The sequence below is a fragment of the Gastrolobium bilobum genome, unplaced genomic scaffold, assembly GCF_033153095.1.
Source record: "Gastrolobium bilobum isolate Gb01-03AN ecotype WA unplaced genomic scaffold, APGP_CSIRO_Gbil_v1 utg18327, whole genome shotgun sequence".
Taxonomy (NCBI): Eukaryota; Viridiplantae; Streptophyta; class Magnoliopsida; order Fabales; family Fabaceae; genus Gastrolobium; species Gastrolobium bilobum.
In genome coordinates, this window is record NW_026896684.1 from 51,806 (window position 1) to 122,477 (window position 70,672).

The 70,672-nt window shown below is 33.2% G+C and overlaps 9 protein-coding genes across 11 annotated transcripts; 6 read left to right on the forward strand and 3 right to left on the reverse strand.

Moving 5' to 3' along the window:
• The first annotated feature begins 2,163 nt into the window (after positions 1-2,163).
• On the forward strand, positions 2,164-4,268 carry LOC133301428 (WRKY transcription factor 23-like). The gene is made up of 3 exons (XM_061501055.1): positions 2,164-2,787; positions 3,171-3,314; positions 3,485-4,268. The coding sequence occupies exons 1-3, from the start codon at positions 2,216-2,218 to the stop codon at positions 3,996-3,998; spliced, it is 1,230 nt and encodes a 409-aa protein (XP_061357039.1). The 5' UTR covers positions 2,164-2,215; the 3' UTR covers positions 3,999-4,268.
• Positions 4,269-9,029: 4,761 nt separating this feature from the next.
• Positions 9,030-10,364, forward strand: LOC133301411 (peroxidase 40). The gene is made up of 4 exons (XM_061501034.1): positions 9,030-9,302; positions 9,395-9,586; positions 9,682-9,847; positions 9,955-10,364. The coding sequence occupies exons 1-4, from the start codon at positions 9,063-9,065 to the stop codon at positions 10,362-10,364; spliced, it is 1,008 nt and encodes a 335-aa protein (XP_061357018.1). The 5' UTR covers positions 9,030-9,062.
• Positions 10,365-10,772: 408 nt separating this feature from the next.
• On the reverse strand, positions 10,773-22,383 carry LOC133301417 (flowering time control protein FCA). 2 transcript variants are annotated; one of them, XM_061501040.1, is made up of 19 exons: positions 21,839-22,383; positions 20,730-20,800; positions 20,510-20,588; positions 18,392-18,474; positions 18,252-18,303; positions 17,555-17,622; positions 17,263-17,329; positions 16,907-16,986; positions 16,760-16,824; positions 15,795-15,851; positions 15,525-15,690; positions 14,509-14,586; positions 13,851-14,369; positions 12,174-12,377; positions 11,899-12,090; positions 11,781-11,819; positions 11,557-11,622; positions 11,432-11,477; positions 10,773-11,183 (listed from the first exon to the last, which is right to left on the reverse strand). In XM_061501040.1, exons 1-19 carry the CDS (start codon positions 22,191-22,193, stop codon positions 11,176-11,178), a joined length of 2,295 nt encoding a protein of 764 aa, XP_061357024.1. In that variant the 5' UTR covers positions 22,194-22,383; the 3' UTR covers positions 10,773-11,175. The 2 variants fall into 2 exon arrangements, with proteins under 2 accessions (XP_061357024.1, XP_061357023.1); XM_061501039.1 differs by having other exon boundaries at positions 13,851-14,414.
• Positions 22,384-23,211: 828 nt separating this feature from the next.
• Positions 23,212-23,631, forward strand: LOC133301412 (uncharacterized). The gene has a single exon (XM_061501035.1). It carries the CDS (start codon positions 23,212-23,214, stop codon positions 23,629-23,631), a length of 420 nt encoding a protein of 139 aa, XP_061357019.1.
• Positions 23,632-24,499: 868 nt separating this feature from the next.
• LOC133301426 (GPN-loop GTPase QQT2) lies at positions 24,500-27,846 on the forward strand. 2 transcript variants are annotated; one of them, XM_061501051.1, is made up of 6 exons: positions 24,500-24,682; positions 24,973-25,102; positions 25,255-25,481; positions 25,822-26,112; positions 27,060-27,265; positions 27,403-27,846. In XM_061501051.1, exons 1-6 carry the CDS (start codon positions 24,599-24,601, stop codon positions 27,674-27,676), a joined length of 1,212 nt encoding a protein of 403 aa, XP_061357035.1. In that variant the 5' UTR covers positions 24,500-24,598; the 3' UTR covers positions 27,677-27,846. The 2 variants fall into 2 exon arrangements, with proteins under 2 accessions (XP_061357035.1, XP_061357036.1); XM_061501052.1 differs by having other exon boundaries at positions 24,500-24,676.
• A 1,313-nt stretch (positions 27,847-29,159) lies between these two features.
• On the forward strand, positions 29,160-35,614 carry LOC133301423 (galactokinase-like). The gene is made up of 13 exons (XM_061501048.1): positions 29,160-29,370; positions 29,629-29,807; positions 29,968-30,014; positions 30,406-30,500; positions 30,670-30,752; positions 31,381-31,449; positions 32,133-32,318; positions 33,129-33,263; positions 33,434-33,568; positions 34,139-34,209; positions 34,902-34,979; positions 35,187-35,328; positions 35,421-35,614. The coding sequence occupies exons 1-13, from the start codon at positions 29,208-29,210 to the stop codon at positions 35,529-35,531; spliced, it is 1,494 nt and encodes a 497-aa protein (XP_061357032.1). The 5' UTR covers positions 29,160-29,207; the 3' UTR covers positions 35,532-35,614.
• Positions 35,615-38,227: 2,613 nt separating this feature from the next.
• On the forward strand, positions 38,228-44,298 carry LOC133301414 (uncharacterized). The gene is made up of 2 exons (XM_061501036.1): positions 38,228-39,006; positions 44,153-44,298. The coding sequence occupies exons 1-2, from the start codon at positions 38,469-38,471 to the stop codon at positions 44,296-44,298; spliced, it is 684 nt and encodes a 227-aa protein (XP_061357020.1). The 5' UTR covers positions 38,228-38,468.
• A 2,541-nt stretch (positions 44,299-46,839) lies between these two features.
• LOC133301432 (cell wall / vacuolar inhibitor of fructosidase 1-like) lies at positions 46,840-47,669 on the reverse strand. Its single transcript, XM_061501058.1, has one exon. It carries the CDS (start codon positions 47,542-47,544, stop codon positions 46,984-46,986), a length of 561 nt encoding a protein of 186 aa, XP_061357042.1. The 5' UTR covers positions 47,545-47,669; the 3' UTR covers positions 46,840-46,983.
• A 4,886-nt stretch (positions 47,670-52,555) lies between these two features.
• On the reverse strand, positions 52,556-53,438 carry LOC133301429 (cell wall / vacuolar inhibitor of fructosidase 1-like). The gene has a single exon (XM_061501056.1). It carries the CDS (start codon positions 53,273-53,275, stop codon positions 52,733-52,735), a length of 543 nt encoding a protein of 180 aa, XP_061357040.1. The 5' UTR covers positions 53,276-53,438; the 3' UTR covers positions 52,556-52,732.
• Between the last annotated feature and the right edge of the window lie 17,234 nt (positions 53,439-70,672).

The following is a 70,672-nucleotide window of genomic DNA, read 5'->3' on the forward strand; positions in this document are numbered from 1 at the left end:
ATGTCATATTTAAAGGGTATACAGAGTCTTATATGTGTGTTGTGTTGTGTGATCCATGACGTTGTTAGTAAATGAAGATCCAATTGCATGCAAAATGAAATTAATGAATGCGCAAACCTTCCATCGCAATGTACTATAGGTATATATATTGGGACAATGACCATTTTGCCACGCTTTGACAAAAAAATTATCAGAATGCCACGCGAACAGTAAAATTTTTCAAACTGTCACGCGGCATAATTCGCTACACAGTGTAGCGAATTATGCATGCAAGTAATTCGCTACACAGTGTAGCGAAATATGCCACGTCAGAACCAAAAAGTGCCATGTGTCAAAATTGTTGAATATTCGCTACCCTATGTAGCGAATTTCAACAATTCTGACACATGACACTTTTTGGTTCTGTGCATTCTGATGTGGCATATTTCGCTACACTGTGTAGCGAATTACTTGCATACATAATTCGCCACACTGTGTAGCGAATAATGCCGCGTGACAGTTTGAAAAATTTTACTGTTCGCGTGACATTCTGATAATTTTTTGTCAAAGCGTGACATTTTGGTCACTGTCCCGTATATATTGTTGTGACTCCGTAGATGTGAAGGTAATTTATTGTTTTTTCACGATTTTCATTACTCAACTCCTTCGTGGAATTCCTCAAACACCATTTTGCTGTGTCAATTGCCGACTGTCACACGACTAATTAATATATACACCTATATTTTTACTATGATATTTTGGCTAGAAATAATTTCATTTTATAACAGTGTAAATGATTAACTAGTATTAATTTTTTCTACAAGTTATGAATTCATCATTGCAAGCTAGCGTGGTAGAAATAGTGAATGAATGATTTCAAAGGGGGATATACACTAACACAATCATATATTTTTCCCTCTCATATCTAATTATCAATGAGTGATTATGATCAAATAACATGTTCAAATAACCACTTTTTCACATGAAAAATAGATTTGGATCCTCTTATGTAAAAAAGTGATCATGCCGTCATGTTATTTGATCACAACCACTCATTCAAAAATCATACAATTTTCTCTCTCTTATCTCATTATCAATGAGTGGTTGAAATCAAATAACATGACCACTAAAGTAATCATGTTATTTCATCATAATCATTTATTCCAAAATTATATAATTTTCTCTCTCTTATCTCATTATTAATAAATAATTGAGATCAAATAATATTATCAGAATCCAAATCCATATAAAATAGAGTGTGTCAGCCAAAACTTGTGACAAAACTACACTCACGTTTTTAGTATCAATGGGTAATAGCAAATCTATTTTAAATTTTTTTGAGTAGATTATTACACAATAGTTATACATATTTTTGTAGAGTGAAAAGAAATGTGACAGAAGGGTACGTTACATTTACATAACAATCAATTCAAGAAACTGAAGGGTGAATTTGGCATGATAAGAAGTTAAAAAGCGTTGCCGCGAAAAGGAAAATGTGAAACAATGCAGAAAGGGGAGGGGGGCCAGGCAGGACCGTCACATGCAAAAGATCAGATCGTAAGCGTTTCACTTACAGACCACGTGTACAATCCCCTCCGTTCACACTCAAACCGGTTGCCAGTCAAATATCCGCGTCGAGTGGGACCCAGCAACGGTCCACTTTCGCAGTAAAAACTCGGCGTGATCGGAAACCGGCAGATGTCGGTCATTACTAAGGTGGGAAACCTCCCTAAGCCAACCTGTTTTCCAAATTCCCAACCCCAACCAATCCATAAAAGTCCTTTCACACACACAAACAAAAAAATTAAAAAAAATTTGATGTTTTAAATGTCACAAATTATATTATTTTAGGAAAGATAGATACAAGGAATGAAAGTTATGAGAGAGAAAGTGAGTGATTTTTTTTTTTAATTTAAATTTTAAATAAAAAATATTTTCTTGTATCTATCTCTCTTAAAATGACATAATTTTATGTCATTTAAAATGACAACCACTTCTCTCTAAAAACAAATATATAAATTAATAAAATCCCCAAACTATCCCTTTCTCTCTCTATCTCCTCTTTTATGACATACTAATAGAAACAAAGTAAAATATAATTAAGAGGCTCACATTTATTAAGAGGGGGTCACTTTTTGGAGTTTTGAGCAGAAAAGAAGATTTCAAAAAAGGAAAAATGAGGAATATGTGCAAAGCTTTTTATTGATACATAGCACCTACAAATCCATCAAAACCAATGGAGGACAAGAGAGAGAACACATCCACCATGGCAAATTCTCTCGCATTTTCCGATGAGATTCTGAACATGTCCATGAACTCATCCACCACCTTCAATTTTCCTTTCTCATCATCATCATCATCATCACCAACTTTATCCAGCATCTTTGACGACTTGATGCTACCACCACCACCATCCTCATGTGATCAAAAAGCTTCCTCCTTTGGTGGCTTCGTGGGCTTGCTCGGTGACAATGATTTTGACCCTTCAATATTTGATTGGCTCCCCATCATCAACACCATCGATGACTCTGATGCTACTACCACCTTATTCCCCGCCGCAAAGTCACCACCCTCCGCCACCCAAATCAGCCACCCTCTCCCGTCGCCGGCCAGCTCCAATGTCCCCGACTGCTCCGAGGTGGTGAACACTCCGGCGACCCCTAACTCGTCGTCGATTTCGTCTTCGTCGAACGAAGCCGCCGTCGCCAGCAAAGCAGTGAATGGACATGAAGCAGAGGATGAGGACGGAGATGACGACGGAGATGCAGGCAAAGGAGACGACCAAGATCAAGACAAGACTAAGAAACAGTGAGTAATAATAACCCCTATTTTTTATTTTTTTTGTTTTTTTGGTTTCCTTAAAAAAAGCGTGTTTGTGTCAAATAAAAATAAAGTCAGTTACAGTTGCAAACAGACAGAGAGTGGTGAGTGGTAAGTTGTGGCATGTGAGAGGAATTAAGGAAGCAGTTTCAGTTTCTGTGTCTGTTCATTGAACTGAAATTGGGTTGCGTTCTCATCGTTGTTAGTGTCATTTCACTACTTTTTCAACTTTTTTATTTTTATTTTTTTTATTCTTATGATTTGAAAAAAGAAGAGAAAAAAAAAAAAAGAAAAAAAAAAGGAAAGCTAAAAGAAGCATTGATTAATTAATGGTTTTGCACAAAATCTATGTGGGTATGTATTACAATTAGGCTGAAACCAAAAAAGAAGAACCAAAAGAAGCAAAAAGAAGCAAGGTTTGCGTTCATGACAAAAAGCGATGTGGATCATCTTGACGATGGCTATAGGTGGCGTAAGTACGGCCAAAAAGCTGTGAAAAACAGTCCTCATCCCAGGTACCTACTTCATTTCTCTAATTCTTCAATTTTGATTCTTTCTCTTTCTTTTCCTTTCCTTTTTGTGTTACTCTCTTTAATTCAAATTTCCTTTCTTGGGTACTAAATTTTCCTTGCGGATCACGCAAATGTTTTTTTGTGAAACCAAAAAAAAAAAAAAAAAAAAACAGGAGCTACTATCGTTGCACCACCGCTGGTTGCGGCGTCAAGAAGCGGGTTGAGCGATCCTCCGACGACACTTCCGTCGTTGTCACCACCTACGAAGGCCAACACAGCCACCCGTGTCCGGCCACGACACGTGCGGCTAGCCTCGGGTTAATGCATGATGCGGCTAGGTTCGGACCCACCAACGCGAATAGTGGTGCTGTTGGACTTGAATCTCCACACTTTGTGATGCCACAACAACACCAACAGTTTCAGCACCAGAATGTGCAGCAGCAAGCAGCATCTTTGTTATATAACTCGAACTCATCCACCCCAACTAATTTGAATGTTGCTACCTCTTCTGGTAATTATGTGAATTCGTCTTCGTTTAATGGCTTCCTTCAGAATCAAGAGAATCATCATGAGGGTTTTGTACCTTCTAGCGGGTTGAAGGATCATCAGGCTTTTTTAAGGGACAATGGGCTTCTTCAGGACATTGTGCATATGTCGATGTTGAACGAGAAGATGGGAGATAATTAAGTAGCTAAGCTGATAATAGTATATTCATATTGGGTCAATGATGCTTATGCTTTTATTAATTAATTAGTTTTATTTTAGTGTATATTAATTACCTGGTATGTAAGGTTGGTTCTCTAACTGAAGGTGATGAAAACCTCTTTGGGGGTGTTTTGTTTTGTAGAGGTTACCATAGAGAAACCCCATTTAGCTGGCTTATGTTCATATGAAACATTTTGGAGGTTCACTTTTTAAATGACTATGTCCTTAATGTAGCTTAATGTTAATTAGATGAAGGGGACAACTTTAGATTATGGTTTTGCAACTTATAACTTTTTCTCTTCTTTTAATTCCTTCTATGTGCTATATATTCTATGTAAGTACTAGAGATATGTTAGACGATGAGCCGTTTTTACTTTTTTGTTTTTTTATTAATATTTTATTTTGTCCTTTTTCTCATGTCATCTATATTATGTACCCAAAAAATGTCATCCGTATTATTTATTCTCCTTCAGTCCTTCCCCCATGACCGTCTTTTTTTTGTTCCATGGGATTATTGGTGGTGGAAAGCCCAATGTTTTTAGGGTTAGGGTTTTCACTTAATTTGTTCCATTACTTGCATGTGGTGAAATCTTGTAGCTAGGTGCATCTTTTCCCACTCAGATACTTATGGCAGAGACTTTATGGGGAAAGGGAAGTCAAGAACGTAAGTTAATTAGCAAAGGGGGAGCTGGGAACTCAATGATGAGAGAAGTTTAAGAAAGAAAGCTGAAAACTTTGTATCACTTGAGAGAGTGTGTTATGATTGGCCCATGACTTGACACAATGCATTGAGGTATGGAAAAAGTTGCAACATTATTACTTGAGCAGTACCTTTTAGCTTTTTGTATGATGGCTTTTCTCATCATCTTCCCCTATAAGCTACATACAAACATGGGCTTCAGCCATTCAATGATGATGTGTGTTTCCTGGTAAGGAAATAGCTAAAGCATGGTTCGTTTCTTGTTGATGGAAAAAGATGGATGATGTGAGATATTGTTGTGGAGAAAAGCATTGCCAAAAACATACATATATGGTTCTCATGCCCTAGCATACAAGTTTAATAGTATCACAAGTCATTGGCCATACCACTATATATATATCCCTTTCCCAGCATGGAAATTTTCAGCGCACATGAATGCCATAGCTGCTTGCATACTCACTCGGTTTAACCAGTCCTATGAATAATGTACATGCTAAATAGTCACACAGGTAGCATTAGATGATGTCAATTGAATTCCATCGCTAGTTTAATTGCTTTCTATCGCTTCTCAAGATCACACAAGGTATATATGGACAGCTTAAGTCCAACGTACACAAGAGAAAAAGGCAATTTTTTTTTAAAGGGACATGGGGGGTTTTAATTAATTATTTTGATGTTCGATCCCTTGTAGCTAGAAAAGAAAATCGGAGAGTTTCTCCTAAATAAAGGTTAACAAAAATTTCATATATTTTTGATATAAAATTTAGTTAGCTAGGTATAGTTCAAATATGTCTTTATCTAATATATATGTTGGTTCATCTAATTTTCCGTAGTGTTTTCAAAATACATATTCGTCAATAGATTATTGAGAGAGTCAAATCCCAATGATAGTCAATATCTTTGAAATAGAGGAGCTCACAGTATTAGGAAAAATTGAATTGAAGTTCTTTTCAAGAAAAAATGAAACAAAAGAATATTTCTATGATGGCTGAGGATGATAATTATGCTAATTGTTTGTACCCTTCTAGGCACGACGAATTTGAAAAGAAGTCATGACTTAGTCAAATTCATATTAGTTGATTGGTTGAGTTTGTTAAAAAGTTGGGAAATTTTGAACTTTTCTCCCTACGGTTGTAATTGGCTGTTCTAGAGGTTTTTAGTTTCCAATTCGTGGTACCATGGAGAGGATTAATTTGTGATACTCTTTGTTATTATTTTCAAGAGGTCTGAAGTGAATTTAAAATATAAGACCAAGTTCTAAGCTTGGTAGGAGTGTGAGACAATGTATGTGTGTGTGTGTTAAGATAAACTAGAAGTGAACGAGGAGGAAGAAGAGATAGGTTTGAAACTTGTGAGTTAAGGATTCTCTCGATGTGTCTCTCTTATTCATACTAGAAATTAGAAACTTGCCTTAACAAGAGACAGATGGTATATAGGAATATCTTAAAAGCATGATACCCACAAACCATAATGTATGTTAAAAGGCAAAAGTGTGAATAATCAGTTCTTCGAAATTGGCATGCAAGCAGTAGTATGAACACTGGCAGATAAGGATAAAGAAAATAGAAAGAAAGAAATCACTTCATAAAAATGAACAGAAATTCCATGTGATGAAACTTTATGCATTTTTTTCCACCATGCTGCTGGTGAATGAATATTCTCTGCTTGAAGCAATGAAGAAAAAAATTTCTTATATAAATTAAAGCAATTTGGAGTGTGACTTTTCTTGTATTCCCAAACTTTCCAGCGATCAAACTTTATGTTATCGAATTGCTAAAGGCACACAACAGAAAAGTCGTATCTACTTGCAATCTAACTGTTGGAGTGCCAATTAATTTGATGCTTTAAAGAAATCGAATCAAGGAAGTGAAAGGTGGTCTTGTCATTTGCATACAACCCATATGATTCGTTGGAACTTGGAAGCATCTGAATCCAAACTCCAGTTGAAAGAGTTACTCGTTCACTAGCCACTTAAATGCCACCATAAAATTAACACACCTGATTTACGTGCAAAAAATATATGTTTACTTTATATTTTAAATTTATATATGTAGGCAACCTTATGTTTGATTGGATGACACACCCATTAAGATAAGTTTCAAAATTGGTGGAAAATTCGGGTGAGTGTGTGTCCTTTAACAATTTCTTTATTCCTTACTTGATTTGCAAGTTTAGGAATTTGTCCGACAAAAGCCTTGTGTGTTATTTGGCACCCAAGATGTTAACTTCTTGATCGAAAACTCTTCAACTTTTCATGCTTCATAGTCACTTTATATAATTACGATTCTGAAATGAAAAAAGCCCCAAACAAGGGGACACAAAAATGGATATCTATCAGTTCCAAGCTAGCTAGAAATTAGACAACCATGGATGATTCTGAATCATTAGAAAATGTTTGTGCCGACCACCCTTTGGCTGTTAGAAATTATTAGAAAGGGCAAAATTTCATGATAAATCCAAAATTGTTTAGCGCATATTAAGAGCTATAGAAGATGTTTATGAAGTAGATGGAATTAATATCTTCAGTGTAAGGACTCAAACAAGTGTAGGTGATCATAGGTCAAATTAAGGGGTATGAACTTTTTTTTTTTTTTTGAAAGATAAGGGGTATGAACTTTGAAAGAAGTTACAATACCAAACATAATAACTAGGGCAAAAAAAAAAAAAAAAAGGTCAAAAGGATATTCGCACATCTTAGTATTTTTGTGTAGACACCGTATTACTTTTTTGGTTTCTCAAGGTATACTCCAGCCGAAGACTAATCTTTTTGAGGCGGGAGATCACATTAAGTGGGTAAACCTCTCCCAACAAAGCCTTTTCCATACGCACGGCCAGGAATCGAACCGTATTACTCTTTATTAACTGCATTTATGTACTTTGTAAAAGTGTTTCACCATATTTTCAAATAATCTGTATGAGCACTTACAAACATTCAAGCTTCAATTCTTCAAATCTTCATTAAGTGCCTCACTCTTGAGAACTCTAAATCAATGTTTTTGCTTATTTATTAAATGTGTTAGTTTTGTGTGAGCTTAATGATTTCACTGTAATTGGGCTGGTACCGTTGAACTTATTTTCAATCATTTTGGGCCATAAATACTCTAAAATGATTTTCATCTTCCTGAGACGTGTTGAGTTTGGCTTGTGAATGTGGAATAAAATTGGAGCCAAATCAGTTTCTAATTCAATACAATATTTATTTTGGTAATAAAATTTAATAAATATTAATTTGCTTGAATCTTCAAAAGGTGTCCATGTGAATCCTTACACAAGATTGATGGATCAACGTCATGTATTATGGTGGCTGATGTAATTGATGTAGCTTTCCAGTAAAACTTTATTTCTCTTTAGAATTTCTGGCCATAAAATAACACCAAGAGATCTTTTCCGTCTGCTTTTTTTACCCATCTTAATATTAACCAAGTTGATTTAGTGCCAATGGCAGAACCGTTTCGGTGCCCGTGCATCATAAGAGGATTGTGGCATTTCCATTTCTGCCAGACATGACAAAAAAATAATAAAAAAAATGCAGTGGAAGCTACCCTGAATGACTGACCTATTTACATATGCAATGTACATGTCCATAAGAAGAAAGCAGCAATTTATTACCACTTCAAGAGAGTGGAATTTTTATTTTTTTTTAAAAAGTTCAAAGATGGTCTGAGTTTCATTTTTGGTTATCACTGACTTAAATGACTTGAATACGAGAGTTACCTACTACCTCTTTTTTTGTACACAAATCGGGGCACCTGCCACTATATTTTATACTCTTTTTCATTTTCCAACTACTAGTTTAATTTTTGCAAAACTAATTACTATCATTAAATACTTCAAGGTAGGCTGTTTTTTTGTGTGGCGTTGGAACTTCATTTTGACATGAAAATTGGAAGTGAGAAATAGAAACGGGTTTGAAGAAGATAATCTCACCAAAATTATTCTCAACGTAGTGACCATGAATATGTACTGAACCTTTAATTGGTCCTACTTTAACGAGGACTAAGTCATACAATAGTAACTGAACTTTACTACCACTTTAGGTACACCTGAAGCACAGGAAAGAATCTAAAAGGAATCGAAAGGCACATGGCGTTAGGTGATCGATCACACAGTACTCACCACTTCTCATGCTTGACTGTGTCTTTTAACAATTTGATCACCTTTTTTCGTACAAAGCTTACTCCCCACGATCGGCTTGCATGACCCAATTAGCCTCTTTTTTATCACTAAGCAGTTCGTTCACCAGTAAGTTCCTATATATAGAAGTGAAGCGTTCGACATGTCAATTCAATAATCCTTCCTTAACATTCAGAATATAGTATAACTAGGAATAGTTATCATCCCTAAATATGGGCATGCAATTAGCATTATTGTGTCTGGTGATACTCAAGATAACTTCAGCATTTGCAACCACACTGAACGAAGCCTATGGTGGTGATACTGGCTGTCCATTAGGGACTGACATATACCAATACACTTGCCCCGAAGCAGAGGCCATAATCTTCTCTTGGGTGGAACAGGCAGTCTCTGAAGACTCAAGAATGGCAGCATCACTGCTCAGGCTACATTTTCACGATTGCTTTGTCAATGCAAGACATTATTTGCCTGCACATTTTAATTATGTTTTCAAGTTCTTTTGCAAATCCCATTAACTGTAATAATATGTTGTTGCCCTTTTCAGGGTTGTGATGCTTCGGTCTTGCTGGATGACACACAGGACTTTGTTGGTGAGAAGACTGCAGCTCCTAACTTGAATTCACTCAGAGGATTTGAAGTAATCGACCAAATCAAATCTGAACTAGAACTAGTATGTCCACAAACTGTCTCTTGTGCCGACATACTGGCTACTGTTGCTCGAGATTCAGTTGTTCTGGTTTGTAATTCCCGCCTTCCTCTCTCTTCCCTTAACCTTTTTTGTTCCCCAATTATTCTGACTATCATGAAGCATATTGAACTGCTGAGTTACAGTCAGGAGGCCCAATTTGGGAGGTACAGATGGGAAGGAAAGACGGTATGACTGCAAGCAAGCAAGCAGCAAATAATAACATCCCAGCCCCAAACTCAACTGTCGATGTGCTCGTAACTAAGTTCGAGAATGTAGGCCTTACACTAAAAGACATGGTTGCCCTCTCAGGTTAATCATCTTTAGTATTTGTTATTCACATGCTAATACAAATCTTTCATGTCAATGAGAAACAAGATTACCATTGCTTTGGTTTTAATTTTTTTTTTTTTCTTCAGGTGCGCACACAATAGGAAAAGCCCGCTGCACAACATTCAGCTCTCGTTTACAGAGTAGCAGCATCTCGAATAGTCCATATGATAATATTGATTTCATTGCATCATTGCAACAGTTGTGCTCAGGGTCGAATAATAACAACAGAGTTGCAAATCTTGATCTGGACACACCAGCCACGTTTGACAACCAATACTACGTAAATCTTCTTTCTGGGGAGGGATTGCTTCCATCCGACCAGACGCTAGTGAGTGGGAATGATCAGACACGACAGATTGTCCAAACCTACGTGGAAGACCCATTCACTTTCTTCGAGAACTTCAAGTATTCAATGTTAAAAATGGGAAACTTAGGATCACTTACTCCAGCTAACGGCGAGATTCGTAGAGACTGCCGAACTATTAACAAATTTTAGCATTGCTTTTATGTAAAATTAATTGTAGCTCTCACGTTGTTATTTCCCTATGTAAAAGCGACATGGTGATCGCGAGCTAATTGATTATTAGGAAGAACTATGTCAGACTACGAGTAGAAAAATATTAATGATTACTTGAATCGAGCTTTACTTAAATTCTTATAAGCACCGGTGAGAACCATTAGTTCCTTAAGCTCACCACTGCCACGACAAGGAAAGAATGGCTACTGTCGTGCTACATCGCGAAAAGCATTATTATTGTCACAGAATTTCAGCATTTAGCCAAAAATTCTAAAATTAGAACAAAACTTTTTAAGTTGGTTAAATACTTACGGTGCTTTTTTTTAGTAAAAAAAATAACACCCATTATTTTATAACCACTCCATCCTCCTCTTCAAAGTCCTCACAGAAGTATAAAAAATAATAGACGTTATGATTTTATTAGGAAACAACACCACAAGCACCCAAGAAACTTCAAAAGTGCTATCCCTTAAGTTAATGGTTAAGCTGAAATTTATGATTAAACCGAAGATTATGTTACATGTCGATCTGGATAGGGCATTTCCTTGTCATATGCATTGACCCCGACAGCCCTTAGTGCTGAGCCAGTAAGTGATAGTGAAACCTCAACAATAAGGACCAAATAACTCATGAATGCAGCAAATATACGATTACATATCCACTTTTGGGTCAAAATGAAGGTGGTGGTACCCTACCTTCAAGCATCAGATTAGAGATTCTGTTCCACAAGCCCTTTAAAAGCTGCAAATCTATATGCCGCGCCTAAAGCTCAAGCTCAATCCATCTAAGTTCAAACTCCTGGACGTGACCAAAACAAAAAAAAATTGTCAGTATTGAAACTATAAAAACAATAAACGGAAGAGAAACATAGCCAGACCATCCATTTAAATATTTCATAGCAAAGGCAATTCACTAGTCGACCTCCTTCCAACATCCCAAACAAACTAATACTAAGTGGGTGTCTTAGACTGAAACTCATGTAGTTTGTGTGTATATGTGTGTGTCTTTCAGGAAGTGGGTAAATAAGTTGGTGCAAGGACTGGAACCTGCAGGTTTATTTTTCCACATCATCTCGTGTGTAGTATGAATACCCTGAAATGGATTCAGGAATTATGATTAGACCAAAAGGGCATAATAAATAAATGAAAAGTGTGAAGTGTAAGCCACGTACCTGAGAGTAGCGTCCAGGATCACCAGCAGAAAAAACGGATGCCTGTAATTGTTTATAACCAACTTCCTGAAAAGCCAAACAAATTTCAATTATTTACAACAAAAAGGAACCACTTAACATTGACAATACGAAGAGCAACAGAGGCTACATTTATAGACCATGAGGCACATCACACGTTGCTTCTCTTATTGCCACTAGACAAATGTTGAAAAGGATAGTGTTACCTGAACATTTTGATGACCTGTAATTCCATATGCCTGGAACTAGAATCAAAAAAAGCAAAGTAAGCGACAAAAAATCATCTTTCAATGCCGTAATGAAGGATGTCATAGGAATGCTTACCGAAGAAGACAAAGAAGGCTGGTGTATTTGTTGCTGGTGTAGAACCTGTCCTTGGAGATGACTTTGAGGCTGAACCTGTTGGAACTGTGGAACTTGCTGGGTGGATAGTGTTGAAGGTTGTGACTGAGTTTGAGACTGCTGAACAGATGGTCTTTGCTGTTCAGATGATGTCAACTCCTCAGGTTTCTCCCACTAGAGGTTCATTCCAGTGAACATTAGTTCCACAAGTAGAATAAAAAATAACTAACATAATGGCAACTCAAATAAATTCTTACCCGACTTTCTCCAGTGACACTATTGTAGTAGTACTTGAAGCCCTCGGGAGATATATGCTCTGTCCAATTACATTTTGCAACAGCTACGTTCTGGCTTATTGCTGTTAAGGCAGAAGTAACAGATGTGGATGAAGGGACAACTGCAGCAGGGGCTGCCACATGAGTGCTGGCCACCGCCTGTGCTACAGTACCAGCCCATTGTGACTACAGAAATAAAAACATTAGCACATGATCGTTATTCTGAAAGCATGCTCTAATGCACCCTAGAAAAATTGTAAATAATACATCCTAACACCACCAAAAAACAATCAAATACTTCAAACAGAATAAATGCCTGCAACCAATCAGACTGGACACCAAAAATCCTAAGAGCCTGTTTGGCACCTCTCTTTTTTAAGTTAAAAGTTACTTTTAAGCTAAAGCTAAAAAAAAGAGCTTTAAAAATAAAACTATAAAATGTTTGATGATTATATAAAATTTTAACGTTAAAGGTTACTTAAAAGCTATTCATTTTTTTTAAGAAAAAGCACACATTTCAAAAAAAGCTGATACAACTTAAAAAAAACTCCTCCTAGGAGCTTTTGGCTTTTTTCTTCAACATCAACATCAACATCAACAACACCTTTATCCCAAATTAATTGGGGTCGGTGGTAGATGAACCCACATGAAAGATACAAAACGGTTGAAAAAAAGTAAAAAAAATAAAAAATAAAAAATAAATAAATAAATAAAAATACACAAATAAAATAATAAAATAAAATAAAATGAAATAAAAATATATGTATATATAAATAAATAAAAGTAAAAAAGAAAGGGACAAGAAGAAGTGGGGGAAATGAAGGGGAAAAGGACTAAAAAAGAACCATCTGGAACATAGGAATAACAGCGAGTCTAACCCTCCACCATACTTATAGTTTTTCTCCATTCCTTTCTAAGACATACTGTCCGCCAATCTATATCCCACTCCATTAAATCTTGTTTTACTACTTTCCCCCAAGTAAGCTTCGGCCTACCTCTGCATCTTTTTGTGTTTAGCTCTTGGTAACAAACTTCTGTTCTTACAGGGGCATCCATGGGTCTTCTCATCACGTGCCCAAACCACCTCAATCTATGTTCTCTCATCTTCTCGGCTACCGGTACTACTCCGACCTTTCGTCGAATATCTTCATTTCTTATCTTATCCATCCTTGTGTACCCACACATCCACCTTAACATCCTCATCTCTGCTACTCCCATCTTATGCTCATGTTGCCTATGTGCTGGCCAGCATTCCGCTCCATATAGCATTGCCGGTCGTACTGCCGTTTTATAGAATTTTCCTTTTAACTTCAGGGGAATTTTGGCTTTTTTCTTCATTATAAAAAAAACCTTTTTTTATTATAAGAATTTTTGTAAAAACCTGTTTGGCCTAGCTTCTATTTATAAGAAGAGAACCTTAAAAAAAAAAACCTTCCAAATAAGAACTAAGTCAATCAAATCAAAAATCAATTCAAAGAATACACCATCAATGGAAAAACTGAAAATATCAAGAAGCTTTTTGTCTCGAAATTACTCCGATCAAAGCAAATTAAGCAAAAACAATGATGTTCAATTTGTGAAACCTCATACTAGGTGAGATTGTGAACAAGAGAATACAAATCAAAAGCTAATGAAGGGGGAGCTTTTAACCAAAAGTACCTGCTTTTTAGTAGCTTCTGCATTTTGCTGCAATGTTAATGCTTGACTGGATGGTTGCATCATCTGTAATTGTTGTTGAAGCTGGGAAAAGGCTTGCTGAGATGAATTAAAGCTTGCTTGTAAAGTCTGTGTTTGTTGTGACAACATCTGAGCTAACTGAGAAGGGGATTGCTGAAGAGGTTGAAGTGGCTGCTGCTGCACAGAGGGAGGAACTTGCTGTTGATTTGGAGTAGCCAATGCTGTATTAGATTGCATACTGGTATCAAGACGGTTCTGAGGAATTGCAGCAGAGAAAGCACTCTGCTGAGTTTGAGGCTGAGATGTTGAATATTGTCCACTTACGCCGTGTACCTGCTGTGATGGAAGAGGACCAGCAGATAGAGAAAGTTGCGGCTGGCCATGCTGCCTAAGAGATGAAAGGGTTGACATTTGTGGGTAGGGCATCGGAGCTTGTGGGTACAAGCGGTGGGTAGTTGGCAACTCCTGAGATGATTGAATAGGTTTCTGTGATGGTGATATCTGTTGATTGACAGGTGGAATTTGAGGTATAGGCTGGTTGAAATTCTGAAAGTAACATAAAATTTTCTAATCTGTTTCAAGATAGCAAAGAGGCAGTGAAGTCGAATTATTAATTAATTTCAATGTAATCTCAAAATACCTGTTGTGACATTGATGACAGAGACTGAACTTGATAACGACCATCTATGGGGCCTCCCATGCCAGACATAGGACCACCCTATATTTGTTTAAGCATAGTATAAGCAATAGATGTGGAGAACTAAATCCTTGAAAAATAAATTAATTAAAATAAAGGAGGACGAACAGTAAAAACATAAAAAACAATTGCATCTAACCAGAAATTAGGGGCTAATATTTTGCCGCTATCCAATTCAATTTAAATATAAATAAAAAATAACTCACACACACACACACACATATATATATATACACACACACACTGGTGTAAGAATAAAAAGTCTTACACCAAATTTTAGTCATTAATTTGCTTGCATCTTACGGCTCAAATATTGAATCAATTAGAACCGTTAGATATAAATAGAATGAACAATCAAGATTGAGAGTGTAACATGCACATGGAAACATATGAACCACTAATTGTTAAGATATACTGGTACCTTCACAAAAAGGAAGGGTCCCAAATAAACCTGCTCCTTTGCAAACTGTTAATAAATTGTTGATGCCATTATGTATGTGTGTGTGTGAGAGAGAGAGTGTGCGCAGTTTCAGTCTTGAGATAGTGCAGTTTTAGTATTTTACAAAGATAAGAAAGGACTTTAACTGCCAGTCACTTTGCAAAAAAATCCAGAAGGCAGCCATAAAAGTATTTAACTTAAAGAAACTTTAGTAAATAATGTGCATGTGTGCTGGATCGCATGCATGTCTACAGATAAATTCAAACTTTTGTTTCTATTATTCTTCTCATTAAATTAATTGAAAACAAAAAATGATAATGCTTGGCCAAACTGCATTGGTAGTTCGATGAATGCTAACAATTAGCAGAGACAAATCCCACAGCAAATGCAAACTAAGGCAACAATCAGAATTCAGAATATAGAGAGAGGAGGTATTTTGAATCGTGGTAGCTTTTAAAGATAAAAATAGTTGCGCTGGATTTAGGGTTAGATTTTTTAGTATCATCAAATGTATACTTACCGCATTTATAGACAATGCCATGTCACCAGATCTTGGAAGCAACGGGGGCCCCATGCCATGAAGACCAGCATTAGAGGATGGCCCCATATTTGGTGGATGCATTGGACGCCAAGCATTTGGGGGAAGCATACGGTCACCCATAGGATCGCTAAAATGGGATGGAAGTCTGCAAGAAGTAATTACAGAAGAAAGTATTGCACTAAGTTCTCATGTGGCAATAATTTAATATCGAAAGACAGAAGGAAGAAGTAAATGTGGGAGGATGGATACTTTGTCCCAGGTGCATCAAATCTAGGACCAAATCCTGGACCTCCAAATGCAGGACCCCTGAAACAAGCCAAATAAAATTTCTAAAACCAATTGTCTATATATACACATAACATGCATTTGTGTCATGCTAGACACCTAAAAACAGCCGTTTGGTATCAGCAGACTTGATTATTTTCGCATCAACACAGCAACGGATTTATATTTCATGCACATATGTCAATAATATTATCAGGTACAAAATCCTTACTTGGTTCAAGTCTAAAATGAAAGAGAAAAATTCCTTCCCCTCATACCAAAGGAACAAAAATAAATAAATAAATTACAACAAAGAATAAAAAACTCATTGAGGCTGTAAAATATCAGGGTCAAGGAAAAATGCCCTTTGATCAACTTGTTCTAGACCTCTCTTCCATTTGAACCACGCCTTCTTAAAATGTAGGCTAACCATCCCATAGAAAGCTAACATAACAGAGCTATTGTTCAAATTGCCAACTAAAAAATAATACTTCTTGCTTAGGCTTGATTTCTGTTAGATAAATATAAAATATTAATATAGCATTCACCTAACAACTTAAGCTTTTGGGTGGAATAGGTTCTTTAGTCTATGTGACCAAATGATCACAAGTATGATCCTCATTGCTCCCCATTCTACTAATGAATAATTAAATATTATGGAAGTTCTTAGCACAGGTAGATGTGGACCTATGTATTGTCCACCCTCCAAGCCCAATAAGCTCTTGTGCGAGGGGGCATATTAGAAAAATATATAACCATTAATATAGCCTTCACCTAACATCTTAAACTTTTGGGTTGAATTGGCTCTTTACAATTTCATATTCATAAAAGTGAGCACAGGTCAATTTCTGAGTCAAGATCAACAGTCCATGGCTCCATTCTTTGTTCAATTAATTAGGATTATAATGGACTTTCATGCTTAAGTATCATCAATTAATGCTATGACAAACCTGGATTCTCCTTGACGAGGTCTCTTGGGATCAGCAAACCGGACAATTAGTGGTTGTTCACAACCCTATGCAGAAAAATACAAGATGATAACCAGAAAGCTTTTATAAGGATAATTATTAAAAGAAAAAAAATAAAACTTTTCTTACTCTCATTGTATAGATTCCATTAAGTGCATTAATAGCCGCCAGTGCCATATCTCTATGCGAGTATTTAACAAAACCACATCCTTCAACCAGAAAAGGTAAAATTTCTCTATTTGGTATTGCCATCAAACTCAAACGCATATAAAGAGACAGAAAATGAAACTCCAGAATATAAATTAAGATGCCTACAAACACTGAAGGATCAGGTTTAAAAAATAAATTAGAATTCAATGCATGAATAAATTCATAATCTCCAAACGAACAACAACTTGGAACCTGAGAACCACAGAAACCAGACCCTCGCACCCCATTCCCCAACCCGGTTTCCAGCTAGTATCCCATATGGGTAGGAAACATACCACGGCTTTGCTTCTTCTCATCACGCATAAGATACACATCTTCGACCCGCCCGTATTCTGAGAAAATCTGAGAGAAGAGACACCATCCATTAGTTCCATGCTAAATAATAGTAAGCATAACATAATAATAATATTATTGATAATAACAAATATTTAGAAGTGAAGACACAGACATCAGTTCCCTTGTGCCTAAGTTTCCCTTTTGCGAGACAACACAAAAAATATTTTTTCCCACTGAAAATTCCTGTATGACAATCCCTAGTGTAAAGTTTAATTGGTGCAAGCAACATACTTCCTCAACTTCCTTTACTGTAGCCTGTTTGTTCAGAGAGCCCACAAATAATTTGTACTCAACTGCACCTATAATATAAATTAATTTGCAGCAACAAGAAACAGTCAGTAAGATAGTCGGATGACTCAACAATAATGCATTCATAAATAAAAAAGAACGTCCAGATTCCAGGCATAAACTCTTCACCTAAACAACCCAATTTTCACAATAATCAGCTTCAGAGCATGTTCGAATGAAAGTACAAATGTTAGCCTTTTTCTTATCAACTAAATAGTTGTTCTAACTGAAAAGTAAAATTCGCTAGCTGCTTTAAATATTTTTCAGTAAAATAATATGTTGACTACTACAATAAACAGGAGTTAGAGAGCACACGAATAAAATTTAACTGATGAAATAAGAGACAAACATACATATGTAAAAACAAAAAAAAACTAGTTTAATGACTACAACAACATACTTCTATGTTCTTTCATAAAAAGATGTTTCAAACATTTCATCAGATTTCATAAGGTCCTCATGCACATGATTGACAGTCAGGCCAGAAAGTTCTCAATGCATTTTAATTTGTAAAGAGAAAAAAGTTACAACTATGATTATGTATACCTTAACAGTATTTATTATTTATCCTTTGTGTATGATATACATTTGGCATAAGAAATTTTTAAGTCTGTCAACATCAAGAAATATAAATAGTTACCCAGGCGTTCCCGTTCACCATCAGCATACCGCACTTGGATTGGACCAACACCCTAAATAGTAACATTAAAAGTGTCAGAAAATTAATAACCATAAGTTATCCTCACTATTTACTTAGGATTCAAAAGCACTAAAACTCACTCCAGGAAGAGTATGTTGATTGTGCAATGCTCTAATTGCCTGATCAGCTTCTCCTGAGGTAGCATATTTTATGAAACAACAACCTGCACAACAAACGTGTTTTATGCCAGTTCCATTAAAATAATAACCCCCTTTGTACAGATATATGTCAAACATATAGATCCACAAAATAAGTCATTTGGCAGAAAAAATGATAAAGCAAGAAACGAAGCTGTTAGAATGTGATTGTTTATAGAAACTTTTTTTTGCTTAAAAAATACTTAGCTGTTACCCAAATAAATGGGTGACATTGATTGTAGAAAGTTATGCCACTCATAGTCATCACTCATCAAACAAATGAAACTTTATAAAGGATCTTTTTTATAAAATGAAGAAATCTGTGGTGTGCATTTCATCCACACAAACAAAAAAATGGCATGCAACCAAAAGCTGCTAGAATTTCTATATCATTAACCAAGATTGCACAGATTTAACAGCATCCAATGGGGTAGCTTACAAGTTACATCGGTCACAGACTCAGTGGCAATTACCAACAATTGACTAGCACATAATCAATAATTGCTTCTGCTAAACCAATAAAATCCCATTTCACATCCTCCTACCAGACTTTGACATCATATCCTCTGTCGGTTAATACTTACCCAAAGCAGAGAAAAACTGATGATTAGCAATAGATCACTCATGGAAAAACGGCACCTGAAGTTGAGGCTTAACTAAAGCCACCACATCGCATAGATCCACACCACTACACCAGAAATAATAACCCGAGTGCTAATATATTCACAATTGATAGAATCTAAAGATGAGCTCTAGAGTTAAAAATGCATTCACACGCATAAACACCAATGTAGTATAAAAACCAGACTGTTTTTCTCGCTCAACTAGATATCAAACAAGCTTGCGACAAATTCATTTAATCATGTAATGAAGCACAACTGTGAATCCGACTTTAGCATCAAATAATAATAAGGCAGAAGCACAGCACTACACAAGATTTCAATGTCTTGAAGAATCCAACTTTCCATGATGCGCTTTTGCACAACTATATTTCCATGGATAAAACTCCATGCTCCAACAGAATAGACACTAAAAGTAAAATGGACCAGTTGGCAGCAGATCCAGTCAAACATGGAAATACCTATCCAATATCTGTCATAACTCCACATTAAAATATAAATGATCATAACTGTTGTGATCCCAAACCAACGCACTAACAATTTCAAATCAATCACACGGCTTCTAAATTAAATTTGAGAAGGGGGTTGGATCGTTATAATGAATCACAGACCAATGATCACGAAGAAGCAAAATCATTGTTCAAAACTAGAACCATTCTGAAACCACATCATAAAGGAACATTAAATCCATCACATAAACATAACTTTAAAACTAAAACAACTTGCCTAGGTTTTACATTAAGAATCACAAATGAACAATCACCAATCACATCAGCAACATTAAGAATCACAAATGAACAATCACCAATCACATCAGCAACAGGTCTGCCATTCATAAGGTAGCTAATGAAGCATGAATTCCAACAACACATCACTCACCAATTTCAATTATGATCCATATTTTGTCAACCCAACTTCAACCCATGCCATTTTATTAAATTAAAACTGATATATGACATTCCAAGCCATTCAATAAACTCTTATGTTCACCAAAATATGAGAAACATTAAACCTTCAGAAGTACATTGTGATTAACACCATTCAAATGTAACAAACCAAGTTTTTCCTCTGTTCCCTTTGTACAATAACTGGCTTGTAAATTTTTGACATAAACAGTCTACAGCTATGGCAACTGACACTCCCACTACAATCAATTGTTGGGTAATGCCCCCACTGCTGCAGCTACAATTGCAAGAGCAGGATCTTTTGGTCCTCCAAGATCCCATCTGCTATACAAAGAGCAGCTTGCAGGTTTACATGTCTTGGCTCCTTCAGGTATGAAGAAAAAAAAAAGTGGAACCAAAACCAACAAGCCTGAACTTGTTGCAAAAACAAACCGAGATGACGATGAGCATATTTTCTCTCCCATCAGCCTCTCAAAGGACCTGAAATGAAATGTGTATGAATCACAATTATCACAGAATACAAAAATCACAAATACCTTGATGCTGTCCTGTCTTTCTATCTTTGATCAGGGCAACCTCAATAACATTCCCATGTTCCTCAAATAAAGGGCGAATCTGGCATCAAATAATTGTAACAAGACCATAATTAGTCATTAAACACCAGACTATGGTTAATATCCTTTAATGTTATGGAAAACATGAAATCATCAAGCAATAGAAAGAAAAGAACATAAAAAGGAAGGTTAGATGACTTGCATCTTCTTCAGTGGCTGTCCGGGGAACAGATCCAACAAAAAGTTTGGCAAAATTTCCACCATCAAAATGATCTGAAAAGGACAAGCATGTAATTCATTTCCGTTACACTATAAATGAAAGTGAAGTCAAAGGGAAAACAAACTAAGACAGTTGAATGAAATTACAACAAGAAATTAAATAACTCAAGGTTGAGGCAAAACATACAACACCAAGCCTTACCCCTCCAGTCGCCAATTCAGACTAACACAACAAGTCACCTACCACATATTCTTGGGCTCCCCACTGAAGTAAATTATAAAGCAACCTAACCAGTGAACAATGATGTAGTCCCCCCAAAAAATGAATAAATAAGCTGTTGTTTTCCACAGAAACAAATGCCAGGACCAGCATTCTAAATTGTCGGAATACTTCATACATATTAGCACTCCTGAATTCTAACTCCAAACAATAGTTTAAAGACTATATGCCCAACAATATCCTAAAAAAAAAAAATGCTCAACATGGCCCATGGCAACACCAATGACTCCAATACCCAAAAGCAATGCAACCCCAAACCTAGAACAAGTACATGCTCAAGTAACCCTAAAGCAATAGTCATTTCAAGTAGTCATAGATAACTACGTGATACCAGACGCAGCAACTGAAGTGTGTTGTTAGCAACCCCGAATTATGAAAGTATATGTTATTCTTAGCCAATTGGGCCAACCTGTTGGTTACTTAGGCTTAGGTGGTTAAAATTCTTAGAGATAGTTAGTAGATAAATAGAGAAAGAGAATGTAAATGGATTCATTTAGATGATGAGTTGAGTAGAGTAGAGAGAGCCAGGGCGAGAACCCTGAAATTGAGAGAAAGAGAGGGAAACCTCCATTGTATTTAATTTTCCATCATCCTCTGTCCAAGGGTCATTCTTCAGATCATGAGAAGAGGCCACAGCAATAAAGATTCAATCAACATTCAGATTCTTTTAATGTTAATTCCTAATTCTTGAACCAATTTCTATCATGCGCTTAAGAGAACCAGTTCCAATACCACAAATATTCAATATACAAAATTCACTGGCAACAGTATCGTCAGCCAAACTAGATAAAGGAAGTGCAGAATAAACTCACCCGGCGAGCCTCCACGACCAGGGAAAGGAAACCCTCGTTTCTGACCAGACAGCGGCGGTGCCTGGTGACTGTTGAATCCGAATTCTCCGGGACCCTCACCACCCATTGGCCTGAACCCGTCGCCGCCGCCGATTGACCGGAACCCTCCCACCCTACCGGGAGACCAACGCGGGGGGCTATCAAAGGCGCGGTGGTGAGGTGCACCGCCGGAGCGGAAGCTACCGGGGCTTCGACGAGAGTCGTAGTTGCTCACGGGAGAATCGGAGAAGCGAGAGTGAGAGTGTCCCCTCGAGTGACGATAGTTGTTGTGAGAGTCATTGTTATTGTTGTTGCCGTAGCGTTCTCCTCTGTGCATATCCAGCTTGCCTAACGAAACGAAACCCTAACTCTAACCCTAGAAAGAAAGAGAGAGAGGTAGGTGTTGGAGAATAACGTGTTCCTTCGCGCCGGTGGAGTGACACCTTCTGGCTATGAGAGTATTACAATCCCAATCATAATAAAAAATAAATAATAAATAACGAATCACGAATGAGACGAAGACGAAGGAAAAGAGGACGACTTGACTCGAGTTTGTGTTTGCCCAACAAGAGAGATATTTACCACTGGGCTAGCCCACGCACATCCAACACTTCAGCCGAAATAATTTCATGTCAAAAATTATTTTTTTTACTTTTTACTTTGATGCCAAAAATGGGACGGGATGATATCATTTTGGTGTTAAATTATTTCTCCAGTTATTGCAGATAAATTATCTACAAAATGATATCATTTTGGTGTTAAAATATTAAAAAATTATAATTATAAAGATTATTATAATTCTGAAATAAATTAAAATTACAAAAATATTTTAATTTTCGCCCTAAAACAACGTCGTTTTGGACTCAAGATAATTTATCTAAATTTCAAAAAAAACGAACCCTTTGATATATGTGGTTTTACGAGTCCAATAAGCCTTCTATTGAATCAAAACAAGAAGCCCTTAGAAAGAAGTTTGCATTGTATAAAAATCAGAACTAAGAATTTGAAAGTTAAAACCTTTTTGGACCACAAGTCTATCGCCCGAGCACAAAGGAAAGCGTCAAGATGTTTACTAAAAATGGTACAAAACTCAAACCATTGGTGTCATTCCTCTTATAAACCTACTGCATCCAAGTTCCAACCTTGTGGAATCATTGACTCAATTTAATTATCATCCTCTGTGTTCTTAAGACAAACCAATGAAGAAATTGAAGCTTACATGTTTTTCAACAATCATTGTTCTTCACTTTGCCACTTCATTGGTCTTTTTCATCCCACCAATCCAATCCACTCTCTCACACACTAGTTTGCTGGAGCAAATATGTCGTCAATCACCTCATTACCACCTTTGCATAATGACTTTACGATCATCAATTCACCATAGATCAAAAGCAGACATTGCTGGATTTGCTCGTTTAGCCCTTGAGATTCTCAAAGCCAATGCCTCTGCCTCACTAGAGCGCATACACAAGGTTTACGTGCAAACCAGGGACCCAGAACTAAAAGGGGCTTTGGAAAAGTGTTTTGCTTCATACAACATGATAGTGAAGGTACATTTGCGAGAAGCTCTAAATGCAATGGACAAAGGTGACTACAAGGTTGTAAAACAAAGGGCTTATAATGCTGGAATCCAAGCTGAGTCATGCGATACTAAATTCAAGAACCTGGCTAGTTTGCCTTTGAGGGATAATAACCGATATGTGTATAATTTATGTGCTATTACTGTCTCCATTGTTAACAAATTGCTTCAGCCAAACCTTTTAACTTCGACTTAGGATTATCAATTATCATCCACAGGTCTCTACATCATTTTAAATGATCAACTGTTTGTAAATAAAATTATGGTATTTTTCCGTCTACATTTTACGAGTTTTGTTATTAATCTTATGACGTTGTTCGTGGTGGAAGAGTTAATATTCTTTCTATATAATTTACATGATACAATATTATACTAAAAACAAAGTGCTAACAGATATTTATATAAGTTCATTGTCAATAATAAAGAGAAAGGACACCCAGGAAGATTGTAAGTCAAAATTTTTGTGTATTACTTCATCATCTCAATCTAGACTCTTATTTTATGGGTCAAATTGACGCGACTCACATAACGACGATCAGCCTTTTTTTTTACCCCCCCCCCCCCCCCCCCCCCAGTGCGCTAGTTTTGTTTAGTCCAATAAACCAAACCATTTTTTATTTAATTTTGTACATCGTTAATATGATTTTATTTGATGAATAGAATAATAGATTGTATTATTGAATAATAATTAAAATATAAAATATATTTAATTCTATACATCTTTAATATAATTTTGTGTGTGTAATTATTTAGTATTAGGTCGTCATCGATTTTTTTTTTACTTTAATGATAATCGTTTTACAAAATACTATTTAAGTAATTATGAAAAAATGTATAAATTGATTGTTTATTAAAATTAAACTCTTAACTTTTAACATCTTAAAAACCTAACAGTATTTATTATTTTTAATTTTAATTAATTTTAAAAGATTTTTTAAGCAAGTGGTTAGGACTGGTTAATAGTACCCAAAAGAAAAACAGCCAAAACGCAGTGCCGTTCTGTGCAGTGGAGCGCTGCATATATAAACCCTTCACTGCGCAGCGCAAGTAAAAGGCAAAAAACCCCACTCGTGTCTCTCTCTCGAGTACTCATCACCGGAACAAAGTTCACAGTACTTTCCACATAGCCGTCGCAACATCGTTGAGTTCTGCTTCAACCGGAAATGGACGCCGACAACGGTTCGAAAAATCCGAAGCTCGACGACGCGCCCATGCAAATGGATTCCGGTGACTCTTCCAGCGCTCAAGTACCCTCCCTTCTCAAACACGCTTCTCTCTTTCTACCTTTTTATGTTCGCTTTAGAAAATGAAAGATTCTAAAAAATGAAAACCGAGTCAACTGTTTAATGAGGAAGTTCGCAGTTAGCTTTGTATTGTTGACTTCACGCGACTATGCCGTATTAGGCTCACGGGATAGTTAAATTGTTATTCTAAAAATGGTTAACCCTAACAAAGTTTATTTTTTTAATTGGATGAATTTAATCTGAAATTTTGAATCGCCGGAATCTTCTGTTCATTTTTTGGTTTGGTTTTGTAGGCAAAAGATAAACAAGAGGAGGAGCTCACAGACGCTGTGAACAAACTGAATATTGAAGGATCTTCGTCTGGGAGTGGATCACCTAGCTTCAAAAGAAAACCGGTCATTATCATAGTTGTAGGAATGGCAGGTGATTGCATTTACTTGATGTGCTCAGTGGTTCTTGCTTAGTTGCTTTATGATTGTATAGGAAAGTAATGGAATTAGGATGTTAGTTTTTTTTTATATATTTAAATTGTGCTTTGTGAATGAAGACTGAGAATAAATCTCATTTGTGTTTAGGGAGTGGGAAAACAACACTCCTCCATAGGTTGGTTTGCCATACACATATGTCAAACATTCGGGGTTATGTGATGAATCTCGACCCGGCCGTCTTGACACTTCCTTATGCTTCTAACATCGATATAAGAGACACCGTTAAGTATAAAGAAGTCATGAAGCAGTTCAACCTTGGCCCTAATGGCGGAATTTTAACTTCCCTTAACTTGTTTGCTACCAAGTTTGATGAGGTAAAGGTTCCTTATTAGTCTCTAAACTATTGGGACATATCTTACTTACAAGTTACTGCCTTTTAAATTTAAGTTTTACTCATAAGGACATTTTGCTTTCATTGGGTGATCTTATTTATACATCACTAATAATGGTAACATGCTCCCTGTTTCATTTTTATTTATTGGTAGCATGGAGCTTTCATTTAGCTTGTTTGATCCTATGTTTTGGTTTTACTTTTCCTAATTAAGCTTTTATTGCAATGTTTGAGATCTTAATGTTTATTGTTAGCTGATATTTTTCCCCCATCTGCAGCACTTTAAATGCAGTTTCAGTAAAGTTTATGCTTCTAAATTTCAGGTGATTTCTGTTATTGAGAAGCGAGCAGATCAACTTGACTATGTTCTTGTGGATACTCCTGGTCAGATTGAGATATTCACCTGGTCTGCTTCTGGTGCTATCATTACAGAAGCTTTTGCCTCCACGTTTCCCACTGTAGTCACCTATGTTGTTGATACACCTCGTTCAGAAAATCCTACCACTTTCATGAGCAACATGCTCTATGCTTGCAGTATCCTATACAAGACAAGGTTACCTCTCATCTTGGCATTCAACAAGGTTGATGTAGCACAACATCAGTTTGCCTTGGAGGTATTGTTTATTTCTGATGAATTTTCTTGTGTTAAGTTTTAATTACATATGATGTGTTGTTGAGATTAGTCACTTAAGAAAGTTCGAAAAAAAAAAATTGATAGGATGTGTTGATCTGCTAACTCACTGACATCAGGTTGAGATTAACTTGTAAAGTCGATTTGCCCAAGAAATTATCATATTACTTGAAACTGTATTTCACCTATTTTGATAGTTTTAGCTTTAAAGTTGTTTAAACCACAAAATATTGTCGGCTTTTTAGAAGTTGGTCTTATGTTTTAAATATAACAATGAGAAATAATGACATTTGGGCTGTATCTAACTATCTATAATGAGGTCTGGCTTCATGGTATAAGATTTCTTAAGGCCGGAAAGGATAGTATTCAAGTTGATCGCATCATTGTCCTATAAAGTTGGAATTGGACATAATTTTTCTCTTTTTAAGGATTTATCACTTCGGCATGTTTTTTTTTTCTCCCTTCTATTGCATATCAAGACAATAACTCGCATTGAACATCTAAACACTGATCAAAAGGCCCTATGCTTAGTGGAGCTTGACATTGCATTCAATTGGAGAAAAGTGGAGTTAAGGAAAATAAGTAATTTAAATTTAATGAATTGAAGTGAAATGGAAAGCAATATTAATTGTGAAAATTATTCACTTACCCTTTCGTGTTGGAGAATTTCTTGTCTAGAGATATTGAACCATTTTGAAGTCTAGGGTTTATTGACTCCTTCCTTTGCATCTTTGAGCTGAATCTCTGTTTCTGTTTGCAATAATAAAACGGGACTACCCTATTTGCAGCCCAATTCCCTGCCAGTTTATTGTTGGTTTCATCTTTATTCATTCTTTTCCCTGTCTTTTGAACTTGCATGTTCTATCTTGTTTTTATAGCTAGAACGAAATTTATTTTGATTTATTCCTTTTGTTAAATTTGTGTATTTAGTGGATGGAGGATTTTGAGGCATTCCAAGCAGCAGTAAGTACAGATCACTCGTACACGTCAACTTTAACTCAGAGCCTTTCTCTTGTGTTGGATGAATTCTACAAGAATTTAAGATCAGTCGGAGTTTCAGCAGTTTCTGGTACAGGAATTGAAGCCTTCTTTATGGCTGTCGAAGCCAGTGCAGAGGAATACATGGAAAACTATAAGTATTGTCCGAGGCTGAGCTTGAAAGATTCTTTATTTTTTAGCTTCACAATTATATTAATATTGATTGGGCTTTTAACTATAGCGGTATGTTAGGAATGGCTAACCAATTAACTTTATTGTATTACCCTATGCTTAGGGCTGATCTTGATAAAAGACGTGAAGAGAAGCTGCGTTTGGAGGAAGACCGCAGGAGGGAGAACATGGATAAATTGAGGAAGGACATGGAAAAATCTGGGGGAGAAACTGTAGTCTTGAGCACTGGTTTGAAGGACAAAGAAACGAGTAAAAGCATGATGGTTGAAGAGGATGACGAAATTGATGATGAGGAGGATGATATGGTGATATATACTGAAGAGGAGGATGATATAGATGAGGACGAAGATGAGGAGGTTGATAGTTTCGCCTTTTGATGTGATTTATCTCACAGTTGGATTGCATCAGAGCCAGATCTTTGTATATGACCTTGACTTCGATGATGCTTTTTACACTATTGCACAGATAACTGTGCTTGATTTTGACGCAACTTGTTTATGAACTGATTATAATTATAAAGGACTTGTAGTATATCTGCTTTGCCTGAAATCTCTAGTGCATTTGTTTCTCGTATGATTAGGGATACTGAGATGCTTTTCCACAGTCGTCAGACCTGACCAAAACTTTCTTTTGATAATATAACGTGATATAAAGGAAAATTTTGTTTTAGAAGATGATATAGTGAAATTTGGACCAGATGAGACTTGGCCTATTCACTTACCTATAGGAGTCTACTGTTTAGTTTATATATTAGATTTGACTTATTATAAATAATAAAATAGAACAAGCTTAAATTTTAAAAAAAAATTATTTAGAATACAGGTTATAGATTTTTTTATACATATTGGGACCTATAAGTCTACGGTCGATTTATATCATATTATTTATTTTAAATAAAATAAATAAAACTGTTATTTTAATAATTTTGAATAATAAAGTAATATTATTTTAGTTATTCTTTTAATTGTTGAATATTTAATAGACTTAAACCGGTCAAGTCAGATTCAATATTTTTTATATAGGCCTAATTTATTTAAGTTAACTTATTTACTCCACTAATAATAATTATTGACACAATCTTAAACCCTTTATGGCCCCACCTGAAAACTCTGGAAGGTATATGATGTGGTAATGTATAATTATTTTCTAGACTAATTAGCCCTTTCTATTGGATGTATCCGCTATGTAATCCAATAATGATCTGATGTCAACATGTGCCTTCCTTACTTCCAAAAGAAACCCACAAACTTAGAAACTATATAATTAGAGTATTTATGCTTCCTCGTCAATATTAAACATGAATAACAATAAGAATTGAGTATGACGTTCATTTTTTAATTGTTGCTTAAGTGTTTACAGTAGTATTAATGCAACAAAAAAGAAAATGGAATTTTTATTTGAAATTCTAGAGATCAAATTGATTGATTTACTGTATAAGATTGGGGATAACACACACACTGACACGTATATATGGTAAAATGGTAATGGTCATATATTAGATTAGTAAGATTTCATCAAATGGTGTTTTTCATTGCGATAATTAAGCTGATCCGATAACCATGTTATCCAATTATTTCTGTTTTTCGCTGTAAATGATGGTTAGAGTTGAGAACGGAAATATGAATAAATTAGGCAAATAAACAAAAGAAAAGTTAAAATGGAACTCAATCATGCAAGGCAAGTGACTGCCACGAGCATAGTTGTTCCTGCGTGTTTCCACGTCATCATCGTTCAAAATCTGGATAAAGTTTTTTCTGGCGCTATCACGTCATATTTTAGGAAAATAATTACAAGTTTTAAAAAATTAAAGGTTATATAAAAAAAAAAATCTATTTTGGTTGCACTTCCAAAAGAGAGCTTATCATTTTTGAGAGAGAGAGAGAGAGAGAATTGAATTGCGTAAGAGGAATGGCTAAGCACGAGGAGCTTCCGATCCCGATTTACGACAACCTGGAACCTGTCTATGGCGGAGGTTCTCCGCTCGAAGAAGCTCAGCTACGTTTTGATAATTTGAAGTCCAAATTCGTCGAAATCTTCGGTCAACCTCCTCAAGTCTTCGCTCGTTCACCTGGTTCTCTCTCTCTCTCTCTCTCTAAATTTCTGTTTCGAATGAAAGAAACTGAGGGAAAATGGCAATGAAAATAAATATTTGGTCTTCTTTTTTCTTTTTCTGCTCCTCCTCTGAATTAAACGTTTTCTTATCAACATGTGTATGCATTGGTTATATTATTTATTTTTATTACAGAGATGAAAAATCATGCGATGGATTTGCGGTGTTTTTATAAAATAAAATAAAAAAAATTATTTACTTTTGGTGTTGTTTGTGCAGGGAGAGTGAACTTGATCGGGGAGCACATTGACTATGAGGGGTATTCGGTGTTGCCTATGGCTATTCGGCAAGATACGATCGTCGCCATTAGAAAAAATGAAGGCGAAAAGGTTCTTAGGATTGCTAACGTGAATGATGCAAAATATTCCATTTGCACTTATCCTGCTGATCCCAACCAGGTAGATCCTCAAATGCTTATGTGAGTGTGTGTGTGTTTTAATAATAAAAACCGTTCTGACTTCTGAGAATGCATGTTTGCTATTCTTTATGATTCATTTTGTCGATGAGTGACATTGTTCTGTTTTGTTAATATATACTCTGACTTTGTTTTTCATGCAGGAACTCGACTTGAAGAATCACAAATGGGGCCATTATTTTATCTGTGGGTGAGTTTATTTCATATTTCTTTTTCCATTTCCTCTTGTTTGGTTGTTTTAATGTATAATTGCAATTTTAGGGTGATGTATTTCATTTTTTCTCTTTAATAAACCTTGCCTAGTACTGCCAAAATGATACAGATTGTATTCATTCGAGCCATTAGTCGCATATAATGTGCATACAGGTTACTTTTCAAATTAAATTATAAGAAGTTCTGGCAAGTTTTTAAATTATGTATTTAGTATTTGTAGAGTGAAATGCGAAATGATCTGCTGACTGCTATATATGGTGAAGAAGCTCAGGGATAGATGTTAGTGATATATATATATATATTGAGTGAACAAGAAAAAACTGTAGTGTTGTTTATTTCAGTATTAATTGAAAATATGATTTCTGTAGGTACAAAGGTTTCTATGACTATGCAAAATTGAAAAAAGTGGATGTAGGTCAACCAGTTGGACTTGATGTTCTTATTGATGGAACGGTGCCGACAGGTGTGCTTCTTTGTTTTTAATTAGAATGGTGCCACTAAGGATATCCAAATTTACCTCTAAGTGAACCTTAATCATTATCTTTGGTACTCTATTATTGATGACTGAGCCATGTCTTTTGTTTGTTGATGGGGTTAAATTAAATGGACAATATTTGATTATTTTTTTACAGGTTCTGGACTATCAAGCTCTGCTGCGTTTGTTTGTTCTTCCACAATTGCTATTATGGCTGCTTTTGATGTGAACTTCCCAAAGGTGTGCTTTGTGGGCTGGAACATATGCACTAGTTTGTGTTTTGAGTGACAAATTTATTTCAACTCATGCTGAACTGTTGCATGGATAAATTATTTGTGTATGGAGCTTGTAAGATTTAAAAAAAATTATAGCAATTATACACAACACTGAAGAGAAAATATTACTGGAATTTTGTGTGTTGTTAGGTAATAAAAGAAAATTTATTTATTTATTTTAGATGTGGCGTAATTAAACAGCATATCAAAATCTGATATCAGTGTCACCACTGACATGATAGGATAATTGAAATCTTATGTGCCCACCCTTGGAATATCAGATTTAGTCCCTATTTCAAACTATTTGTGACTGTTGGAATTAATGTTTTGTAAATCTTTATTCCTCCATTATTTATTTGTTTTTGAATTTTTTTAATTCTTGTTAGTTGAACAAGCTAAAGTTCTACAGCTTTATATAATAATTTAACCTTAACTTTTGTTTGTAGAAGTCTGAAATACATTATGATTATACTTTCTCGATGGACAAGTCACTCCATTGCTTTTATTGAAAGCATGTCTTTGTTTTGAAATTTATTTAATTTATTTACTTTTTTATTCTGTTTCTAATATATATTATCATATATTGTTGACAGAAAGAAATTGCACAAGTCACTTGTGAATGTGAACGACATGTCGGGACACAAGCTGGTGGGATGGATCAGGTTGTGCATATCTTTTATTATAGATATGTTCTATTATAATTTTAATGTGTATGTGTCCCTTTTACCTATAAAAGTATGGTCTTTCCCTCCAAATCACCTTTATACGGAATGGTCCTCATACATACTGCATTGTAGCTTCTTGCTAATTGGCATTGATTGACTAATGTTTTTAAATAACACTCAAATTATAGTGTCTCGGTTGTGTATATATTGTTGTTGTGATCCATCATTCTGAATGAAACTATGTTAAGTAATTTCACTATTTTCTATTTGGTTTCACTTTACAATTCTATGAAGTATGAATTTTGAAACACAAGCTATATTGTCTACAGTTCTGGATATTCAAAATGAGTTGTTTTCTAGGTTGGAAGTGATACAGATTGTTTAGTTAATTTCCTTAATTTTTAAGGCTGATTACTTGTAATTCACTATGCTTGTGGCCTCAATTTAAAAACGATAGTCAGTTCAATGTAGAAATCTTTTGCATTAAACCGATAGAGCCTTACTCTGCTTCCAACTGCTCTCATTATAGATTTTTTGTGAATAATTTTATTACATGGTTATAGGATTTTAGCCAATGCATTGATACCAATTGTGTTGCTTATCTTGGGGCATTCTGATATTTTACCTGGACTTACGTATTTTTTTATCCCTTTTCTCTTTTTTCTTGTTTTACTTGACAGGCAATCTCTGTCATGGGCAAGACTGGGTTTGCAGAGCTGATAGATTTCAACCCAATTCGTGCAACAGATGTGCAACTTCCTGCTGGGGGGACTTTTGTAATAGCCCATTCTTTGGCAGAGTCTCAGAAGGCTGTTACCGCTGCCACAAATTATAATAATAGGGTTGTTGAATGCCGTTTGGCTTCTGTAAGTACATCACAACCTAATTAATGTTACTTCTTGTACCCAACCTAATTAATTACTAGTTCTGGAGCAAACAATCTTTATCACCCTAATTTATATAACCTGTCAAAGTACACATTTATTGGATGGGGATGCATAAATAGATTGACAGAGTCTTTTTTTCTTTTTTGTTTTTGCCACAATGACAGCACAGAGATGTGAACCTATTATAACTTCCTGCAAACTACCTGTAAAGAACCAATTCAACCCAAAAGCTTAAGCTATTGGGTGAGGTTACATTAATGGTTTTATATATCTCAACACACCCCCTCACACGAGAGCCCACTGGGCTTGAAGGGTGGACAATGCACAGGCCCACCTACCTGTGCGAACAAAGAAATTCCACTTGAAATAAAGTGGGGGGCAGCGAGGATCGAACCCGGGACACGAGGCTTTGATACCATGTAAAGAACCAATTCAACCCAAAAGCTTAAGCTATTGGGTAAGGTTACATTAATGGTTTTATATATCTCAACACTACCAATACCACCCACTAGTCCACTCCTAGTGACTTTGATTGGTCAATTAGATTTAACTCATTTGATTTGTTTCATATACTGGAATCTAAAACATCACTTTACCGATTTTTATTATTGAACTAGAGAAAAACAACACATGTTCATTTCTGATCCTTTAATGTTGGAGTTAATCATTGTTTACATGTGTATGTGTGCATACATCAAAAGCTAGTTGCTTAGGCGGACCAGTAACTTGCACTTTTGTGTTGTCAATTATACTTACAGAATCACAATGTGCTATTTTGAAATTTTCCAGATTTTGCTAGCTATAAAGCTAGGAATGGAACAAGGAGAGGCAATATCAAAAGTGAAGACACTGTCTGATGTTGAAGGGTTATGTGTATCATATGCTGGTATTCATAACTCATCAGATCCTGTACTTGCTGTAAAGGTAGTTTTACACGGTGTGATGCCATCCTAAAATTACCCTTGTGACGGATGCTATTTCTTTTTTGATTTTATATCATGAGCATTTTATTTCAATTCATATGGATTTATACAACTTTTAATATGTTTTTTATACATTTATTAACTTTTTCCTATTTAAAAAACTGTCTACAGGAATATTTGAAGGTAGAACCGTATACAGCTGAAGAAATTGAAGAAGTTATTGGGGAAAAGTTGACCTCGTGTTTGAGCAATAATGAAGCTTATTTAGAAGTCATAAAAGTTGCAAAGCAGTACAAGTTACATCAGGTTCTTTTTTTAAGCCCCATTAACGAAGTTACTCCTGATTGTATAACCATATTAAGATCTGAATATATATTTTTTTGTCAGATTGGTTTAAAATTTTACAGTTTTAAAAGGTTGTAGTTATTCTTTTTCATTCTGTTCTTCTGCAATAACTGAAAACGACTGCATATGCGCATTTTAACCTGATCATGTACTGAGAATCATATTTATTTATCTGGATTGCATTCTAGCTCCAGTAGTGGAGTTATTTTCATCCCATTTGCATAACCATGTTACGATCTGGATATAAACTTTTTTGTTAACAATTTTCTCAGCAACATACAGTTTTAAATGATATTAGTTATGCTTTTTGTTTCTGGATTTCTTTAATATTTAACAACTGCTGATCGGGTTGTGTTTCTATCTCTGTATTGCATTTTGTATTTTCCGTAAGGTTTCATGTATGACATACTCCAATCGGGAAATATCTAAAAATTTCTTGTGGATTGCGAACAACCATTTCCATTGGCTGTGATGGCTAATGTGTTGTCCCTTTTATGTGCTGTTATTTAATTTTGATGCATTTATTTCTAGAGAGCTGCTCATGTGTATTCAGAAGCCAAGAGAGTACATGCTTTCAAGGATATTGTTTCATCAAATCTAAGGTGAGTCTTTTGGATCTATAATATAGATGTTTTATCATGTGTGTTCTTTATTTTTTAATGTAATTCTACTGAGACATTTCTGTATATCTTAAGAGCTAGGATTTCATAGCTTGTAGAAGAATCGATTAAGTATTTGATAGTTCATATGTAAGAGGATAAAAACCAATCACTGAAAAGTAATTTTAACCCAAGAAAATTTCGGTTACAGTTGGTTGAAATTTGAAACAGTCTGATTGAACATTTATATTTTAATAGGTGCTTGCAACTATCTCATTTGTTTTCAAATTAAGACATCAACATGTCTACCGTGTTTCTTGATAACTTGATTTATATGCTTGGCTTATGAGCTTGTCATTTAAATTTGACACCAAAACATCCCGGCAAAACCATTCCATTGAAATGTTACTATTTCATGTCCTGCTACTATACATGCCTAGCTTGCTGTCATTACTACTAATATGCGCATTTTCACTTTGAAGTATTCAGTTGGTCTTGCATGTTAATTGGATGAGCACTACTCTTAATTTCTTCTAATGTGATTCTTAGTACATGATGGGGGTGAAAAGTAGTTGATATTTTCTCTTTATTTTCATAAAAATTATGTCTTAAGGACTAATCTCATTAGTTTGTGTATTATGCGATTCTTTTGTAAGTGGGATGTTTCTTGAATTTTAATTTCTAAATTTTTTCAGTGACGAGGAGATGCTAAAGAAGCTTGGTGACCTTATGAATGAGAGTCATTATAGCTGCAGCGTTTTATATGAATGCAGGTGAATACTCTTCCTTTCAGAATGCTTTCTGACATTGGAATAAATGTATGCATTGTTTATTGTTTGACGCTTTTTAGAAGGATTCTGTTTTTAAGGCACGGTTTGTCATATTTTCCAACCTTAAAATAATAGAATGAATTGTAAAATATATTTTTCTTTTTCAGCCCATAAAGTTGATATTTTCTTTTTTATTATTCATGGAATCAGCTGTCCGGAGTTGGAAGAACTTGTAAATATTTGTCGTGACAATGGAGCTCTTGGGGCAAGGCTTACCGGAGCTGGATGGGGTGGTTGTGCTGTTGCTCTGGTGAAAGAGAGTATAGTCCCACAGTTTATCCTTAATTTGAAGGTCTGCTATCATATAATACTTGGCAACCCTAATTAATCATTGGAAATTTTGAATTAACAAGTTGTTAATGATGGATTATATACCATTTGCAGGAATGCTTTTACCAGTCTAGGATAGATAAGGGCATTATTAAGAAGAACGATCTTGGCCTGTATGTATTTGCTTCCAAGCCATCAAGTGGTGCTGCCATCTTCAAGTTTTAGTATATTTCCTTGACCAGCATCCCCTTTTAATGGATGGAACGTTCTTCTTTTTCTTTTTCTTTTTTAAGTTTTTTTTAAGATCTCTATACTCTGCCAAATGCAATTTCTAATGGTTTAAGAATAGTACCCTTAATTTATGGTTAAGTTGCCTTTTTATAGTTTTTTATGTTTAGAGCTATTAAATTTGGATTTAATTTTCATTCATGTAAAAAGATTACTGCACTATCTTTAGTATTTTCTATGAACAGATATTAATCATATTTTTAGTGTTGTAATATATGATTAGATAATATACATCAAGTTTTACAAAAACAAATAATTAGAATCAGAATTTAGTAAAAATAATAATAATAATTAAAATTAGATATATGAAATCTGGATAATATTTTTGGTTGTTTGATTTAAAATAATTTAATTTTAAACATGGGATAATAATACCAAGAAAGAGTAAATTTTTTATACTAATCAAAATTAAACCCTTTATAAATTCAAGAATAAATTTAATGGCTCTGAACTCTCAAAAGAAATCTTTCGGAGTACTACAGAGGTGTTTGGCTGTTTCCTTCGAAAGGTGCCTTCTCGTAAGTTTTGTGTTGTGCCTTCTCTATTTAAAATTTATTGTACTTTTTACCATCTAAATAAAAACAATTCTTTTAACATTAATTTTTTCAATGTCAACTTTTTAATCAACACTACAATTTAAAGAACTAAAGACACAAAATGGTGGTTTGATATGTTGAAATTGAATGGAGATTGTGTTGAGACACACACAAAATCGCACAATGAGTCCAATTATATGTGTGTAGTGTAGCACAATATAGCAAAGGATCGAGGCAAAAAGACTTGGGAAATTGGTAAAAAAAAAATGTCAAAATGATGGTTTAGGACCTTGAAATTGGATGAGGATCATCCACAATTGTTTTATACACATTAAGAAAAACAACACAATATAAGCATCTAAGTCACATCATTATTTTTTTTGTTCTATCTATTTTGTGTCTGATTTTAGCACTGGTCACACTGAATATGAGGAGAGAGAAAAAAAATAGAGAAAGAGTGCTATTATGTAACAAATTTTCAGTTTTTGTCAAGTATTTTATCTTTTTATTTGTTCTATCTTATAATTATTTTTAAAAATAAACCTAAAATAAATATTGTAATACTATTTTTTAAGAAATTAAACAGGGCCCATAGTGTTAGAAACAAGTTAATGTGGTGCCTCTGTTCGCCCTCCCAGACAGACAGACAGGACTTGGTAATGTTTGGGGGCCTGGCAAATCTAGTAATATCAGAGCCCACGTGCTTTTGTACCTTAGTTATTAGATGTGGGTACAAACTGCACGTGGTTACGCAAAAAGGCCTTATTACGATCTGTTCAAATGATCATTAAATATAAAAACGCTATACTCAATCTTTGCATATGCTAATAACATGATTTTTGCCACCCTTGTAATTGTAATCCTGACTCAGACCCTTAATTGCTCTCAGCATTAAACAGTGGTCACTAAGGCAGTATTATTATGAGGAATCGTCTTTCTGAGATACCAGCATCTCTCTCTCTCTCTCTCTCTCTCTCTCTCTGGTGGACTGGTCCTACCTACCTCTCATAATAGAGATAGCATAGCAGCATCAAAATAAAGGGTATAGCCGGTTGTTTCAACTTTCAAAGATTCGTGGGGTTAAAACACGTTTTTCAAATGCAAATTCTTCTTATTCTAAAATTAGATAAACAATAAAACACAGAAGGTTTATTATATTAAACCTGATATTGTGAGTGTTATATTTTTTGTCCCTAAGTTTTGAGTTAAAAAAAAAAACAAAAAAGGGTGTCGGTGAAGAATATCCGTAACTTGAATCGAGTACAATTGTGAATAAAGTGTTATCGAGTAAAAAAAAAAAATTGTAAATAACATCATCCAATGAAGATACAAACTTGTAACTTGGAAGAGTTGCCAACTGTCGGCGTGGCTCTCCTCTGCTCCTTCCTTCCTCGTATTTTCGCTGTATACTATAAATATGCCGTTTTTTGTGAAGACATCACATGGATTTGGCATTGGCAGTGAAGAGAGAGAGAGAGAGATTAATTGAACACTTAAAATTGCAGTGAGGTAGTTTCCCTGTAATGTTGTGAACTCCATCGTGTCCGTCCCTTACGCACTTTGTCCCTCATTGGATCTTGGGTTCCTTCCCTTTCCCTCAAAGGTATTCACTTTTCCAGTTTTCTTCTTTTTCCTCAATGTTTGTTTCTATTATTATAATGGCTGGCTGAAGCTAGTTTCAAAGTTTATGTCTTTCTCCAATTTTCATGAATTCCCAGTTATCTGAATTTCATTGTTCATCTTCATTATATGTGGCTACAATGTAACCTTGTATGATGTTGGGTATTTCCTAGTACCTAGTGGTTTCGTTTTGCTGCATTTTTCTTAATATATTTGTTCTGTGCCTTTTATGGGGGCACTTTACTTTCTTCTTGCTTTTGATACCCCACAATTAGAAGAAAATCATAGTAAGGATTTTAGTTGTGTGCAATAGATTGAATTCTGTCTCTTGTTATGATGCAGGGTCTTTTTTTTTTTTCCTGTTGTTTTTAGAGGAGTGGTTAGCATCACAGCTTTTGTCGTGGTAATAGAGCTTATGAAGGGAAAAAATGGCTTTTCCAGTTGATCATTGCTATATTAGTCTCTGAGACTGTCTGATGTGCAATTCTAGAATGTATCTTGGTTGTGATTGAGTTGCATTTCAAACTGTCTCTTTGAGGATATATGGTCAATTTGGCCCTCGGTGTATAATATCTGTTGAGAAGTTGATTTTGTGTTATTGATTGAGTTCAAGGATTTTAGTTCCTGGTGGCAGTTTACTGGACATTTTTTAGCTCTCCTAGTTTTGTAGGGTAGGGTAACAATCAGGGAGAAGTCGGATTAGTTTTGTGGCTTCAGGATGGATCATAGAAGTTTAAGGGATGAGGATGCTGAAGTTGATATTGAAAGTGGGTTGGCAGTAGCTGAAGATGGTTCAAAGAATGTCTCTACTCCAGGAAAGACACTATTTGTTAAGATTTCTTGTGGGCTTGTTGGAGATTCTATAAAAGATGAAGATAGGCATATTGCATACGATAAGGAATCAAATTTAAGTGGAGTTTCCATGGATGTGGTGAAAGTGACAAACAGGTTGTTGACGGGGCAAGACTCAGCAAAATGTGCAGAGAATACCCCAGTAAAGGAGAAACGTAAAAAGTCCAGTAATAAAAAGGCTCCCAAACCTCCAAGACCTCCAAGAGCTCGAGCTTCATCATTGGATGCAGCTGACCAAAAGTTAATCAGGGAGATCTCTGAACTTGCCATGTTGAAGCGTGCAAGGATAGAGCGCATGAAAGCCTTGAAGAAGATGAAAGCTGCTAAATCGTCATCGTCTTCCAGCAGCAGCATGTTAGCCATGGTTTTCACGGTGATCTTCTGCATTGTGATAATACTCCAAGGTAATATTTTGAATAAATGTAATTTTTGTCATGCATACGGCATTTTTTTTTATAATCTTGTGACTATAACATGATAGGGGTTTAGCTTTGAGCTAACAATTAACAACTGATATAATGATAACACTTTTGCTAATTGTTGAGTTGGGTATTTGTTGAGATATATAGTCCCACATTGGTTGTATGAGCAACTAATGTGGAGTTTATAGGGCTTTGGGCACTCTCACCCTTTGAGCTAGCTTTTGAGGTGGTGTATCACAAGGTTCTTTACATGGTATCAGAACTCTCGATCTGAGGGTTCTCATTCCGCGCTTATTTGCCTTTAGAGTAAAAAAAAAATCTGATCCCTTTGCCTCTTGCTGCCATCAGCCGCCACCGGAAAAAATTTTCCGAAGACCTTTTGGACCAAGAGGACTACTGTTCACTGTTATTTTTCTTTGATTACACCCTCGAACACCGATTACACAGCCCAAACACCTCCAAACAGATCTGTCATCGCGTCTGGACCACCTTCCGGTGATTTTTCAATCGCGACCACCCACAGACAGGTGCGCACTCGCCGGACGACCACCGTGCAAAAATTCCAGCCGAAGAGGACAGCCCACACGCTCTCACCCGCCGCCCAAGCTCCAGCGCGTGAAGCCCACGCGCAGCCACCTCCACCGGCGCGTGGAGGCGCGTGACACCTTATTTTGGCCTTGGACCACCGCCATTCTTCTCGTCTCCTTGTTCTCTTCTGGATCTGTGATTGTTTCACTGATCGGACTTCATTTGATAATCTGTTTGGTTGATTTTATCGCTGGTTGTTAACTTTTTTATTGAAGAATGGCCGAGAATGACAGTTCTTTGATCTTATCTGGTAAGAGCACACGTTCTATATCTCTTCTTGCTTCTTGCAGTGATTTTAAAACCTCATGGATTTTGGATTCTGGTGCAACTGATCATACGGCTTGTCATATTGAGTTGTTTTGTTCTTATCATCCTACTGTTGGTAGTCATACTATATCCGTAGCTGATGGATCCCATAAATCAGTTATTGGTTCTGGTAACATTCAAATTCAACCTTCCTTGTTTCTTAAAAATGTTCTTTATGTTCCTCAGCTTTCTACTAATCTTATCTCCACTCAAAAACTTACAACTGATTTGAATTGTTCTATCACATTTTTTCCTTCTCGTTGTGTTATTCAGGATCTTACCCCGAATAAGACAATTGGAGTTGCTAATGAACAAGATGGGTTGTATCATCTCCTTCCAGACCATGCTAGCAAAAATCAGTTATTAATGACACATCATCCTTCTACTGCAGAGTCTATGATTTGGCTCCTTCACAAGCGTCTGGGACATCCACCATTTAGTCTTTTGAAGTCTATGTTCCCTTCTCTGTTTCTCAATAAGTCGGTTGAGACCTTTCATTGTGATGTTTGTGAATTTGCAAAACACCACCGAGTGTCATTTCCTTCTAGCATTATTAAAAGCAGGGATCCTTTTTCTCTTATCCATTCTGATGTTTGGGGCCCTTCTAAAGTGCACAGTGTTTCAGGTGCAATGTGGTTTGTTTCTTTTATTGACGATTGTACTCGGGTAACATGGATATACTTGATGAAAGACAAGTCTGAAGTACCAGAGATATTTATTCGGTTTCATCACATGGTTGAGACTCAGTTTGGTAAGGGTATTAAAAGACTAAGATCTGATAATGGTACTGAGTACGTCAACCAACGCCTGTCACAATTCATTTCAGACAGAGGTATGATTCATGAGCTCACATGTGTTGATACCCCTCAACAAAACGGGGTTGCTGAAAGGAAAAATCGTCACCTCCTTGAAGTTGCTAGAGCACTACTTTTCCAGACATCTGTTCCAAGTTCTTATTGGGGAGAAGCAGTGTTAGCTGCAACTTTTTTGATCAACCGTTTACCTTCACGGGTCCTTAACAATATCAGTCCTATTCATTCCATGACTTCCTTCTTTCCTTCTGTTTCCATATTGCAGAGCCTTCCACCAAGAGTGTTTGGATGTGTTGCCTTTGTCCATGTTCATAAACAACATCGGAGTAAGTTGGATCCTAGGACTCTTAAGTGTGTCTTCCTTGGTTATACCCCTTATAAAAAAAGGTACAAGTGTTATCATCCACCAAGTCGAAATTTTTTTGTTTCTATGCATGTCACCTTTCAAGAATCTAAATCTTATTTCCTCGGTCTTCATCGTCAGGGGGAGAACAGTTCTTCAGAAGACTCGTCCCCTTCCTTCTTTGAGTCTGGATCAGTCTTCTCTCTTCCTAGTGTGTCTGCTCCTGGTGTGTCAGAACCTTCAAATACACCTGAGATACGGAAAATTTTGACACCTGAATTGGTATATCAGAGGAGGAAACAACTCATACTGTCTCACCAGCAACCTCAATCGTCTGAACCACTGGTAAGTCCTGAATCTCCTGTTTCTTCTGAGTCTCCTGTTTCTTCTGAATCTCCTATTTCTAATTCTAATATTATTGCCTCTCATGATTTGTCTATTTCTTCTGATATCTCTAATGACTTACCCATTGCTTCTACTTCTGATGACTTACCTATTGCCCTAAGAAAAGGAAAAAGAACTTGTTCCAAGAAATCTTGTTCCTCCTGTCCCTCTTGTACTCAATACCCTATCTCCCATTTTGTTTCCTCTACTAATCTTTCTGTGCAGCACAAAAGCTTTGTTTCAGCATTAGATTCTACTTCAATCCCAAAATCAGTACATGAAGCTTTGAAAGATGTGAATTGGGCTCAAGCCATGCAAGAGGAGATGAATGCGGTGGAGAAAAATAAAACATGGGAGGTTATTGATAGACCCAACGGAAAGAAAGCAGTAAGATACAGATGGGTTTATGCCCTGAAATATAATTCTGATGGCACTCTTGAGAGATACAAGGTTCGATTAGTCGCCAAAGGTTACACTCAAACCTATGGCATTGATTATGAAGAAACCTTTGCTCCAGTTGCAAAGATGAATATGGTGAGAATCTTGTTATCCCTTGCTGCCCATTACAATTGGGATATAAATCAATTTGATGTGAAAAATGTTTTCCTCAATGGTGAGTTAGAAGAAGTCTACATGGAAATCCCGCCTGGTTTTGATTTTGTAAAGGGGAAAAATAAAGTTTGTAGATTAAAAAAAGTCTTGTATGAATTGAAGCAGTCACCTCGTGCTTGGTTTGGAAGGTTTACTAAGGTTATGATGACCTTAGGATATAGACAGGGTTAAGGAGATCATACTATTTTCTTCAAGCACTCCCAAAATGGGAAGCTTACTGTGCTCCTTGTATATGTTGATGATATTATTATCACAGTTGATGATTTTGTGGAGAGACAGATTCTGCAAACACGGCTTGCCTCTGAGTTTGAAGTCAAAGACCTTGGGAAACTGAGATATTTCCTAGGGATGGAAGTAGCTCATTCAAGCAAAGGAATTTTTATCAGCCAGAGGAAATATGTTCTTGATCTTCTCAAAGAAGCAGGAAAGCTCGGGTGTAAACTCTCTAATAATCCTATTGAGCAGAATCACAAGATGGGCTATGAAGAAGAGAGTCCTCCAGTTGATAAAGGACAATATCAACGGCTAGTTGGGAATTGATATATCTGGCCCATACTAGACCAGACGTAGCTTATGCTGTTAGTGGTGTCAGTCAGTTTATGCACGATCCAAAGGAAAAACACATGCAGGCAGTAGAGAGAATTCTTCAGTATCTTAAAGGTACTCCCGGTAAAGGATTGTTATTCCGACGTGATGACAATCTATCTTTAGAAGTCTACACAGATGCTGATTATGCTGGATCCGTGACTGACCTTCGTTCTACCACTGGTTATTGCATGTTTCTTTACGGTAACTTGGTGACATGGAGAAGTAAGAAACAAGATGTGGTTGCCAGATCAAGTGCAGAAGCTGAATTTCGAGCTATAGCTCAAGGCATTTGTGAGTTACTGTGGCTGAAAATTGTACTTGATGATCTCAAAATAAAATGCGAGGGACCTATGAAGCTGTTATGTGATAATAAGTCCGCTATTTGTATAGCTCATAATCCAGTTCAACATGATCGGACTAAACATATTAAGGTCGACTGTCATTTCATCAAAGAGAAACTTGATAGCGGGTTGATTACCACTCCATACATTCCCACTGGGCATCAATTAGCTGATCTATTGACAAAGGGGCTTCCTTCAGACAGATTTCAAGAACTTACTAGCAAGCTGGGAATATTAAATATCTATTCCTCAGCTTAAGGGGGAGTGTTGTAAATATTATTATTATTTATTTATTTGTTATTTGTTGTATTGGGCTTAACCTATTAGGTCAAGTATTCTAGGTTTTGTATTCTCTATAAATAGAGAACCCTTTTGTACATAAGATTTACAATTCTATAATATATTAGAATACTCTTTTTCAAGTTGGTTCTTTACATGGTATCAAAGTCTCGCCGCCCCTCACTTTCTCTTGTGGAATTTCTTAGCACCTGTTGCATCATCCACTCTTCAAGCCCAATGGGCTCTTGTGTGAGGGGGCGTGTTGAGATATATAGTCTCACATTGGTTGTATGAGCAACTAATGTGGAGTTTATAAGGCCTTGGGCACTCTCACCCTTTGAGCTAGCTTTTGGGATGGTGTATCCCAAGATTCTTTACAGTATTGTACCATGTTTTGTTACCTTTGGATTCTGCATTATCATTGCCACCAATGGCTATTGGTTCTATTTTCTAAGCTAGGCCATTTCAAATTTCATTATTATTGATTCAGTACTATGTATGGTGACTCCATGAAAAATCATCATTTTGGTAAAGCTTATGTGATGAATAGAATTCTCCACATCAGAATTTATAAACTATAGATAACTGATGTTAATATTTGTTTGAGTATTCTCCCATTAAAACCACCATGGTGAATTTCTATTCATTAGTTTAGCGGTAGCTACTATTTTCCAGTTCTAATGGTTCTATTGGCAGTTTGACAAATTACCTAGTATTCCCCAATTTGAAACTAGCTTCAGCCAGGCAATTTGAAGCTAGTTTCGAAATGCCCCATTTTTTTTTTATATGAAGTTACCTAGTATGCAAGAAGGGAATCAAACTCATGAGAACAATGCAATCCCAGTGGTCTTCATTTTAAGATGTTCTCTTTGCAGGCATGTCATCTGGAAAAAGTCCAGTGGCAAGTTTTCATGGATCTCCTGTATCTGCAGGAGGAGCAGAAGGTGGTTTGGTTGCAGCTCAACACCACCTCAACCCATCTTCAATTGACCTAAATACACTTGTTTTAGAGTCTCACTAGTAAGTTAAAATGCATACTGTTCATTTCTTTTCTTCCTCATTCAATACAGTGCAGGTGTGGCAGTCTTCTAATATCGTTGTTGTTACTTGATGGTACATTGCAGATTTGTTCAATAGGTCACTGGTTCATATTTGCTTGTAAAATTGATAAGAGATGCAGGTTAGTGCAGATTTAATCACAATAAAAATGTCAGTCTATATTTGGATGAGAGAGGTGGTTTGGTGCCCTTCCTTTCTTATCTTTCAATGTATTTCTTTATTATGAGACTGATTGTGTTGGGTAATTTATCCCCTCTTATGTATAGTATAACCAATGATGGGGCCAGTTAAATCATCACAGCAGTGTTGCTTGCACAAGTTGAAATTTAGAGTTGGAGGAGGTTTTGCATTATGTATCGATGTCTTGATATCATTTCCCAATTGTGAAGGAAATTTTGAAAGCCTTTCTGATGATTTTATCATGTATCTTTTCTTTCTTATTATTTCCCTTCATTATATTATATTCTCTATTCTAAAACCGTCAAGAAACACGGGTTAAAATTCAATTTGACATTTCTTGAAAAATATGACAAGAGTCAGAATGTAAGAGGAAACTAAGATTGATTTAATTGAGAAAGCGATAATATAATAGCAATAAAGTGACTTATATACTAGTAGAACACTAGAACTAACTAATCATCAAATTAACTCGTGTAACATTTACAAGTTAGTAGATGACTCAGCTAAGTAATTAACCTAAGTTAACCAAACTCAATCAGCAATATGGGGGTAATTTACATGAACTTACTCTTTTTAGTTAGAATTATCTAAAACGAACGTAGTTCACTTTCTTTTCTTTCTTTTTCTCAAGGTTCTCCCTATTTTCGTGAACTTGCACTCCCTAAAGGTTAGTTTCTCCAATCATACTGGATTGTAATTTTTATATTTTACAATATTCCAACACATTCCAGAAGAAAGGGACTTTTCCTTCCTTTAAATGAAAGAAAATTTTCTAAATCAGAAAAGAAGAAACAAAGCATGTGACAATAGTCATGTATAAATATGTAATGATAGGTGAAATTAAAAAAAGAAGAAGATGGAATGAAATAAAATTATTATATTATTGTTTGAATATTTTTTGGTAATATAGAAATAATTTTCATTCCGTATAAAAAATAAAAAATAAGAATATAAGATGGAATGGACTAATACAGATCCTTCTCCATATTCCATTCCTTTCAAAAACATTCAAGCAATGTCCGTTTCCATACTTTAAATCAATCAAAACATAGCCTGAATTGTCATTTACGGGGCATTTGGTACTAGAGATATTTTTTTTAACCAAGAAAAAAAGATTGTTAGGAATTTGGTAGGAATTTTTTTATCAGGGTAAGTTACAAAAAAGTGTTTGGTTGGTCAAAATTTTACAGGAAAAGTTGGGTTAATTTTACTGATGGTATGTTTGGTTGATGGTAAAATATTGATGGGAATGTGAATGAAATTATCAAAATACCCTTAATTTTTTGAATATGCCATCATCAAATGTTGCTTTTTTTGGAAAAAAGTGAATCAAATGTACCTTTTGAGAATCCAAGATCAAGGAAAAAAAAAATACCAAAGATTAAGTGGGACAAAAATTTTCCTTTGTGTAGTTTAAAAAATAAATATTGGGTAAAAAAAATTCCTGCCATTTTATTCACAATACTCATACCAAATATGATAAATAAATATTCTCCACCCCACTTTTCCATCATTTCATATCAAATACTCGTACCAAACACCCCTTAAGGTGTAAATTAATTAATTTAATTCAAAAGCTTAAATTATTAAGTAAAGATGGATAAACTTATAATCACTTGATCATTGATCATATAGACTTTAATATTATATAAAAAAAATCATTTAATTTAAAATTTAAAATTATTATAAAAAAAAGTCACATTAATAATTTTATATTATATTTTTATAAAATATGTGGCTCGTGCTAGTTTCAGCTGGGATGCCATCATCATTACAGTTCAGACTTGGGACTCTATTGACTATTGTGCGTGTTGAGGAATAGCTAGACATGTGATTTCACATGTGACACTGCTTCGCTCTATCTATAATTCGACAAATACAATTAAATGAAGTTGACAAAACAATCTTAATCAGATAGGAAATGGACATCATCATTACAGTTTCCATTTCGTAGCAAAATGACACTTCTTGGAAGACTGAAACTCAATTTCAATTTTTGCAGGTCCTAACCTAATTTTCTTCTTCCTCAAATCACACCCTGCTAATATAATTATGAGACTATCGTACCCTATGGTAGGGTAACAACTGCAGCATAAGGCCAGCACTGAAGAAAACCAACACTATAGTCTATGGTCAAATCCGAGACAAACATGTCCCCAGTCCTAGGTGCCGTAGGTTGTCTGATTTAACTGAATTGGAGCTACTAACCACTCTTGAAATTTTGAAATTTTGGTTTATCTAACCTTATTGCGAGTCTGTGTAAAACAGATTATATTGGAATCCAACAATCAATTATGATTTAAAGGTGAACCAGAAAGGTATGGTTTATAAACAGCTGCTACAAAGTACATAGAATCATTATTTGTACAAACTCAAACCATCTAAAAGCATTTATTTATTTTATAAGAATAAGACACTACTAAGGGGAAAAGAGAGAGAGAGAGAGAGAAGAAAGGTAAGTAAATAATCAGCCATGTAACAATAATTTGACTATGGCTGCAGCCACATCCACAAGCTTCTGCATAATGCTATTTCTATCACTTATGGGAGACTGAGATGAGTCTGAGAATTTCTTGTTACAAGCATCCACTTCCTTCTCAGCATCAGATATGCAGTAACTTGCAAACCCAAATCGACCTTGGCTTATAGCATCAGCTGCTTGTGGGAGAATGTATTTCACAACAGGGATGTATGATTCTGCACAGAAAGCCAATTCTTGCTCCAATTGTGGGTCTGAGGTCTGCTTTATCAGCTGTTCAATGTAACTCAATGTGTCAGTAGCATTTGTCAGAATGTCATTGACCATTATAAGGGCCATACCCTTTGGATCAGTATTGGGGCTTAGAGGATTTGAATGTAGGATTGAGCTGCAAAGGTCATAAAAGGGTGTCTTTTTGCATATCTGGTCTACCAAATCAGCATCCCTATCTTTCCACATGGCAGAGGATTGGTTAAGTGTGAGAAGAAAACAAGATAGAAGAAGAATATGGAGTGGGAAAGAGGACACAAAGGTTGAGCTCCTCCTCATTTTGTTGCGTGACTAGAAATGAAGGGTTGGGGAATGAGCAAGGTTCTTTCTTGGCTGCTATTTAAGGTGTTAGTTTGGTCGTTGGGTGAGTTAAAAATTGAAGATTTGTTTGCTGCCAAATGAAAAAAAGGGAATATTGTTGAACTTGTTTACTTGGCTGTATTTTAATCCTTTTTGGTGTGCATTTCTAGTCTTTTCATATATAATAATTGTCACATGTATGTTGTTTGCTTTATGTAACCATGGGCTTTCAGTGGTGCCAAGGCAATTGTGTCAACACATTGTTTTAAGGTTAATTCCCCCTTTTATCACGGATGTCTTGTTTCAGCTAGCTTCTGTTGCCAGCAGCGCCACACCTTCTGTTCTGTTCTGTTCTTTTCCCACTTCCCAGTAAGATGCCAAATTAGAGATCTTTCCAGAACAAGTTGGGTTCATTTAAACCCTTCATTGGGAATTAAAGAAAGATGGGGAAAGGGACAGATAAACCCTCTTGTTTTTTTTTAAAAACTGAGATTCATTCATTAAAGACAAAATCTCCAGCACCAAATGCACACCAACTAACTAGCATAATTGGCATAGTTTCTATCTAAAGATTCAGAGTTATCAACTTTCCTCTTGTCATTAATAACAAGCATAGCATCGATAGTTATATACTTTACCATTGAACAATTTTGAATTGCTTTCAAGTTCCAACCTGCTTGAACTTTTTCTCCATTATTTCTAAATTATTTAATAAAAACTTTGTTATTTTATAATCATAAAATATACTTTAGTTATAACTTTACATTCTCTCTGCTCTTCAGAGCCAACCAGTTTGATCTCTCGGGTTTCATTTCTTGTGGTTGGGATCACAAGAAGACAAAAAGGAAAAGCTTCTTGAGGTGGTAACCAAGGGTAGCCCCTCGCCAACAGCTGCTACCAAATGGTCCCCAACTTAGAAATTTAACCAAACATCTCTAGAATTTTCTACCCCACAATTAATAAACAAGATTAAGACGAATTGGTGAGAAAAATACAAAAAAGAAAATTTAAAAAAATAATAATAATAACAAGACACAGACATATCAACCTATGCGCTGCCAACAATTTTCCAATAATTTTACTAAACAAAAGACACATAATCATAATATAATATAAATATTAAACTACATCATCTGTTTGAGTAACTGGAGCATAGCATTGTTATCATTGGTGAGTGGTGATTTCCCAGAGAAGCTGTTCACACAAGAGGTGGCTTAAATGGCAGCATCATTTTCACCTTGTTCTGCAAACTTGGGTTCCCCTTTCTGAAGAGCTGCAATGGCTTCTGGGACATCAGCATTTACAATTGCTTTGTATCTGTCAGCACATGAATGACCAGGTCCAGGGTTCCCTCGAAGCAATTGATAGATTTTGTACAAGGCATTGTTTGCTTTGGCTATGTTGATTGTTGACCATTATTAGTGTGTCTGCTTGCAAGTTTGCTCAATTAGATTGGAATCATTTATCTGCATGATTCTGCAGTGAATTGCTGGCATTGAAATTGTAGCTACAAGTGTGCAGAAGATAAGAGTTAATGGCTTCAAGTTTGCAATGTCTGTTTAGAATGAGAAGGAAGATAGAAGTCAATAACACTTGCGAATGTTGTTTTCAGAGTTCAAATATTGGGAAATATTACTCTCCTTTTACATACGTAACTTATCTCATTTTCTCTCACCTCGATTTTCGCATCCCACTTTTTTCTTCTTTTTCTTTTTTCTTGTAATGGTGGGAACCATCCATTTTCTCTCTAGCACATAAGATAACTATCTTACGTGGAAGGAGATTAATAAAACCCTCAAATATTTGAGAGTGGATCTCTCATGTGCAAATTAACATGACCATGTCATGTGGGACAATCATAACCATACATGGGTGAGTTAATGATAATTAGGGAGGAGAAAAAAAAAATATAAGGATGGAAAATTACACAATCATTGCCGTTGATTAATAAAAGTTCATGCATTGCTTTCATAGACGACTTCATAAACTTTGTCATATTACGGGAAATTATTCGTCAGTTTTGCCTTTTTTTTAAAAGACTAATATGTTAAGAAATATTTTTTAAGCTTTTAATATGTTAATTTGTTTATTTTTTTTTTTTTTTTGGAGTTACCCAAGCCTAATTATTTCTTTGAGACGAGTTGGCTCCCTCCGGTATCCCCACGAGCTTCGACTCTTTGAGCCGGCTATGGGACTAATCCGGAGTGCGGGGGAACAGTGATGGCTAAAGGTTCAGCCCCCTCTCCAAGAATGCATTCAGTGGGAATCGAACACATATCCAACCCCACTAACTCAGCGCCAAGTTACCAACTGAGTTGCACTGGTATTTGTTTACTTTCCTTTAAGAATCTTTTTAACTTATATATATTCTTAAATATACGTTAAAAATGAAAAATAAAAGAAATATTAAATAAAAAGTATAAGTATTTAATATTTTAAAATAAAAATGTTTAATTTTTTTATTTATTTTATTAGGAAATATAATAAATACTATTTTTTATTTGGGATTTGTGTTGATCTTCTTCTTTTTTGGTGAATTGTGTCATTATAATCAAAATTACTGTATTTTATAATGTGAGAAACAGAAATCCTGATAAAATAAATTGAGATATTTTTTTAATTAAATAAAAATAGTAATCTTAACTAAAATGACTGTCTTTTAAAAGGATAATATTTTCCCCTTTTTATTTTTTAAATTTCTTTTTTAAACTATGTATTAGTAAAAGATTTATTTATTATTTCTTATTTATAATTTTTTATTTATGATCCCTTAACTGTAATTATTAGTTGATTACTTGATTTATTTTTTTAGTTAATATTTTTTCACTAATTATGAATATCTGACTTTATTTTAGTTTATTATTTTCATGAAATTTTTATATAAAATTTTAAAAAATATCTAAATAACCAAAACACTTTCTCAGTTTCATTGTTGTGTGTGCTTGCACTCCCCTTGGAGTAACATTTGTTTGTTGGGACAAGCGAAGGAGATTTCAACGACCTCGTTAATTTAAATAAATAAAAAAACCATCACGCTTAGGGTAGTTCTTCTTAATATCATGTCTATGACTCCTGCTATGAATTGGTAATATATATTGGGCTTTGGGGCAAAAACTAGACATACTCTTAAAGAACGAGTACCGTAAGCCCATTACAACCTCACAGTTTTAATAAGTGGCTTGACTAGGCCGAGTTATAAATAAGACCCATAACAAATTTAGAGTTATGGCTTAGGGTGAATATAATCGTGTAAAATTGGACATATTGTAAAGTTTTGCTACTAAAAATGGTGCTGAACATGGTTCTGGATGATGGAAATTGGGAAAAAAAATTGAAAAAATAAAATAAAGAAGGGGTTTAATTTTCTTATGTTGCACGAGAATTCAATTCTTATGTTGCATGAGAATTCAATTCTCATGTTGTGACTCAATTAGTGGTGGGCTTCACATTTATTAAAAAAAAAAATTACACGTAAAATTGAATTCTCATGCAACATGAAAAAATATTTTTTCAATAAAAAAAAAAATTTAAGATAATCCCGAATCATATTAAAATTTTGTGCTCCCTTTCAAAATTTTCCTGTTTTGCCCCTTTTCTTATCTGGTTTTTCATTGTACTCCTCTATTTAACTAAGGGAGCATGTGGTCCACGACCACGTAATTAATGCTCAAAGAAAAGGTTACATATTCTACATTCCGTAGCAGACGAATTTTATGCCCAAGTGATGATTGCATGTTGTATCAACTAACAAGAAGGCCAAAGTGAAAGCTTCTTGAGGGGCCGTGTTGCTGAAGACATTGAACAGAATATTTGGCCTAAACGGAAATGAAATTTATTTATATCTTGTTTTATTATAATTATGCTATATAAAAATTTTCAATTATGTATTTATGGATCATTAATTTGAAATTAAATTTTTTTATTTTTTCATTTCTGTTTTTTAAACTTTATCATTAAATTTATAATGTTAATTTATCAATACATAATTAAAAAAATGGCTCAATATTTCTGCAGCAGCCGTAGATAGTATTATCTACAGCTGACACAGAAAAGTGGGTCCAACGGCTTCTTAAAAAAAAAAAAAAAAAAAAAACTCAAGATCCGTTGCCGTATCTTAAAATTCGGACATGTATATTTGCTTGCTGTAGGTACAGCAGCTGCAGGAATCATTTTTCCTTAAAAAAATTCATATAATTAATATGAACATGTTAAAACAAAAGAAGAAAAAATACATTCCGGCCTAAACAGCATGGATCAGACCACCGAAAAGGACAAGTCACCCGAAGATTATTTGGTTCTCTTAATCTTATGATCTTATCTCTTCTGCGCCCCACCATTAGTAAAGAAGAATAAGACAGCCATTACCGAGCGAGAAAAAAAAAAACACAAAGCAAAAGGAAGAACAATACACCAGTTAGTCGGCTTATGCCTATCCACTTATCTCTGTTAGCAATTCCCAATTATTGAAAAACGATATCAAGCTTAAGAAGATTTAATCTTATATGAACAGCTAAAACTAAATTTAAGTAAAATTAACATTTATATATAATTATTAACTTTTCTTTTCTTCTGCCTTTTTATTTTTGAGTTTCCTATACGTCTTTAAAAAGAGAGAGAGAGAGAGAGAGAGGGGAGAGTGGGGGAGGAAGAAAATTTGACAGAATCCTTGCCGAAAATGTCTTTTTCTCATAATGCGTAAATGTCACGTTCTTAAGGGTATGTTTAAGACGGAAGGTTTTAGACTTTTAGAAGGAAAAGGAAAGTGAGGATAAAATTTTCTTGAATATTCTTTTATTTAAGAATTTTTAGAGGATAAATGTTTTGTTAATAATATCCTTTTTAAAGTTTTTCAAAATAAAATAGTAGATTAGCATAAACCTTTCAATATACAAGAATTTATATTCTATTTCATTTTCTTCCAAAATCCTGATTCCAAACATAAAAAGAAAACGAAATATCAAAATCTTTATGAAAAACAGAACACAGAGTCTGAGCAAATTGATTGTTCTGGAAACTGATTAGAATCACTGAGAGGGTAGGATTTTATACATAACATTCTACAACTGCGTTAAATTAAACAACTTTTTTTTAAAAAAAAAAACAAAATACCAAGTTCCAGAAACAACTTATAATTAATTAGTAGAAGCAGAGGATTCAGCTACTAGTACTAGAGTAATAGCCTAACAATAGATGCTGTAACAGCTGAAACATCATGCATAGCATTGTTCTGTTTGGTGAGTGGTGATTTCCCAGAGAAGTCACTCTCACAATAGGTAGCCTCATTAGCAGCATCATTTGCACCATCTTCTGCAAACTTGGGGTCCCCTTTTTGCAGAGCTTCAGTGGCTTGTGGAATATCACCTATGAGAATTGCTTTGTATTTGTCAGCACAAGAACTCAAGGCTCTTTGTTGCTTATGTCCAGTTCCTACCTTTTGCAACTCATGGATTTTATTTAAAGCATCGTTTGCTTTTGCTTTCATCACTTTCACCATGATTTGAGCCAACCCCGTGACATCAGAACCAGAGCTACCAGGGTTTGCCTTTAGAGATTGAAGGCAAACATTGTAGTTGGGTGTCTTCTTGCAGGTGTTCTCTATCAGTTTTTCATCGTTTGAAGGGAAGGTTCTGCAGTGGCTTGTTGGTATTGAAATCATAACAAGAACAGCTTGAAGGAAGAAGCAAAGAGTTAGGGGCTTAAAGTTTGTCATTGTTAATTGTTAGAAAGAGAATGATAGTAGCTAGAAGCTATCAGCTATTATATGAAATGATGTGTTTGTTCCATAGAATCGATTGCTGCTAGGGCCATTTTATAGTTAGGAGCTGCGCTATAGTGACTCTCGCTTTTCCCTTTTTTTTATTGTAGGCGCTGTTTGGTTCAGGAGAACCGTGAAGATCTTAGTAATTCATGAGTGGGATTACTTGTTTGCTTCGTTTGGTTCAGTAGAACTAAAAATTTTCTCACTTTCGACAATTGCCTAGTCATTGTCTTTGGCGTGTAAAATTGTAGCAAAGTTAATGTGCGATTTGACCAAAGTTATCGTGATATTGTGAGAAGCATAGCCAAATGACACAAAAGAGGGCAATATTGTGACAAAACTACCCCATCCAATACTGTGCAATTTGACCAAAGTTTACTGGGCAAATTTTGTGACACTCGATGGGACAGCGTTTTGTAACGTTGGGCAAAATTTAAATAAAGGTTATTTTGGTCATTAATATCAATTTTTTCATTAATATTTTACTTTCAACCAAAAATAGACTCATATAATTTAACTTATTTTCTCCAGTAATATTTTGGCCAACCAAATAACTTTTTTTAAACTTTCCTACCAAAATTACTTTTCTTATCGTTTTTCTAGTAATTACATTTACCTGGTTAAAAAAAATTTCTCCTGAACCAAAAACAACCTTAGGCCTGAGGAAGAGAGCTTTTAACTTTTTCTTTTAAAAAAAACAAAAGCATAGGGATAAATTATTCTATTTATTTATTTATTTTGCTTATCTTTATCTATTACTCATCAACATCATTATATCAGAATCTGAATAGAATAGAGAAACAATAAAAGTAGTTGAGATAACCTATCCAAAAACATATATACATAAGAAACAAAGTTATTGAAGATTGATATTTGTACTCATTTTTTCCACATTATATAATGGTTTTTCTAACCAAATTCTATTAGAATTAGATTAAATAATAAAGGATAAATCCCTGTGGATAAGAAGACTCCATACTCGAGAATAAAATAATATAACTATCATGATCGAAGCTTGCTTTATGTGCTTAAATACCCACCGTTCTAAGAGGGCCATTAACAAAAAATTTATTTTATGGCAGCTCAAATTGCAAATTCAATCACGAGTACAAAGATCTCAATTTCTATGAAATTGAAACAACATTAGCTTTTTCTTCCACTATCTTTGATTGTTATGAGTCCAAAAGAAGATATTTAAATAAAGAGTAATGTTTTTTTCTTTTTACATGACACAAGTAATTTTTCTACACAAATATAAAAGTGGATCCATCAATTTTTTTAATTTTCTTTTATTTTAAAAATAGTAGACCCCACAATTAATTATTTCTATGACATAATCTAAGAATTTTTTCTACAACATAATATTTGTTTTTCCCTTGAATAAATGCATCATGTTGTGAACTGCGGCTGAATATGTCTCGCATGCAAATAATCTGTTATTTTAAAAAGGAAAGTGCAAAAGCACTTGACATAAAAATATAAAATTCAAAACTCAATAACGTTCATAATTTAGTATTACTATTAGCCAATCCTTGGTTGCGTCGCTCGGCCCACAATAACTTTTCTGCACGCGAGGATCACATCGTTCACCGTTTTTGTTTTTGTTTTTTGTTTTTTGGAGGGAGGAGAATAAAACTATAAATATGAAACACTTACGACGCTTACTTACATTTAAATTTTTTCCCACAATTATTAGATTACACTTTAAATTGTAGTGTAACATTTTTAATTACTCGTATTGTAAAATTTCACATAATGTGTAACAATATTTTTTGAAAACTAAAAGAATTAAAAATGTGTATATTATATACGTACGTGTGTGATTTGTTTTATTTTTAAAAGTTAAAGTGAGATTACAAAAATAAAATATAAAAGTAAGATTTGTGACCTTAATAGACACTACACATATATATATATATATATATATATATATAATAAGATTTGTGACATTGATTTGGATTCGTCCTGAACAGGATTGTCTCTAGTAGAGGATAGTTAATTAAAAAAAAAAAAAATTGCGCATTCATTCTACATTGCTACAAGATATTTCCACATGTTTTACCTCTAAACATATAAGAGATTCACATTATACGAGTTCTTTTCGGTATTTTTATTTCTTCACATTAAATTATTTGGTTTACAATTTCATTCTTTTTTATTTTTCTTCAATTCAAATCATATAAAAAAATAAAATTATGTATTATCCACGATTCAAATTCTGTTGCGTGACAATTGTGTGATTTGTGTTATTTTAAATAATTAAAGTGAGATCCTAAAATATTATTTAATTGCAAAGATGAGGGTGAAATATTGAGGGTTACTTTTCAATATTAATGTTGCAATAGTGAAAAAAATAATATATTAAAAATTTATTCTTAAGAAAATGGATTATAAGAAAGTCAATTCATAATTAAATGTGGTAGATCATGAATGATTTTTGGATAAAAATTGCCGTTTGAATTGTATATATAGAATTCCTTTTATGTATTAAAATGCAAAAAGAGATAGGAAATCTATTATTCTAAAGGAATTCCATTTGTTGAAAATTTTTGTCATGTGTCACTCCCTCCTTGCATCTCATATTTGTGTTCACACCATACCCACTTAAAAACTTTCCTCCTTTGGCAAATTCGAATTATTAAATATTTTAAACATTTTAAAATACGAAAAAAAAGTTGAATTGAGTTTTGATTCAGTTGAGTTGTGGTGGCAGACACCTCATTCAATTTCCAACTGTCTCAGTCCTCATTCAATGTCTCACTCAGCTGTTTCATTTAACGATGATTTCTACATTGGAGTTGAGAGGCTATTTTAAAATTTGAAATTCAAACTGATCATGATTTTTTTTTCTTTTTTGTAATTAACTGATCATGATTTCTACATTGGAATGATCAGCTCTTTTAAAATTCAAAATATGATTTCGATTTAAATTTTGAAATATTTTGATTTCATTTTTGAAATTCAAATTGTAATGGTGGAACAAAAATTTAAGGTGTTTAGGTGGCAGATAGCTCTCATTTAATCTCTGACTGATTTTCTTTTGTTGCTTGGGTCTATAAGAAGGAACATGGGAATAGAAATTTTGTTCTTCCCTCCGGTATTTCATTTTTGCTGATTGTTTCTTTTAGAGGAATCAGTTCTTTCTTTTCTTCCTTTTTCGTTCTCCTCTACGAAATGTTTTCAACCTATGATTTTATAAATGATCTTAATCCTACCAAGGAGGACTGAGGATTAAGGTTAAGGTGGTTTGATCTTGGAAGGTTCCTAATTTTCAATGTAAGGATTTTGACGACAATGTTGAGATGGTTCTGTTGGATGAACGGGTAGTGCTGGTTGTTCTTCCTTTGTTCTTTATAATCTATTGTCACTTCGTCTCTGTTGTCGTAGCATGTTTCCGTCTCTGTGTCTGTTGTTATGATTTTCGTTTTCGTTGTTTCAATTTTGGCTTTCACTTTTTTGTAGGGTGGAAGGATCCATGCTACTGTCAAATGATCTTTGCAGGTCCGAAAAAAAATCTGTGACGGAGAGGTGTATTTTATAGGTCCAGACTCTACAATGTAATGGATGCACTGTTATGAATGACTGATATAATGTATTAAGCTCTAAAATGCTTCTACATTTTTTTTTAATTCATTTATGTTATTGACTGTAATGTGAACTGTACATATTACATAAGAGTTGTTTGATGAGGATCTAATCTCGGTGAATATAACCTTTTAACTGCTTCTTCTTCTTTGGGTGCTATTATACAGACATATGATGCATCTTCAAATGTAACTAAGAATATAAACTAACAGCAGTGTTCTCGCTCATCTTTTGTCTATTTTATCAGGATGTTGGCTTTTGGCTGGAGACTATAAATCTTGGTAATTACCGGCAAATTTTTAAAGAAAATGGTGTTAATGGAGAATACCTAGAAGGAATGTCTATGTTCACGACTGAACAGATCCTTCGATTCAGTAGACGTTGCCACATGAAGTGGGGAGACTTTATCACATTGTGCAAGGAATTAAGACGCATTAAAGGTTTCTCTCTCTCCCTTAAGCAGTAAATAGATAATGACATGCCAATAAACTCTCATTTGATTTTATTTTTTTTTTACTAATCTGTTGTGATTTCGTCTCTGTTGTGATTTTAAACTTCTGTGTCTGTTGTTATGATTTTTGTTTTCGTTGTTTCAATTTTGGCTTTCACTTTTTTAATGAGTTGATCTGTATATTTTTAATTTTATGGCTTTAATCGGGAGGCATATGGTTTAAATTCTGAATCTATTTTCCTGCAGCATAGTGCTTTGAATGTAATCGTCTGTCATGCAAATTTGGTGATCTACCTGGATTCTTAATTCTTTGATTTGTCTTTCCGTTTCTATCAATCTTTATCCTTTCTGATTGTTTACTTTTCTCAAGTTACTTCTCTATTCTGTTGTAATGGTGGGAAATGATTTGGAAATAAAAAATTAAATAAATAATAATTTCTTTAAAAAATTGAAATAAAAAATCAATGGAAAATTAAGTTAATCATTTATGGTGGCAGACAACTCATTCAATGTCCCACTGATTTGTACATTGGAATTACTCAGCTCTTTTAAATGCTTTCTACATTGGAATTGCTCAATCTTTTGAAATTCGAATTCTGAATTGATTTCAAATTTTGGATTTCAATTTTAAATTTCAAATTGTAATGGTGGGAAAGGATTTGGAAATAAAAAATTAAATAAAGAATAATTTCTTTTAAAAATCGAAATAAAAAATCAATGGAAAATTAAGTTAATCATTTATAGTGGCAGACAACTCATTCAATGTCTCATTGATTTGTAAATTGGAATTACTCAGCTCTTTTAAATGCTTTCTACATTGGAATTGCTCGCTATTTTGAAATTCGAATTCTGAATTGATTTCAAATTTTGGATTTCAATTTTAAATTTCAAATTGGAATGATGGGAAAGGATTTGGAAATAAAAAATTAAATAAATAATAATTTTTTTTAAAAATCGAAATAAAAAATCATTGAAAAATTAAGTTAATCATTTATTGTGGCAGACAACTCATTTAAAAAAAATATTGTAAAATAACAAAATTAATTATTTTGTAAAATAAATTCAAAATTTGGAAATAAATTAAATGAAAAATTATGTTAACAATTTTTGGTGGCAGAAAACTCATTAAATGTCCCACTGCATACTACATTGGAATTTTTAAATTAATAATAACTCAACTTTTCTAAATTTTGAATTTATGTTTAAATTTGAATTTTTAACTTTGTAATGATGGGAAAATTTTTAGAAAATTTTTTGTGGCAGACAACTCATTTAATGTCCCACTACTTTTCTTTTGTTGTATATCTTACTATTTTTTGCATGGATAATTGTTAGCCTTATTAATGCTGTATAAAAAAACAAAACATTAAAAAATTGTAAAATAATAAAATTATTGATATTGTAAAATAAATTCGAAATTTGGAAATAAATTAAATCAAAAATTATGTGAACTTGATATATGAGAAAAGAGTCCAGCATTTAATATTTATGCAGTGAAAAAAGATATATATAATAAATTTGAATTTAATATAAAATTATAGATTAAACTATAAAATATATAATTATAAAAATACATTTATAGTCAAGAAAAATTATTTAAAATTTCAAATATAAAAGAAAAAATAAGAAATGGCATAATTTATACTTTACAAAAAATAAATTAAAATTTTAACATAAGAATTTTAAATATACATGTATAACCAATTAAAATAATATACATGTATGTTTTAAAAAAAATATTTAACATAAATTTTTTAAATATACATGTATAACCAATTAAAAAAATATATAAAAATCATAAATTAAAATAGAAAACATTTATATAAAAAATGTACAATTAATATAAAAAGTTTTAAATTTTAAATTTAAATAAAAATGACGTCTCTCATTCTTTAAAAGAAATTATTAAAATTTAAGAACTATAAAATGAAAATTTTAATTTAGTATATAAGAAAGAAATTAAACTTTCACTTTTTTTTATTGCAATAGTGTAATTAACACAAATACTTGCAAAAAATAATTATTTATATAAAATGCTGACAGATAGAGGTGAAAGACTGAGCCGACCCGAAAATATATTTTTATAATTCAATTGAAATTTTATTTTTCTTCTTTTATAATTAAATTACTAAATCTGATTTCAATTTTTGTAAATACAAATTTGTAAAATTTCAAAGACTAACGACACTAATCCTTGCAAAAAAAATTATTTATATAAAATGCTGACAGATAGAGATGGAAAACTGGGCTCGGCCATTGAGTATCAGGGAATCAAAGAATTTAACCCAAAATACCAAATCAAAGTAGATCCATTTTTTTTCATTCCCGAAGAATCCATACATTTGATTGGATTAAATATTGAAGAATCTGGAATCCTCTTTTCTTTTTTACCAGAAAAATGGAAACTGAAAAATGGATGTCTTACTTGATCTTTACTTACTGAAGGGTTATAAATATTTATCTCTTCGGTTTTTTTAAGGCAAAAATTCAACAATCACTTAGCCAAAATCATGGAACTATTCGTATGTTGTTCAATAGAAATAAGGAATGCCGATCTTTGATAATTTTGTCATCATCGAATTGTAATATATTTTTATAATTCAACTGAAATTTTATCCTTCTTCTTTTATAATTAAATTACTAAATCTGATTTCATTTTTTGTAAATATAAATTTATGAAATTCCAAAGACTAACGACACAAATTCTTGCAAAAAACAATAATCATTTATTATTATTTTATAAATCTGATTGTAGTAAATGAAACTTCATCTCTGAGATAAAATATAAAAACCTAGACGCAACTATAAAAATCTTTTTTTGTGAATAAATATAAAAATCTTTTACATGCTGATAGTTAGAGGTGGCAAACTGGACTCGGCCTGGAGGGCCGACCCACACACATATTTTTATAATTAAATTAAAATTTCATCCTTCTTCTTTTATAATTAAATTCCTAAATCTGATTTTAGTTTTTGTAAATACAAATTTATAAAATTTCAAATACTTACGTCACAAATCCTTGCAAATAATAATTATTTAATATTATCTACCAAAATAATAATTATTATTTATTATTATTTTTTAAATGTGATTGCAATAAATGAAAGTCTATCTTAAAGATTAGTGTAGTTGCTAGTAACATGGTGTATTATATCGTATTATGGTGTATTATGATGTATTATAACGTATTATAGTGTATTATGATGTAGTTGTATGCAAAATTAATTATCCCTCTGAATAGCAGATTTTTTTTTGTTGGTGATATTTGCAAAGCTCTGTGTCAATACTGTAATTTTTTTACCTGAAATATAGAACAGAATAACAAAACAGTTTTTTGTAAGTATAAGATTTGCAGTGCGATTAACCAACCACGGTGGACGACAAAAAGTTTGAACATTCTTTCTCGTGCATCGCACGGGTAATATTTTTAACATATTTAGTAGAATAACATATTTTTACTTAAATGCGATTAAATTTGATATATTTACTTAAATAATAACATATTTGTTTATATTAAATGTAATTCAATTCAATTCACCAAACATTCGATTTAGTAGAATAGTTTTTTTGTATCAACTCATATTTGTTCATTATATTTTTGTTATAAATATAAAAAAATATGCACAATAAAAATAAAAGAATTTTTTTAAATAAAAAATAAAAGATGACATTTATCATTCGATAAAAAATAAATAGAATTCTGTAAACTAGGCTTGGCCCGGAGGGCCTGCACGCCCTGTCTGCCAACACATTTTTATAATTAAATTAAAATTCAACTATTCTTCTTTTATAATTAAATTCATAAATCCGATTTTAATTTTTGTAAATAAAAATTTGTAAAATTTCAACTACTAACGACACAAATCCTTGCAAAAAATAATTATTTATTATTTATTTATAAATCTGATTGTAATAAATGAAAGTTATCTCTCAGATAAAATATAAAAACCTAGACGCAACTATATTAGTCTTTTTTTAGGGATAAATATAAAAATATATTACATGCTGATAGTTAGAGGTGACAAACTGGGTTCGGCCCAGAGGGCCAGCCCACTAACACATTTGTATAATTAAATTAAAATTCAACTATTCTTCTTTTATAATTAAATTCCTAAATCTGATTTTAATTTTTGTAAATATAAATTTGTAAATTTTCAAATACTAATGATACAAATCCTTGCAAAAAATAATTATTTATTATTATTTTGTAAATCTGAGTGTAATAAATGAAAGTTCATCTCTGAGATAAAATATAAAAATCTCAATGCAACTATAAGGACCTTTTTGTGTGGATAAGTACAAAAACCTATTACATGTTGATAGTTAGAGGTGACAAACTGGGCTACGCTCGGAGGGCCGGCCCACCAACTTATTTTTATAATTAAATTAAAATTTCATACTTCTTCTTTTATAATTAAATTCATAAATCTGATTTCAAATTTCGTAAATGCAAATTTGTAATATTCAAAATACTAAGGACACCAATACTTGCAAAAAAATAATTATTTACATAAAATGCTGATAGTTAAAGGTTAAAAACTGGGCTTGTCCCGGAGGGCCTGCACGACCCGCCTGCCAACACATTCTTATAATTAAATTAAAATTCCATCCTTCTTCTTTTATAACTAAATTCCTAAATCTGATTTTAATTTTTATAAATTTAAATTTGAAAAATTTCAGATACTAACGATACAAATTCTTGCAAAAAATAACTATTTATTATTATTTTGTAAATCTGAGTGTAATAATTGAAAGTCCATCTCTGAGAAATACTGAAAGAAGCCGAGTCAAACTTTGTAATTTTTGAATGATCACAAGACTAGCTAAAGTATAGCGATATATTTTGGAATGACCATAAGATAAATATAAAAATCCATTACGTACTGATATAAAATGCTAATAGTTAGAAGTGACAAAATGGGCTCGGCCGGGAAGGCCGACCCACCACGCCAAACAAACCGATTTTTTTCCCGTGCATGAGCACGGGTAATACACTAGTAAATAACTAATTGAGCAAGTGACTAGGTTGAGGGGAATTTATCTCTCAATCAAGGTTGTTGAAAGTTGAAACACAATATGTATGGTGTATTGTTCCTCAGATTTTTTTTTTTTTTTGTATCGTGAATTGTAATATACAAAATATAATAAAAAATAATTTACAAATATATAATATATTTAATATCATATGAATTCAGATTTCAAAAAGGATCCAATCAACAAAATACACAAGTAACTAAAATGCAAATTAATTATTCTCTACTCATCAATCATTAAGACTAAGGGGGGTGTATTAGATTAGGATTTTAAAAGATTTTTTTGAGCTAATTTTTTTTATAAATTTTAAAAAACTATTTAGAATTCGAGAGACTTTAAAGACTTTTTTTACAATCAAGATTTCATAAGATTGAATTTTAAAAGATTTTAATAAAATTTATAAAATTTAAAAGGACAATATGGATTTATAAGATTTTAAAAAATCATATAAAGTTTGAGGAAGGTTATACTTACAACCTTTTTTTTTTACAACCGTATCTTAACACCGTTGATTTCCGTCAATCAACGGTTATCATTTATTGTGAATTAATAATTAATTAATGAGTTTAATTTGTGAAAATCATAACCATTGAATGGCAAAAATCAACAGTGTTAAGATATTATTGTAAGAGGTTGTAAAAAAAAAAATTGTAAGTATAACCTTCCTCGTGAACTTTTAACAAACATTCAAAATTACAAGAGTCAATAAAAAAGGAAAAGGTTATACTTACAACATTTTTTTGTTTGCAACATTTTACAACCATATCTTAACCGTTGATTTTCGTCAATCAACGGTTATCATTCATTGCAAATTAAATATTAATTAACGAGTTTGATTTGCGAAAATAATAACCAGTGATTGACGGAAATCAACGATTAAGATATGATTGTAAAAGGTTGAAAACAAAAATAAGTTGTAAGTATAATCTTCCCCATAAAAAAATAACAAAGAAATGCAATGAAATTAATAAAAAAAGTAAAACCTAATATAATGTTCTCAATCAGTAAAACATAATAATTTTTAACAAACATTCAAAATTACTAAACAACAGCTTTTCACATATCTAATGGGTTAAAAATTATCTTTTTCATCTGGTATCAAAGCTATACATACATGATTATAAGACTCAATTTTTTTAATTATAAAAATAATTCTAATTTTGCATATAGAACCTAAAATTCATGATAAAATTTCGTTTGAATTTGTTTGCAATTGATCTTGAAAATCTTGGAGTTTTTGTTTTACGTGATGAGATTTTTCTAACAATATATCATATGCATATTTTCATTGAATATTCTAAGAAAATTTTGAGTTTAATTACATTAAAGTTTAGAAAATTTCTCAATTTTTTTTCAATCGAAACATTGAAAGCTTAAATTGCTTTGGGACTTTTGGGAAACAAGCTTTTAGTTATCTATTGACACAAAAATTGTTTGAAATCGTTTCTTATAGTGAAGGAATTTCGTTCATGAATGTATTGTTACGAAATATATGGTTCATATTATGAAAGTTTCAATCTTTCTTTAAATTGATATTGTTTCTTTGATGTAAAACGAAAATTAGTTTGAGGGTTTTCATTCCCCTGTTATTTTTTACTGTTTTATGTTTTTTTAATACAAAAATCACACGTTTTTTTGCCAAGAAAAAAGCGCGACTCATAGCTTCAAAAATTACTTTTTAAACTTCTAAAATTTCTCAAAAATGGCTCAAAAATATGTTATTCTGAGATAGATTATATTAAAATCTCGTTGATTTGTTGTTTCTGGGTTATTTTGTGATGAAAATCGCTAAAAAATATGCTCTCTTTTTTAGTTTTGATGAATCTCCCATAGCGGAACCCAATTTTCAGCAGTAGTCAACCTGCTAAAGGAAAAAGAAAATACTGTAATAGAAGAATCTCAAGAAATTCTAGGGGTTAAGGCGAGATTGTGAGAAATGCATCCTATTTATATTTTTCACTAAAAAGTTTAACGAAATCCACACCAATATAAAATCCATTAAAATCGTCGGATATTTGAATACCACGAGATTGTGATTCCATTGTTTAAAATCCTGATTGAATACCAACGGATTTAGAAGGATTCTAAAATAATCCTTTAAAATCTTAATCGAATACCACGCGACTTTTTTTCAATGCATTAAAATCCTAATCGAATACCAACAGATTTTTTTGTTCTAAAACAATCCATTAAAATCCTTTGAAATCTTAATTCAATACACCCCCTAATATTATCACTACTATCACTATTAACATCTTTCAATGACATAATTAACTCATCATCCTCTTTATTAGTGTAGTCATTTGACTCATCTCTCATTTATTCTTCAATAATATGAAGTCTTTTTTCCTTTATCATTCTTGTTGGCAATATAACTTTGTTAATCAAGCCGGTTGACATTATCTTGTTCTTAGATGATAATGCATTTACTTTTATGATTTATGTCAGCTTTAAGATTTTGAGGACCTAAAAAATAAAAGTATGACCAAACGATGGTAGCTGAGTTGGCGCCAGAGAACTGAGCAGGTGAGGGTGAGAGCATGGGTTCGATTTTACCCAGTACCATCTTTGGGAGTGGTGTAAAGCCTTAATCCCGGAACTTGCCCCCTAGTCGCTAAGCGATAAACTCATGAACGGATTGGAATATTTTTTAAAAAAATGTATACATATAAATAAAAAAATATATATTTATTTAATTATTTTCTTTATTAATACAAATTCTTCGGATTTATTTTTGAATTTAAATAATAAATGAATTCTTTATTTTCTTTTCCTTATTAATAATAGTTTTTGCAGATTTTTTTTTTTTGAATTTAAATCACAAATCAAATTTTATTCTTTTTTTAATATTTATAATTATAAATTTTTATTTATTTTCATATTGTATAATACACGATATAGTATATATCGTTTGATATAAACTTCTTTCCAATATACCATCAATAAATATAGTTGAGTCTCTGAATTGTATCCTATGATACCGATAGCGATATTCTCAATGCTTTGGAAATAATATGAAATCATATAGTTGGAATGTTGAGATTCTAGCTTTAGAAAAATAGATGATTTTGTGGATAAAAAAATCACAAATTATAATCATATATAATAATGTTGCATTTGAGTGAAAACAACATCATCAGAATGAAAAATTGTTTAAAATAATTGATGTGTGACACACGTTAATATTTGAATCACGAGCTAGAATTTACTTTAAAACAATCTAAAAATTAATCCGTGCATGAACCCACATCTCCACTAGTTGGATTATATAAATTAATGAGCTAGGTGTATGGTGGTAACTTAGCATCTGATAAAAGGTGGGCAAACACGTTCAAATCCCATTTTCCTCGGTAGTTGTGAAAGAATAGGGAAAATATGGATGGGATCCGTGAAAATTCACATATGTTACGTGGATAATCATAACCATACAAAGGTATATTAATTGTAATAAAAGAGAAAAAAGAAAAAATGTTAAAATAAATAGTTACGAAATTATAACCGTTACTTTACCTTTGTAAGATTGTGATCTTCACACATGACTATATCACGTTTTTTTTTTCCACATGATAGAATCCATTTCCGGACTCTTATGTTGTAGGAGAGAATTTTTCTTTCCTACACATACATTGATTTTCGTGTTACTTTTTTATTCTTTTTTTCTTTTTCTATAGTGGTTGGGTTCAACACGTGATTATCTCTATTACATGAGAGAGTTCTCTCCTATTGCACGAGATTAATAAAGCCCGAAAGAATAATATAAACTTAATAAAAAGACCTTCATATAAGATTTTAAGATTTTGCATTAAATTGATTATTTATATAGTATCATAGTTTCAATAATTATAAGATCACGAGTTCAATCATTGCCTCTCCACACTTTGATGGTTATTTAATAGGAGGTAAAAACAAATTTTCCTACCAAAATAGAGTGAAAAAATTATTTGACTATGTTTGATAAGAGGTGAAGTAAAAATATGGTGAATTTTTTTTTCTCATCATTTGCTTTTCTATGTAAAATAGTTGGAAAAAATTATCATTGAAGGTGTGATTTTTTTTCCCCATATGGTAGAAAAATTAACACACAACATTAATAAAATTAACTCAATATTTTTAGAAAATTTTAGCCTACAAAACACCTTTTAGTAACTTACCCCGAAAAAAAAATCATTATATTCTCAGAAATTATTTTTTTTCGGTAAAAAAAAATTTCTCCTCTACCAAACGCCTCCTAAAATTAAATAAACATAAGATAAATGAGCCTATATAATATCTAAACTTCTTGCATGAAAAATTATATTAGAAAATAATATAAATCATTAAAAAAATTCTTACTCAATATTTTAAAATTTTGAGTTGAGATAATTTCTTACACTAACAAATGCTAGTTCCACTATAAGAAAATTACTAATACCGGAACTTCTCAATGACAATCTTCACCTGATTACTCTTTCCTTTTATTTTTTGTTAGATAATGAATCGAAATTATAAATACCGGACTGATTATGGGCGTAATAAAACTGAAGTGCTGAGATTACCAAAAAAAAAAAAAACTGAAGTGCTGAACCATTCTTTACAGTGCTGCATCACAACAAATTTACATTACGCATTTCCATTGTTTAATAATTTCGTGAGACTTGACATAATTCCTTGCGCTTAATAAACGTTTTGTTTGGGGTAAATTACTTAACGATTTTAATTTATATGACATGATGTTTCGGCACCTTTTATAAAAACGGAGAAGCAGTTAGAAATAGATGCTTGCATTTTATCATAAAATGTAGCCAAATGGATGCAAAAAGGAGATGGGTACACGTGGCGCATTTCTTTTCTTGTACTTATCATGCGGCCAGTGTTTTCTAATTTCTACTTTTCCGAACACATGAAACTATCAAAACATAGGGATATGACTCATGAGAAATCTTGTTTCAACGAGTCATTCCCTCACGATCCTACAGATAACAGATGTCTCAGCTTCTACCAGTAAATGTGGATTAGGATGATCAATGATGTGATATGATATGCATTGAGCAAATTGATGCTTAGCTGTTTGATAAGGACTTCTACATTCATTAAATTCCGTGAACATGACATGTCTCTCTTGAGTTTTCAAAATAGGAGCAAAGTTTTTCAATTAAATAGAAAGTATTGATTATAGGAGAGTGGAAATATTTAAAGTAAATAGAAAGTATCGATTATAGGAGAGTGGAAATATTTAAAGTAAATAGAAAGTATCGATTATAAGAGAGTGGAAATATTTAAAGGAAAAACTTATTCTCATATTATTGGAGAATAGTTCTTTTTTTCTTCTACATATTTACTTATTTTTGTGTAGCTCAATTTTATTTTATTTTTTTATAAGTGAGATAGTTTCACCAATAATTATGTCTATAGTCAAAGGTAAAACTTGGCCGGGTCGGCCTACAGGGACCTACAGCAGGCCAGACCTAACCTAATATATTTCATAAAACAGGCCAGACTTAAATCTTGAAAAAACTTGGTTAATAAATAGGTCGTGGGCCCACTTTCACAAAGCCTGGCCTCTAAGCCTATAGGGCGACCTATATGGTATTAATTATTTTAAATAAAATAAAATAGAATAAGTATGTCTTGAAGAAAAAAACAAAAGATATAAATTTAATCGATCGCATTTATTTATAACTCAATTATATTCGATTATATTTTAATAAAAATATAACTTTATTTCTTATGTAGGAGAAATCAACATCTCAGTATGTTAGATTGTGTATATGAATATATTAAAAGGTTTTTGAAAGAGGTTATACTTACTACAAACTTCATGATGTGTTTGTTGGATTCATGTAGTTATTTTAATTTACATAATATAGATTTATTTGTTGGGTCTAATAAAATATATGTTATTTAGTTTGGACATTTTGTTTTTTAAAGTGGCTCAAATACAAATTGTGATGAATTTTGTTGTGATTCATGATTTTGTTTGGATGTTGAAATTGTGATTTTTAGTTTAGCAACAGAATTTGAGTATTTTGTGAAGTTAATTCATGGTTCAACTTGGAAGTTAAAAATTAACAGGCTAACAGGCTAAGCCAGGTCATTTGTTTTTTTTATAAACGGGTCAAGTCATGCTAACAGTTAGACTCGTAGTAGGCTTGAGTCAGGCTAAATTGAAATTTTTTTGGCATAGTCTTGGGCTTTTCGTGGCAAAGCTTAGCCCAGCCTAGCCCACTTTCACTCTTATCTGTAGTATATGAAAAAACTACTCTCCTATAATATAAGATTAATAAATCTCGTATTTAAAAGGTAAAATATTCGTTCTCCTCACAAATTTTTTCTTTTCTATATGTCTCTTAAACCCTTCTAAATCTGGTATAACTTCCAACTTCTTTCTTCCCATGTGTTCGATCTCCCCAGTATCATCTTTGAGAGGAGTTTAAAACCTTAATTTCGAAATTCATGCCGAATCAAACTAATCGCGAAACGATAACCAATTGTAATATCTCAAAAAAAAAAATCTCTTTCTTCCGTACGGCTAATTCAACTAATCCTATGTTTTTTTTGTTGTTGTTGTTGTTGTTGTTAGGCGGGATCATGTAAACCATGTAACTATTGAAGACGGGATCCACTCATCCACCCAAAAGAGAAAAAAGAATTCGGGGGATGCTACATAACCATCAAAGCAACGTAGAAGATGCTGTGAATACACGGGATCCTTTACCTATCATATCTACCAGATGTTGAAAGTGATTTTAAATAAACAAAAAATGGGATGGTGCATAATCACCTCGTGGACGAGGTGTCGAGGTTTGGACCCGATCCAGCAAGGCAGAAGCCCAATCACCTAAGCCCAAGAAATTCAGTAAGAGGCCCACATACCTGATGGTATTTTTGCTTAACATGTTAACTATTTTTTCTTTCCAAAATTCCGTTAAATTGAAATTTGGGTGATTAATTAATTTTCTTTCATAAATTTCTATACAACACATTAATATACTGTGCTGACGTAAAACAATAAATTGGGTGCCAAAAACTCTAAATTAAGGGTTGCTTTAGTAATAGTTCAAACATTTCCATGTGATATGTCTTCGAGCCTTTTGACACCTAATTTTTTAAGTTAAAAGTTACTTTCAAATTACAGCAAAAAAAAAAAAAACTGTTTTAAAAATAAAGCTAAAAATTATTTAATGATTATATAAAAATTTTAATTTAAAATTTACTTAAAAACTATTCATTTAAAAAAAATTGATACAACTTAAAAAATATTTCAAGTTAAAAGTTACTTTCAAATTACAGCAAAAAAAAAAAAAACTGTTTTAAAAATAAAGCTAAAAATTATTTAATGATTATATAAAAATTTTAATTTAAAATTTACTTAAAAACTATTCATTTAAAAAAAATTGATACAACTTAAAAAAAATTTCAAGGAGTTTTTGACTCTTTATTTTTTATTTATTATAAAAAATATTTTTATTATAAGAGTTTTTATAAAAAAATTGTTTGACCTAATTTTTCTTAACTAACAAAAAAACATGCATTAAATTGGTTGACCCATCACCCATAGCGCAAGTCGAATTTGATAATTCTGTTATGCATGTAATAGGCCGCTTAACACAAAAAGCCACATTAGACCAGCACACGAACGGGCATAATAGCCATTTATATTTTTTTTATATGTATTTTAAAAGTAATATTATATTTAGTAAAAACATTACGTGTAATGATGCATGATTATTTTTTTTACTTACTTTTTTTTTTTTTCAATCTTTACTTACTATTCTTCAATATTATTATATAAGAAAAAAAAAACAGATAAAATAATCTATCTCTTAAAACAATGAGAATTGGTTCAGTGAATATGATTAGACAACTTTGAATAAAATATTTTATATTTAAGTATGACATAAGATAGTGTACTTATAATTCTTTTTATGTACATCTTACCTATCAATCTTTTAATGTTATTATATCAGAATATCAAGATGAGAAAAAAATAATAAAAATTAATTAATATTCTAATTTAACAGCATTAAAGAAGAGTAGATAAAATAAATATAAAAAAAAATAAGTCAAATAATGATTCGACTTTTAAACTGAAAAACCTCTCTTATATACATTCTAAAGAATTTTTTATTATTTTGAGATTCTGATTTAATGATATCGAAAAGTTAAAAGCAAAGTAGGTATAAAAAAAGATAGGTAGAATAATATATCTCATCTAAAAAATATAAAAGTAAAAAAATATAATAATTTTGTAATTAATTTTTTTACCTATAAAAGAAAATATATGAGTAACAAATTTTAA

Excerpts from the sequence above, each read along its gene's own strand:
- LOC133301428 (XM_061501055.1), top strand. The coding sequence starts at position 2,216 with ATGGAGGACAAGAGAGAGAACACATCCACCATGGCAAATTCTCTCGCA. Across the intron at positions 2,788-3,170 it reads CAAGACAAGACTAAGAAACA|GCTGAAACCAAAAAAGAAGA; the intron begins GTGAGTAATAAT and ends TATTACAATTAG. Across the intron at positions 3,315-3,484 it reads AAAAACAGTCCTCATCCCAG|GAGCTACTATCGTTGCACCA; the intron begins GTACCTACTTCA and ends AAAAAAAAACAG.
- LOC133301417 (XM_061501039.1), bottom strand. The coding sequence starts at position 22,193 with ATGCACAGAGGAGAACGCTACGGCAACAACAATAACAATGACTCTCAC. Across the intron at positions 17,623-18,251 it reads TGGTGAACGGGAACGCCTGG|GTGCAGTTGAGTACAAATTA; the intron begins GTAACTATTTAT and ends TTTATATTATAG. Across the intron at positions 11,820-11,898 it reads AGCCTTCTTTGTCTTCTTCG|TTCCAGGCATATGGAATTAC; the intron begins GTAAGCATTCCT and ends TTTTGATTCTAG.
- LOC133301412 (XM_061501035.1), top strand. The coding sequence starts at position 23,212 with ATGACTTTACGATCATCAATTCACCATAGATCAAAAGCAGACATTGCT.
- LOC133301411 (XM_061501034.1), top strand. The coding sequence starts at position 9,063 with ATGGGCATGCAATTAGCATTATTGTGTCTGGTGATACTCAAGATAACT. Across the intron at positions 9,587-9,681 it reads CTCGAGATTCAGTTGTTCTG|TCAGGAGGCCCAATTTGGGA; the intron begins GTTTGTAATTCC and ends GCTGAGTTACAG. Across the intron at positions 9,848-9,954 it reads AGACATGGTTGCCCTCTCAG|GTGCGCACACAATAGGAAAA; the intron begins GTTAATCATCTT and ends TTTTTTCTTCAG.
- LOC133301423 (XM_061501048.1), top strand. The coding sequence starts at position 29,208 with ATGGCTAAGCACGAGGAGCTTCCGATCCCGATTTACGACAACCTGGAA. Across the intron at positions 30,753-31,380 it reads TTGATGTGAACTTCCCAAAG|AAAGAAATTGCACAAGTCAC; the intron begins GTGTGCTTTGTG and ends TATTGTTGACAG. Across the intron at positions 31,450-32,132 it reads AAGCTGGTGGGATGGATCAG|GCAATCTCTGTCATGGGCAA; the intron begins GTTGTGCATATC and ends TTTACTTGACAG.
- LOC133301429 (XM_061501056.1), bottom strand. The coding sequence starts at position 53,275 with ATGACAAACTTTAAGCCCCTAACTCTTTGCTTCTTCCTTCAAGCTGTT.
- LOC133301426 (XM_061501051.1), top strand. The coding sequence starts at position 24,599 with ATGGACGCCGACAACGGTTCGAAAAATCCGAAGCTCGACGACGCGCCC. Across the intron at positions 24,683-24,972 it reads GTGACTCTTCCAGCGCTCAA|GCAAAAGATAAACAAGAGGA; the intron begins GTACCCTCCCTT and ends TTGGTTTTGTAG. Across the intron at positions 26,113-27,059 it reads AACATCAGTTTGCCTTGGAG|TGGATGGAGGATTTTGAGGC; the intron begins GTATTGTTTATT and ends TTGTGTATTTAG.
- LOC133301432 (XM_061501058.1), bottom strand. The coding sequence starts at position 47,544 with ATGAGGAGGAGCTCAACCTTTGTGTCCTCTTTCCCACTCCATATTCTT.
- LOC133301414 (XM_061501036.1), top strand. The coding sequence starts at position 38,469 with ATGGATCATAGAAGTTTAAGGGATGAGGATGCTGAAGTTGATATTGAA. Across the intron at positions 39,007-44,152 it reads CATTGTGATAATACTCCAAG|GCATGTCATCTGGAAAAAGT; the intron begins GTAATATTTTGA and ends TTCTCTTTGCAG.